The sequence below is a fragment of the Cibotium barometz genome, chromosome 25, assembly GCF_041138505.1.
Source record: "Cibotium barometz isolate CiBa-2024 chromosome 25, ASM4113850v1, whole genome shotgun sequence".
NCBI classification, from domain to species: domain Eukaryota; kingdom Viridiplantae; phylum Streptophyta; class Polypodiopsida; order Cyatheales; family Cibotiaceae; genus Cibotium; species Cibotium barometz.
This window is the reverse complement of record NC_141070.1, coordinates 56,503,528-56,575,616: the sequence shown is the minus strand read 5'-3', so window position 1 is coordinate 56,575,616 and position 72,089 is coordinate 56,503,528. Positions and strand designations below refer to the sequence as shown.

At 43.8% G+C, this 72,089-nt stretch overlaps 1 protein-coding gene across 2 annotated transcripts; it reads left to right on the top strand.

The window, feature by feature from the left end:
• Positions 1-14,112: 14,112 nt before the first annotated feature.
• LOC147624767 (DNA polymerase I B, chloroplastic/mitochondrial-like) lies at positions 14,113-69,576 on the top strand. 2 transcript variants are annotated; one of them, XM_086819811.1, is made up of 12 exons: positions 14,117-14,392; positions 14,791-15,808; positions 30,693-30,881; positions 32,026-32,696; positions 32,826-33,279; positions 33,370-33,465; positions 33,571-33,663; positions 67,661-67,855; positions 67,993-68,085; positions 68,697-68,909; positions 69,044-69,133; positions 69,230-69,576. In XM_086819811.1, the coding sequence occupies exons 1-12, from the start codon at positions 14,253-14,255 to the stop codon at positions 69,389-69,391; spliced, it is 3,414 nt and encodes a 1,137-aa protein (XP_086675937.1). In that variant the 5' UTR covers positions 14,117-14,252; the 3' UTR covers positions 69,392-69,576. The 2 variants fall into 2 exon arrangements, with proteins under 2 accessions (XP_086675938.1, XP_086675937.1); XM_086819812.1 differs by lacking the exons at positions 67,661-67,855; positions 67,993-68,085; positions 68,697-68,909; positions 69,044-69,133; positions 69,230-69,576 and adding an exon at positions 63,640-63,851 and having other exon boundaries at positions 14,113-14,392.
• Positions 69,577-72,089: the final 2,513 nt, after the last annotated feature.

Genomic DNA, 72,089 nt, shown 5'->3' with positions numbered 1-72,089 from the left:
AGGCAATTGTTGGCTGCTTCTTACAGCTCCAACTCACCGCAGCACTCCCAAATGAGAACATAAAACCACTGGTAGATCTCTAGTTTGCAATACTACCAGCCCAATCAGCATTTATGTACCCATGCAGCTGTATCTCTGTACTAGCCTCATAGAAAATTCCATAATCAATTGTGGACTTTATGTACCTGAGGATCCGTCTAGCCACATCCAAGTGTGGCTTCCTACGGACCTGCATAAACTGACTCACAAGTCCAACAACATAGCTCACGTTTGGCCTCGTAATGGTCATGTAGATCAAACTACCCACACTATGCGCATGTATGTAGTGGGGTCCTCCAAAAGCTCACTTGTATCTATGGAAAGCTTTGTGTTCTGCTCCAATGGCACTGAAATAGGCTTACAGCCTATCATACCATACTTGGACAACATGTCCAAGCCATACTGCCTCTATAATAGCAAAATGCCATGAGGTGATCTCACCACCTCTATGCCCAAGAAATACCACAGTTCACCCAAATCCTTCATCTCAAACTTCTGCTTCAAACGCATCACTATCATCATGTATGTCTACATCACTATCACCAGTGATAATGACTAATAGCATGATCCATCTATCTGTCTTTTTCACATATAGTGAAAAATCTGCATTGGATATCTGAAATCGAATGGTAACAAGATACTCCCCGATCTTGTTTGACCATGCTCTGGGTGCCTGCTTCAAGCCATACAAGGCTTTGCGTAACCTGCACACAAAATCTGGATGTGCATCACTCTCATAACCTAGTGGCTGCATCATGTACACTTCTTCTTGCAAATCACCATGCAAGAAAGCATTCTTTACATCCATTTGATGTAAATACCAACCCTTCACCTACAACAATAGCAATGACAGCTCTCATGGGGTTGCCATTCTTTCAACCGGGGCTGAATGTCTCCTCATAGTCTATGCCATAAGTGGGCGCATAGCCCTTGGCAAACCAATCTTGCCTTGTACCTGCTCACTGAACCATCAGCATTGTGCTTGACTTTATACACCTATTTACATCCAATTGCCTTTTTTTCCTTAGGGCAAAGGCACTAACTCCCATGTTGCCAATGCTGCCATCTCCTCATCCATGGCATCTTCCCATTTCTTATTTCCAATTGCCTGCTCAAAGCAAGTGGGCTCAACCTCCTATATTGCTTTTACCATGTAAGCATAATGATGGGCTATATATCCTTCATACCTCAACCTCTTAACAAGGTATCTAATCCTCGTAGACCTACGTACATCTGGATCACTACCAGGTATCCTCAAAACAACCCTAGTTCTCCTTACACCAGGAGTAACCATAGATAGAATATAGAGCTGCTCATCAAGGCTCTGCTCAGAGCCACTAGAGTCACCATCCACATATGAATGACGTGCTGATAGATCAGGCACAAAAGGTTGATCTACCTTTTCCTTCCCTTCCGTGATACATGTGTACTTGCATCATTCCACAACTTGCGTGACCATGGGCTAACATTGGATCCACTACTTGAGGACTCCCTAGGTCTACTTAGCACCTGTAATTGCTGCTCTATATATGGTGCAACATCAACACTTCTTACATCTTCATCTTCTATCGCCTTCACTACTGGTGCATACCAACTACTCATCTCATCAAAGACAACATCTCTGCTTACTTGCATCGTATGATGGTAGGGTTATAGCATCTATAACCTTTTTGCTCCATAGCATAACCAATGAAGATGCATTTCTCTACCTTTGGATCCCACTTTATTATCACTTCATCTCAGGAACATGTACATATGCAATACACCCAAACACTTTCAAGTGAGACACATCCGATCTTATGCCTATAAACTTCTGTTCAAGAGTCATACCATGAACAGCTGCAGTGGGTGTCCTGTTCATAATGTACACAGCAGTTGTTTGCTATTGCTTCTGCCTAAAAGTAATGTGGCATATTCTTTTTAGCCATCAAGGCACGTGCCATTTTTGCAATGTGCCTGTTTTTCCTTTTTGCAACACCATTCTGTTTGCGGAGTGTACCTACATGTAAATTGCCTCTTGATTCCCTGCTTTCTTAGGAAATCGTTGAACTAATTGGAGAAATATTCTCCCCCACCATCTGATCTTAGGCATTTTATTTGCATGCCTTTTTCCTTCTTGACCAAGGCTTTAAATCTCTGAAAGTGAGCAAACACCTCACTTTTATCCTTCATGAAATAAACCCACACTTTCCTAGTGTGGTCATTAATAAATGTAACATAGTACCTGCAACCTGCACTTGCAGTCTTGGCCGGTCCCCATACATCTGAATGTATGACATCCAATAGCCTTGCACTGCTTTTCATGTGGGAAAGCATGTTTGGCTTGCTTACCAAGCTGGCATGCTTCACATACTTTATGCATACCATCAACCTTAAACTTTGGCAAACTTGCAACAATATTTTGGGCCTGCATAGACTTCAGTCATGTCGCTGTACATTCACATGACCAATGCGCTTGTGCCATATGTCAATATCTACACTGACACTTATTCCATGTGCAAACATGGCTACCTTTATCTCAGGCATGTTCACATCCAAAGTAAACATCGTGCCATTTGTGTTACCCTTTGTAACCAAGCGATACTTATTTTTGAAGTCTTCCACAAAACTTCCTTAAGGATTAAACCTCACTTGCAAACCCTACTCAACCATCTGTCCAACAGAAACCAAGTTCTTTGTAATATTCAAAACATGAAGTACATCAGCCAAGTACTTCATTTTGCCATCCTGCATAGACAATGGCACTTTACCAACATGCGTAATGGGATGCACAGTATCATCACCTATTTCTACATAACCTAGTTTTTCCATTTTCTGTATATCTCTAAACCACTCATCTCATGACTGGTCATGTGGTTACACACGCCAGAATCCACATACCATATATCTTGAGATGCTGACACATTTCCTGTTATGAAACTAAGCATATGCTGCATCAATGTTAGCCCATGGTCAGGTAGGTTAAGGAATGATGCAGGTAGGTTAAGGAATGATGCAGGTACACATGTATCACAAAAAGGGAAGGAAAAGGTAGATCAACCTTTTGTGCATGATCTGTCAGTAGGTCACTCATATGTGGATGGTGACTCGAGTGGCTCTGATGATAAGCAGAGCCTTGATGAGGAGCTTAGCATTCCGTCTGTGGTGGTTACTCCTCGTGTAAGGAGAACCAGGGCTGTTTTGAGGACACTTGGGAGTGATCCAGGTATACACAGGTCTATGAGGGTTAGATACCTTGTTGACAGGTTGAGATATGATCGATATATAGCCCATCATTATGCTTACATATGGTAAAAGTAATACAAGAGGTTGAACCCACTTGCTTTGAGCAAGCAATTGGAAATAAGAAATGGGAAGATGCCATGGATGAGGAGATGACAACATTGGATGCAAATGCAACATGGGAGTTAGTGCCTTTACCTAACGAAAAGAAGGCAATTGGATGTAAGTGGGTGTATAAAGTCAAGCACAATACTGATGGTTCAGTGAGCAAGTACAAAAGGCAAGATTGGTTGCCAAGGACTATGCGCAGACTTATGGCATAGACTATAATGAGACATTCAATCTGGTTGCAAGAATGGCAACCCCCGTGAGAGCTATTATTGCTATGGCTGCAAGCAAAGGGTTGGTCTTTACATTAAATGGATGTAAAGAATGCTTTCTTGCATGGTGATTTGTAAGAAGAAGTGTACATGATGCAGCCACTAGGTTATGAGAGTGATGCACATCCAGATTCTATGTGCAGGTTACGCAAAGCCTTGTATGTCTTGAAGCAAGCACCCAGAGCATGGTCAAACAAGATCGGGGAGTATCTTATTACATTGGGATTCAAATATCCAATGCATATTTTTCACTATATGTTAAAAAGATAGATATAGGGATCATGCTATTAGTCATCTATGTGGATGACTTGATTATCACTGGTGATAGTGATGCAGACATACATGATGTCAGGATGCTTTTGAAGCAAAAGTTTGAGATGAAGGATTTGGGTGAGTTGCAGTATTTCTTGGGCATAGAGGTGGTGAGATCATCTCATGGCATTTTGCTATTGCAGAGGTAGTATGGCTTGGAAATGTTGTCTGGTATGACAAGCTGTAAGCCTATTTCAGTGCCATTGGAGTAGAACACAAAGCTTTCTACAAATATAGGTGAGCATTTGGAGGACCCCACTACATACAGGCGTATAGTGGAGGGTTTGATCTACATAACCATTACAAGGCCAAACTTGAGCTATGCTGTTGGACTTGTGAATTAGTTTATGCAATCCCCTAGGAAGCCACACTTGGATGCGGCTAGATGGATCCTCAAGTACATAAAGTCCATAGTTGATTATGGACTTTTCTACTATGAGGTTGGTAGAGAGATATAGTTGCATGGGTACACAGATGCTGATTAGGCTGGTAGTATTACAGACAGAAGATCTACCAGTGGTTTTATGTTCTCATTTGGGAGTGCTACTATGAGTTGGAGCAGTAAGAAGCAACCAACAGTTGCCTTATTGAGTACAAAGGCAGAGTATAGGGGTGCTGCTATGGCAGCTTGTGAGGTAAGTTGGTTTCAAGAGCAATTTGGAGACATGGGAGAGCCCGTGGATAGGGTAGTTGTTATATATTGTGACAACATGAGCAGCATACAATTGGCCAGTAACCTAGTATATCATGCTAGAATGAACCACATTGAGGTGCATTATCACTTTGTGAGGGAGAAGGTTCTAGTAGGAGATGTAGATCTGTATATGTCAACACAGAGGATGAGGTGGCTGACATCTTCATGAAGGCATTGGGATCAGAGAAGCTCCACAGGTTTAGGAACTTACTTGGAGTGCAGTGTGTGGAGTTGAGCTCAAGAGGAAGTGTCGAGATATTGAGCTCAACTAGTGCTACGGTGGACATTGATGACCTGCCTAGGTGATAGCTTCCGCATCTACACCACTAGCATGGTTGGCAAGATTATGGGTGATATGTGTGGCCAGTGGGATGATAGGCTGTGTGACAGCCATTTTGGATTACTAGAGACTGGCATAGTTATAGCACTAGATCATTTAGTCAAGTTCACGTTAGGGACCGACCCTTGTATATTGTAATAGTTGAGTACTGTTCCATATAGTGTGTACTCTTATCTTTATGTTATGTTGGTTGAGTAGAGAAGAAGAAGATAGAAGAAAATTCAGCTATCCATATCTCTCTTGTGTCTTGCTCTCTCTTGTGTGTGTGTGTGTTTGCTTACTAGGGTTTGAAGCTCTCCCTCTCCCCCACATTCTCTTTATCAGGACACCAACCTAGATCTTATGGTAAGGTTTTCTATAATGCATTTGTTGACACAAGTTCTAGTCATAATTTACTCTCTTTTACTGCATGAAATCAGTTGGGTAAACCTCAACTTGCAAAAACAAACTTGAGAGTAGAAGGTATCCGCACCAAAAATACCAAAGTGCTTGGCTTGCTTAAAACTATCATATACTATGATAATGGCACTTGGTCGATAGCTTTTTGGTCTTGCCTCCCGAAACCTTGAAAGAACATGTCATTCTTGGATAGACAAGAATGAATACAGATCAATGTAGAATTGACTGAGCCACAAGGAGTGTTTCCATGGAAAAAATCCCAAAATCCTTGACTCCAAACCCAATGTGCTACAACACCTACTAGCACTTGAGCACCACAAGAATGACACCTCACTATCAACTCAACCCAAGGCTATGTCTTTCACACCAACATCCACTACCAATTCTACATCCATATCTTCTGCAAAGAAGAACTAACGGCCACTAAGGGCCCAAGCAAGGAAGCCACAATCTACCTTTATCCACATCTTCTACTAAGAAGAACCAACGAAAAACAAGGGCCCAAGCGAGGAAGCCAAAATCTACCTTGAAATGGATTCCCCAAGCTACTCAACCTACTTTACCTCAACAACCAAAAGTCCAAAAGCCCAAGTAAAATCATCTCACTACAATTAAAACAAACTTAAAATTTCTTCAAGGTGGATTCCCACTCATCTTCTGCAGGCTCAAGGCTTCCACCATGTAACAACTAGAATTGGGTTGAGGTAGTGTAATCAAGTCATTCCAAGTGATGCCAACCTTTAAACCTTGCCAACAGCTACCAACTCCAACAATTTAAAAGCAAACAAGGGAAAATAGGTCATGATGGAATCTTTTCCATCCCTCTCTCAAAAAGTTTGGATTCATAATAATAAAAACCTCGAACATTGGACTCTACCTCAGGAAGGGTGAAAATAGAGCATGCTTCTACTTCAGCAATTCCTACTTCAATAAGAGAGGCTTCACATGTAGTTTTTGCATGAAGAACACCCTTATCTCAATAAGCCTCTCACGATGAATTTGCTACATTAGAGTTGCTTGATGTCTCTCTCAAATTTATACTTCTCACATCTCCTCGGGAGGAGGATCGCACCTACCTCATTAAGAAAAATGGAAAATTTGGCTTTAAAAGGCATACATCACCCTTCGAGAAGTCCATGGATGGTGGGAAGTAGGAAGGGGGTCATACAACCAACTTCTAAATTTGTACCCCCAATACTATTTTGTTTCTTGATAACTTAAGTTTATATAAAGCGGGAATATCTTGGGAAAAATAACTCCAACATGTACACTAAGTATAGCACTTATACTAAACACGCAACACATACCACATTATGAACTATTTTAAAATACCCATAAAAAACAAAAAGGAGTTGAGCACATATCTAAGAAAAAGAGAATGCTTAAAGTATGGCAAATGAGGTTTTCATAACTTCTTTGCATGACCTATAAATCTCAAGTAATGGATTTCACTTGGCACTACATAAGTGCACTGATTCTGGATCCGGATTGTCAAGAATGGTATTATTAGGGAGTGCCCAACATACCACCTTTCTAGGCCTACGCTCATTACTTTTATGCATCTTTACGAGAAACTTGTTTTGGAAATAATTTCATTGATTTATTTTTATTACAATTCCATCCCATTGCTCCATGCCATGCATGTAAACGACGATGTATACACTTTGTTACGTGTCCCATCTTTGTTAGTAGTGTGCCATACATATTTTCCATGCTATGGAACTGCATTACTCCAATCCATGGTAGGAGTAACGTCTCAAAGGCATGACAAGTTCAGTGTTCTTTACATGGTTGGTGGACGTAACCAAGTAAGAACACCCCAAGAGGAGGCAACCAAGCAATGGAGGCAAGAGCGTTACCTTGAACTCACCCCACCACTTTATGAGATACTATTATCCACACCATGCCCATTATGGGTAGCAGTATATTAGTTTATCATCGATACTTGACCAACTCACCTGTAGTACCTATGCCCTTCCATAGCCAAGATACACTGAGACCATTTCCTACTCATCTATCAGAAAAGGTTATGTATATATGTACATATATATACATATATATACACACACACACACACACACACACACACACATATATATATATATATATATATGTACATATGTATATATGTACATATGTATATATGTACATATGTATATATGTACATATGTATATATGTACATATGTGTACATATATACATATGTACATATATACATATGTACATATATACATATGTACATATATACATATGTACATATATACATATGTACATATATATATATATATATGTATGTATGTATGTATGTATGTATGTATGTATGTATGTATATATATATATATATGTACACACACACACACACACATATATATATATATATATGTACATATATATATATATATATATATATATATATATATATATATATGTACGTATATGTACATATATATATATATATGTACATATATATATATATATATGTACGTATATGTATACGTACATATATATATATATATATGTACGTATACATATATATACATATATACATACATATGTATGTATATATGTATATATATATATATATATATATGTACATATATATATATATATGTACATATACGTACATATATATATATATATATATATATATATATATATATATATATGTACATATATATATATATATATGTACGTATATGTATACGTACATATATATATATATATATATATATATATATATGTATGTATATATATATATATATATATATATATATATATATATATATATATATATATACATATATATGTATGTATATATATATATATATATATATATACATATATACATACATATGTATGTATATATATATATATATATATATATACATATATACATACATATGTATGTATATATATATATATGTATGTATATATATATATATATATACATACATATATACATACATATATATGTATATATATATATATATATATATATATATATATACATACATATATATGTATATATATATATATATATATATATATATATACATACATATATATATATATATATATATATATATATATATATATATATATATATATATATATATATATATATATGTACATATACGTACATATATATATATATATATATATATATATATATATATATGTACGTATATATATGTATATGTACATATATATATATATATATATATATATATATATATGTACGTATATATATGTATATGTACATATATATATATATATATGTACGTATATGTACATATACATATATATATGTACATATACATATATATATATATATATATATATATATATATATATATATATATGTATGTATGTATGTATGTATGTATGTATGTATGTATGTATGTATGTATGTATATATGTGTATATATATATATATATAAACAAACGACACCCACGCTTTTGCGCCAACTCTACCATCATTGGGCCCCGCCATGCCAGATCCTTCTCCACCCTGTTTGCTCACCGCGGGCCGGGCCCCTGCCTTTGTGCCAGCTTTGCCATCGTTGGGCCTTGCCATGCTAGCTCCTACTCCACCTTGTCTACTCACCGCCATGCCATCCGATTGTTGTTTCTGCCAACACTAGGCCGAGCCCCTGCTCAACGAAAAACCACGTTTGCTACCATGTTCGACTCCTTCTGATACGCCTAGCACTACTGAAAGATCCCTACCCCCTCCGCGCAACGAATTCTAGGGTGCTAGCAGCGGAAGTAGCACTTCTTGTGCGAGGCAGAGTCCCTCACTGAGGGCCTCGCCCACGGATATTCGAACAAGAGACTAATCCCTTGGTTCTTCCAAAACCGAACCCGGAAAAACTTGCCTCGCCCAGAAAGCATGGGCAATTCCTCCAAGATATTTTTACTCTAAAGTAGTCAAGAGCCTTAACTAATTGAACTGATCCGACCGAACCTGTAAGTCCCATGGTCATATCAAGGAAAAGACTTGTACTTGGATCATAGAGACCAACGCTTTTTTCCTCATTGAGAGACAAAGCCGTTGATTCTTTTCCATATAATAATTTCTATCCGGGATTTACTTCATCTATCGTACCATAACAGAATTGAGTCTCATTTTAGGGATCCATCAGTTCAGCCTAACCCCATCTAGTCCCGTGGGTTAGCCAACCGCCCAACCACTGTAGTCATAGGATCGAATTAGGAATTTGGTTAGGTTTTGTCCCGGGTACTAGGGAAAAGAGTTCCCAGGCCCCCTAGCCGGATATTCATGCAAACTTAAAGCTAGTCACATCACTTACACACCCAATAAGAAATTGCCTTTTTCACAGATTCAGTTGTCTTTAAAATAATCTTTTAATGAAACCATAGTGTCATTGATCATCATCCTCCAAAATATCCGATTGAATCCTAATTTCCAATCAGTCCTTCATCGGTGTACCTATAGCATCATTGGCAACCAGAACGCTCACCACTTGTCCACTCAGGGACCTTTTCGATAGTTCCTAGCTCATAGTACCCCACAATATATTCACTTATAAAAATCAAAATGGAATCTCCGTTGAAGATTAGCAAGATCAACTAACAGATCCATATAAAAGAGCCATGGACTCATCTGTTGAGGACTAGTAAGGTCAATCAACCAGATCCACGCCCGAATTCAGAAAACAACTCTTACTTCTTGTTCCAATATCTTCCATGATGCACGTGTGGGTATCTTCAATGACCCAAAGCCCGAGAGTTTCTAGAATTTTCCAAGTTCAGTTTGGCTGAATTTGGATAAGATTTGGACTAGTTTGGCTTTGGTTTGGCTTTGGTTTGATCCAGGAGAGAGGAGAGATAAAAATATCTTATTATTTTTTAGTTTAAAACTCTTCCACGCATGTGAAATAGACACCTCATTGAAGAGCCCCCTTCTCCTTACCAAGGTGTCAAAAATGTATCATTATACCCAGAATATCTCATTTTTTTAGTAATATTCATAGTTTTTTACTAATAAACCTTGTACTCAGTCAACTCTTCATCTTATGTAGGCATTTACTCATTTTTGGGTATTTTTCTTTTATAAATTGGATTTATCTCCTCTCCACACTTGGATTGATCCTATTGGCCCATAGAAACCTTAATTGGATCATAATCCAAAAATTTCTGAAAATCTAGACCCTTAGGCTAAGGTCCTTTATACCTATTTTCAATTAATTCCAATTGCACATTGGAAAGTTCTTTTTGAATTTTTGTTTCAGGGAAAACCATTTTAGACACTGGGAGGATTTTTATATCTAGAAATATCTCAATTTTAGATTACCTCTCTCTAGACATTTTCTCTCTCTAGGCCAAAACAGGATCTTCCTTTTATTTCAGAGAGGGGAATAATTATAAGATCAGAAGGGGAGGTTCTTACACCTGTATACCTCAAAAGCTGGAGGGAGGAATCTTACAACTAGCCACGTTTGCTGCCGCATTCTGATATGCCGAGCACTAGGCGACAACCCACCAACCACCTGCAGCCTCTAAGCAAGGCGATTGGGGCTCCATGCTTAGCACAATACCAAGCCAGCCAATCGACCCTACCTACTCCCAAAAGCACCAAACTCAAAGTAGTCTACAAAGAAAATAGATATTAAACTCAGCCCAAACTTGAAACCATGCAAAGGTCTCTCTACAATATAATCATATACCATATGGACAACGAGACCAACTATACCTAGTTGCCAACACTATGCTAGCGTCCATACAGAATGGAGCATGTGGATGACTATGGCCACATGTATCGTATAAGACGGCGATTGCCAGGGTCGAGAACTTCCTACAAGAAATGCATAATGTCACTCTAGCTTTTCGATGCTCCCTTCAAGCTGGTGATCGTGTTGAGTTACACGAAATGAGTCACTTTTTATTGTCAATGTAAATAGCTTTTGTAGCTTCTGCTTAACTGGTAATTATTCTAGTGGATCTCGCTCGCACTAGCTCCTGCCCCCGCTAGCTAGCTGACGACCACCCCCTAGAACCCAAAGAAAAAACAAAATAAAAATAAAAATAAATAAATAAATAAATAAGAAAACCAAAGACACCAGTTGTGTGATAGGTCATTGGTAGCCAGGTATAAGCCAATTGCTCCACAATCTTGAATGGTTTGGTAGAAACTTTGTAGAAACTGATCGGAGAGCATTGTGTTGTTACTGAGCCGACAATCCACATCACATCATGGGAGAATCTGTGACCTAAGGCAATCACCTTAACTAAAAGAGGGAAGATTAAAAAAATAATCCTCTACCTCATAAGAGCTCTACACCCACATAACAAACCACCACCACCACATCTAAACACCAATGGAGACCGACTTGGTATTCGTCCTGATCATTAATGCACTGGTATTTGGTAGTCTTTCTTCAATCTGATCAGTGTCTTGCTACGATGGGAGCTCGAGTTTGTGGATACTTGGTTTTGTGACCTTGTCACATAATTATATAAGCGATCCTAGCTGGTTTCACGACCTTGCCACTCTTGATACCACCTAGCTAAGGTCGAATCATCCACTTGATCTTGTTTCACCAAGACATTCTACAAGATAAGTGAGATAAATGCTATGAGCATTTGTGGCTTAACCCTGTCACTCTCGAGCGCCCAAAAAAGCCTAGAATTGATTGCATTAATAGATATCAAAGGCTGTGAATGGTTGAAACTTCCCCAACAACATGACTTGAAATCTCAAGTGAGCTAATGATGGATTCTACATTCGTAGGAGGGATGGTCATGACCATACAACAAAATCCTAGGCTAGCACTAAGTGACACCGCATCTTTGTGTGGTTCCTTAGATGAGGCCCAACCAAAAACTTATGCCTAATGGCTGAACCAAAGAGGAATTTGAAAGAGTAGTAGCCATGTGGCTAGCTATTAATGTAATGAAAGAAGAAATTGAGATTCACGCTCAACAAAGGTTAGTAGTTCAACTCTCCCAAGCCAACCCCATAGCTCCCATATCACCAACACAAACTTAGCGAGGGGCTAGCTATTAATGTAATGAAAGAAGAAATTGAATCCTCATGTCAGAGGCTCTTAGTAGTTATTGACATCCTTGGTGGGAGTCATTGGTGGTAGTTTATCACTCTTCATTTCACAAAAGAAGTAAAACACACACACACACACACACACACACTATTGTTATGTAAGTAATCGTCTAATCACATGCAGTTTTACTTCTAGAGCTAACATATAGCTTTAGATGGTTTATATGTGCGTCATTGTGTTTAAGACTGTGGTCATAACCATAGGCATATTTTTTGAACTCAGTTCATGAATCGTAGACTTGTACCTATTTCTAAGTTAGATCCGCATTAATCTTCATCTTTGTAGCATCTTTGGGAAGTTTAACCAGTCTTATCCGCGATTTCATAATTTCTTGTTCAACTATTTCCTTGTTGACTTTTGCATGTTGCTCAAAGAACATCTTACTTGTTATTACTGTTGCCATACATATCATCCCAAGCCTTGCATTGCTTTCCTCCTGTGATCTCAAATCCTCTTCAACCACATCTTCTGCTGAGGATGAAATTTGCATTAGGAAGGGGGACATGTTAAGTGCGTCAAAGACTTTGTCAAAGACTTCTATAACATCGTGGTCGACCACTAAATATTTTGACTGGCCTAGGGAATTCATATTTCTCTTGTAATGGATTATTTTACATGTGCGATCGCTACTAGTATATGAAAGGCGTGACATGAGATAACAAGGTTAGAGTTACTAGCTAGGACAAGGTGTTTGCACTAGTGTAGGCAATCTGGGATGCACTAGGACCTCATTTTAAACATTGGCCGACCAAGTGTGAACATTATGAGCCAAGTATAAAGGTTAAATTGTAACTCTAAATCCTCACTCTTGTATGTTCTTAAGTGAAGACAGTGCTCTATTCTTCTCTCAAACCTTCCCTTTCTCGTCTTCAGTGCTTGTGTGAGTGTGTGTGTGTGTGTGAGGGAGGGAGCGAAGGAGAACAATGGCTACACTCGAGGCACGGTGGTGGCGGCTTTGTTGAGCTACTTCGGCGTGCTTCCATTGACGTAGCTACCACGAGGAGTCCCCGATTCAAGAAAATGAGATAGAGGTAAGTGAGAGCTGCCCCGCTAATGCATTGCATGTTTCCCATGGCATATTGGGTGAAAGGATAGCTTATATAGCTTTCTTCACTTCTACACCCTCAGTGCTTGGGTGCAAGGATTAATGCTCAACATTGGGGGAGGCCATCAAGCAAGCATATTTACTCACTCCTACAACCATCACAAAAAACTCGTGTATAAAATGATTCTTGGTAGAGAGACAACTTGCACGCCTACTCCAACAAATGTAGGCTTGCTGTTAACTCCCAACAATAGCAATTATGGAAATATTAGCCACAACTTCAACGACCTTACCCTATAAGGGGGGAAAACAACTCCTTAAGTATGTTAACACCCATATCCCGAGCATTCCCACATTCGGATTCTATACATTTGACTCTGTATATAATTTGTGTTCCTCTCTTCTCTCTCGCATAGACTATACGTAACATTAAAAACACAATAAAATTTAACGCCATGTATTACTCAGGTGTCGTTTCACGTGCAAGCCAAATGTGGTCCCCAAATGCTTTTCTTAGCGCCATAGAATAAATAATGCGGGGTGCCAAAATTTTGATCATTTCAAAGGTTTAGTCAAGGTTTAGGATGACAATAAATCTCATCTTCTTCTCTACAGTAAACAAAACCCCCTCTCTCGCCAGAGCATCTCTTCTGCCGGTGGCCTTCTCCGAGCTGCCTTTCCGCGCCGCGTCGGCCTTGTCGTTACGCTTTAGAACGGCTTGCTCGTCGCTGGCTCGCCTCATGGCGATGGGGATGCATGCCCCCGCGCCTCTCCCCAGGCTGCGGTGGATGGCCTGCCCTTCCTCTCCTGCTCTCTCCGGCGGCGTCTGCTGCCTCACCTACAGATGGCACTCCGTCGACTGTGCAGTCTCCAGTGAAGCGTACGTGTTATCTTGCTCTATGCTTTTTTCAACATTTTATTGCGTGGGCGCCTCTCAGAAGTGCAAAAGCTATAGTTAGCCTAAGCTAGGGTTTTGTTTTCGTGTTACCGGGTTTGTAGAGGTTGTGAGCGTCTTGGGAGCAGCCTGGAGAGGTGCCCAAGAGCTAGCCAGGGGCTGCCATGTGCAAAGCCTCTTGAGTTGGGTGGCCAAGGTTCCCTACAGGCCATGACTAGAGCTTCTAAGAAAAGCCATGGCTAAGGTTTTATTTTGAGGGTTTTGCTTCTATGGCTAGCCATATCTACAGTTTTATTTTTACTGCAAGGGTTTTGCTTCTGTGGCTGGCCATAGCTAGTGTTTCATTGCCTCCAATGGCTGATAACCTGATGCCTTTTCTGCAGTCATAGTTATGGCAGGATCCCAGTTTTTAAGACATCAGAACCGCACTCTACTGAAGAGCATTGGAAGATGGAAACCGAGTTTCAAAAGAACAGGACTAGGCGTTACCAGGCACGTCCCAACATTGCGGAAACAGTTCCTGAACAAGCAGGAGTCTACAGCAGGTTACATCCGAGCATAAACAATAATCAAGAGAGCAGTGAAAGCATTTGTGATGTCAGGTCATCTCCGGAAGCGAATGAGTTTCAAAGGAACAGGACTAGGCGTTACCAGGCATGTCCCAACATTGCGGAAACTGTGATTACAGTTCCTGAACAAGCAGGAGTCTACAGCAGGTTATATCCAAGCATAAACAATAATCAAGAGAGCAGTGAAAGCATTTGTGATGTCAGGTCACCTCCTGAAGTGAACGAGTTTCAAAGGAACAGGACTAGGTGTTACCAGGCACGTCCCAACATTACAGAAACTGCGATTACAGTTCCTGAACAAGCAGGAGTCTACAGCAGGTTACATTCGAGCATAAACAATAATCAAGAGAGCAGTGAAAGCATTTGTGATGTCAGGTCACCTCCTGAAGTGAACGAGTTTCGAAGGAACAGGACTAGGTGTTACCAGGCACGTCCCGACATTGCGGAAACTGCGATTACAGTTCCTGAACAAGCAGGAGTCTACAGCAGGTTGCATCCGAGCATAAACAATAATCAAGGGAGCAGTGAAAGCATTTGTGATGTCAGGTCACCTCCTGAAGTGAACGAGCGGGATGAAAGGGTTGGATATGGGATTCAGGACAGTAGATCTACGATAGCAGAGGATTACACATCCGGAGGTGGCTCTACTACTGAGCTTCTAGAGATTCTGACAAACCCGCAGTCAGAGACACTGTTAGTGGATAATAAGGAAGCACGGATGGCGTGTGCAATGGAAGATGTTCTTGTTGTCGACAATCTAGTCACTGCAAGATGCGTCATAGATAGGCTTAGAGGAGAGTACAAGGATTTTATTCATGCTTGTGACACAGAGGCAAGTCTAATAATTTTATGACTTAAATTGCTGTCAAATGCTGAAGGGTTTTAAAATGTGAGAGTTTTGATTGTAGTATCTGTTTGCAGCTGCTTCACTTGCAATTTTCAACATCATAGTGTGTGGCTTGAAAGTAAAGTATGCCACTTTTTTTTTTCAAATCTGATGTTATACATGGAATAATGTTGGTGTAAATCAGAGTACATTCTTTTAGCTTCGTTTTTGATGAGCTTGTAGGGTTGTGTTGTTAAAGAGATCTCACCTTTAAGAGAGAGAACCAGTGGAAGGAATGCAGATACTTGAGAAGCTTCTGCTTGCATGTCACAGTGGTAACAGAATCAGGTCGGCCTTTCTGTAAGTTTTGTGTAAAGGTCATCCAGGATGTGCCCCCGTCCCCTTCCCCTTCTCTCTTATGTGTGTTTTAAGGGTTACTGCTAGTTAGCACCACCAACTGGAGTGAGGCACCAAACTTTGGATAACCTTTGCGATATCGGAAGCTCATAGTTGGGTATGTGCTCAAGCACCTAGATTTATTGTTGAAATCCTTATGGTTTGTGCATCTTTGGTATTGGGTGGTGCTTGGGGCTTGGTTGGCATGGTTGGAGTGAGCCTTTAGAGGCATCTGTGGGCTTGGTATTGGGTGGTGCTTGGGGCTTGGTTGGCATGGTTGGAGTGAGCCTTTAGAGGCATCTGTGGGCTTGCACTTGGCTGCATGATTCTGCTGACAATTGCATTTTTTTTTTGAAAAGCTGTTGTAACATGCCGAAGCTCTGGGGGTCTTCTTTCAGCCCTAAACACCACTGGAAACAATCTGATGCAAAACATAGACATGAAGAGAGAGTAGAGAGAGAGAGAGATGCTGGAAATTCAGTATATTCTAATGGTACAAAAAGGTACCTAAATCTGCAGCCCTAGGCTGCCTTCATACAAAAGGTGATAGACACCCAAAAGTCTAGTCCTAATATGGACCCTAAGGATCCACTCCATAAAGGAATGAATCATCCAACCAATGAGCAAACATTGCTTTATATAGTCTTCTTGAGCATTGTAGGAGCTGGCCGACTGCTGTCGGACCAGCCGACTTGGCCTGAAATTCCTACAACGCTGGTCGGGCTGCGCTTCTCCATGGACTGAGGCGCCTGCTGCAGCCGACCTCATCTGGTACAGCCGACGTTGCCCTCCTTGCAGCCGACAGCACCTTCTGGTTCTTCTCCAAGTCTTGCTTCAAGTCCAACCTACTGCTCCTTGTGCTCCAACTCTGGTTCTTATGCTCTTTTTCTGGTTGCCTTCCTCTGGACTAGCCCTGAGAATATACACGAGCATGTCATGCACATGACAGCTGTTAAGAAAGCTTCATCAAATGGCAGAGGCAAAGGGTGCCAAGTATGCCTTCCGGAGCTCTCTCTGGAGTCTCCCCTCCCCCCCCCCCCCCGGGCGGCGCCCCACCCGTGGCTGTGCACCTGTTGCCTAAGCCACCACCCCTTCTTCCTGTCATTCCCTTGCCATCGCCGGTGCTTCTCCACTCTTCTCCCACGTCCCTTCTCCTTCGCCCACCTATGCTTGTCTCAGGTCCTCCTTCAGCTTCACCTCCCTCCTTAGCCTTCTGCTCCAGCTCCGCCTCCCATTCGCTGCCTTTTTCCCTTTTACCGGCCTGCGCTGCCCCCCCCCCCCCCCCAGCCTGTGCGCCATAGTCACAAGGGAACGTCGTTCCAAGCTCTTGGAACGGGGGAACGCGTTCCATAGAGATAGCCGTTCCCGTTCCCGTTCCAAAATGGCACCGCAGACCATGTAAGAAATATAAGTGAACTATGTATCATGTAGAACACATCTATGCATTATCATGGCCACTACTGAGATGGTTTGAGGTTCTTTCTTTACTATGCCTCTTTCCAAAGCAATTACAGATATATAAAGTAAATTTATAAACACATTTATGCAATGATGTGGCGTTCCCGATTCCGTTCCCTTTTATTCAAGCTTTTCGTTCCCGTTCCAAACAGTCATCCGTTCCCCAAAACGTTCCCGTTCCCTTGTGACTATGCTGTGCGCCTCCATTTGTCACCTCCTTTGCGCCTCCTCAGCATCCTTTTCCTGTTTGGGATTATTGCCTTCCCCTTCCCTCCCCTTGCCTTGTCCTTCAGAGCCTCCTGTGTGCTGTCTTCTCCCCCACCCTCTCTCCTTCTCATCAGCTTTGGTGTTTCGCTTCTAGGCAGTTCTTCATCGGCAAGAGTGGGCGCCCCCTCAGAGATTCTACAAAGGATTTTTTTCGTCATTTCCTTCAAGCTCGAGGCAAGCGGAAGTAGAAATTATTTTTTCGATTGGGAAGTGCAAGGTATGCACAATTTCTGAAACCAAGCAAAATCAACACATTAAGCATCAAATCGGATCCTAAAATTTTTTGATGAACTCATGTGCATGGAAGTCATCTACCGTATTGCAATGGAGTTAGACATTGCCCTTGTGTTGATAAACAAGTAGTAAGACCTCTCCTAAAAATCAATGTTCACATTGGTGTATGTATTTTTGCATCATGATGAAGTGGAAGGTGAAAGCAAGAAGCACATTTAGAAGCAGCTTAGCCTTGACAGTTTTCTCCCTCGCGGCCTTTCCTTTGGCTTGCAAGATCGTAGGGAGCCACCCTACGTGCGGGCATGTTCGGGATTTGCTCCAAGAAGCCCTCATCGGCGAGCCCGAAAAAATCACCAGTATTCATTTTCTTGGGTTTGGCTTTTCCCTCTGCTTTGGAGTTCATGCCTCATTGCACTACATCTCCCGTATGAGTCATCCGCATCTGACCTACTACCTTAGATCATGTTGAATAGCTCCAATCCTCCAAAGAAGACAATGATTGGTCCTTTGGGAGCGACTCATGACCAATCCAGGTGTTGCCACCCTAGATCACCAGCGTGCACTCCGATGTTGCCGATGAATACCCCATCCAGATAACATGGAAGAACCAATCTCCCTCTTCCTTCCACATTTCCCTTTGGAACCAAAGAGATGTAAAAGGCCAGCTCAAGACTAGAAGGACCAGTCACATTGACAAATGCCATTGCATCTGCTGAAGTCAACGTAGTAGTTGCTAGTGCACTAGTAGTCACCTCTGAAGCCTTGGTGTGATCATCTGATGAAGAACTAGATGCTGTCTTCTTTGCTTTACGCTGGGCCTTGTCCTTTTTCTTCACTTCATAGAGACGACCTCAAAATCAAGAGGCTTATCCGGGTGGGAGGAGGCTTGGATACTATCATAGGGAGGGAGTACACGGCCCTGAGGGGCCAAAATCCATGGCACGTACCAGAGTTTGGCAAACGGGTGGAGCCTCCGCTTCTCCATATCAGACCAGAGGATACAAGGTCCGAACCTGTCACGCATTGATAGATTTTGTGTGGATGAGTGCTTGTGCAGTAGAGGTGGTTTGATCGGTATTCTAGCAGACACCATTCAGAGATCTTCTTTCAATAGATGTCCTCACCTTGCAAGTGGAGGTGACGAGGGGGAGAGTTTGGCACTATATGCGAGAGGTGGTATCCCCACCCTCTAGGCTCTCTTGCACTTCTCTCTCATCGAGCTGTGAGACTCACTTCGTGCCCTTCCTTGGGGAAAGTGTCTGGGCGAGGATGGCTTACCGGTCTCTCTTCCCGCACCACTAGGATATCATGGAAGGCGGTTTCAGGGCCACCCTCAATGAGATCATGTCCTCAGGACACATGCTGGAGAGACTCTTTCAGGGGTTGATTCACTTGATTCCGAAGGAGCATGGAGACTGTTTGGAGATTCATTAGTGGGGCCCCATCACCCTCTTAGGCAATGCTTACAAAATCCTTGCCAAAGCCATCGGACGGCACCTATGGCCTCTTCTCCCCGATCATGATTCATGGCACCCAAACTGGCTTCATCTAGGATAGGAGCATCTTGGATAATATCTTCACCTTTTGGGAGGCGATAGCTTTAGTGTTGCATGCGCGGAAGCCTTTGCTATACTGATCCACACCCGTAAGTGTTGGAGGTGGCAATTCTCGTAGCTACTCTCGGGTTATCACATGGCTGGATGTGGTGGATTATCCCATATGCAAGAGCATGGGAAAGTCGAAGACCCATATATAGGGTGTGGTGGCACCTTGTGGGGAAGCAACGGCTAGGAGATGGGAGCCCAGCCACTGATGATGCTTAGTGCCCTGGGGTGGTGCGCGTGCTGCTGCTGTTGCATGACTCTGACATCGTATCAGAGCTCTGTGTGTGTGGTCCTGGGCGGTCCTAACCTCTGCTTGATCGAGGTGCTCGAATTGAAGGAGGGTGTTGGAGGTGGCAATTCTTGTAGTTACTCTCGGGTTATTACGTGATTGGATGTGGTGGATTATCCCATATGCGAGAGCATGGGAAGTAAAAGAGCCATATATAGGGTGGTGTCACCTTGTCATGGATATCTCCTCTGGCTGGGTTTTTGGAGGGAGCAACGATAGGGCGATGGGAGCCGAGCCACGGATGTTGCTCAATGCCTTGGGGTGGTGTTTCCCGCAAGGCCCGAGGGTTTTGCAAAACACTTGACCATTAATGCAATTAAACATTGAAATTGGCCACACCCTTAAACATATGCCACTTAATCCACAACATTGTAAAAGAGAGATGCGCACAATTGACACCACATAGAGGCCAGAATGGGCTAACCTCCCCCCCCCCCCCCCCCCCCGCGCGGCAGCGTATTTTATTACCCAAGGAGAAATATAACATTTACAAGCTTTGAGAACCTTACTCTCCCCATGGGAGATGCCGGATTATCCATATACAACCATCATTGGACCATGCACATGGGCTATCATGAAAAGAAGCCTCTAAATACCATGAATGATGTAAACCACCTCTTCTCATGAGGGTACTGATCTTTCCCATCACCACGGGTCTTCAAGATGCCATATGTGAAAAAAACTCTGCTGAGGCAAATAATATACCATATACATCACCATGAACAAGTCAGGCAGCACCATGGGCAACCAAAACACGCCAAGGCAGCACCAATAGAGCTGGTACAGCTGGTACAGAATCTGAAACAGTAGGTACATCCCTTCACTGAGTTGGTACAGCATGTACAATGGCTGGTACAGTAGGTACAGAATCTGAAAACAGCAGGTACAGTGGTTGATTCAGCTCGTACAACCATGAGCAGGCTAAAGAAATAGGGAAACCCTTTGTAGAGGGGAGTGAAGTAGTGTAGAGACTCTCCATAAGGCAATGTAGACTAGAATGCGAGCATTCAACATGGTAGAAGAGAGTTGCAGCAAGTGAGCCTACTCCAAATGAAGAGAGAGGGCTCCAATTTATAGATTAGGGCCTCCCATGAGCTAAAATGGCAAGAGAAGGCTATAATGACAAGTGGAGAGCCACACAATAGCTAAAGTGACAAGTGTGAGGCCACTTGTCTCAGTTTGATCCACTTTTTGACAAGTGTGAGGCCGTTTGTCTCACTTTGATCCACTTTCTTGCCACATGTCCCAATCTAAGAGATGGGTTCTCCCATAAACTTTATCTCTAAAAATATCCCAACTGGTAGCCCATTTGTTATAGGTGCTTTGGCAGCTCTTGGTATTAGAATGACTTGAACCGAATTTCCATCGGAGTCCGGCCAAAACAAGCAACTCTCCTAAATTTTAGGAGTGTGATCCTTTGTATTCGAGGATAATTCCCCATTCCCAAAGCTTGTACTTTCCAAATATTTAGACGTCTTGGAGTCCGGCAGACCCCTTTCATAGTGGGAAATGTCCAGGATGGTGACATCTTCCCGAGGTTCTTAAAAGTTGTCCGCAACTTTAAGCTTCAAGCCATATATCGAAGATAGAATCATGTCCCATCAAGAGGGCGAGACGAGAGTCTCAAAAATCGAATATAACTAAAAGAATCCATGTCCCAAATAAATGGGTGAGACTAAATAAGTCTCCATAATACCAATATCAAAATCATGTCCCAAAATAAATAGGCAAGAATTTCATGGAAGATATGCTAGACACAGGCACAAGAGCCAACTGTGTCTCAAATGAGTCAAATGAGTATATCCCAGATATGGCGATAAGAGCCAACCATGTCTCCATGAAGAATATTATATTTCTCCAAACAATATAACTAAAAGAATCCATGTCCCAAATAAATGGGCGAGACTGTCATTTATTTTGGGACATGATTTTGATATTGGTATTATGGAGACTGTCATGTGCATGATAAATGCCATGGACATTTTTAGGGCTAAATCCAGAAGAGGCAGCTAGATAAATAGTATGAACCGGATAGAGACGGGGGTTTGGAGCACAAGATACAGAAGTGGACATGTATGGACTCAGAGCAAGGCCTAGAGGGCATGAAGGAGGTGTCCTGACAGTGCGTTAGAAGCAAACACAGGCTGTCAGCTGCTCACAGAACAGGTCGGCTGAACCAGAGGACAGGGGCAGCAGCAGGCGCATCATGATCAAGGAGGAGATTCAGTCGGGGCTGCGTTAAAGAGCATTAATGAATTTATGACTGGCCGACTAGCAGTCGGCCAGTAAAACAAGTGTCCAAGAACCATATAAATAGCAAAGTGTGCTCATGGTTTTAGGCATTCATTCCTTTATGGATCATTAGGGTCCTAGTTTAGGACAGGATTTTGGGTGTTCACCACCTTTTGTACAAGGCAGCCTATGGCTGTAGTAGAAGTACCTTTTTGTACCATATGAATATACTGAATTTCCAGCACATCTCTCTCTCTCTCTACTCTCTCTCTATATCTGCATTTTGCATCAAATGGTTTCCAGGAGTGTTTAGGGCTGAAAGAAGACTCCTAGAGCTTTCGCGTGCTACATTGGTATCAGAGCATGAGGCTCAGCAAAGCTAAACACTGATTCAGTCCCAGATTATGGTGTATAGGTCCAAGGTACAAGAAAGTGCACGGATTCAAAGCCCAAGGCAAGGAACAGAGATCGGGAAGAGCTTCCAAGAGGTTTGTTGGTGGTGTTCCACAACGCCAAAGGGGATGGCAGTCCTCTGAGGGAGATAGGTTCACGGGCAACGGTCCCAAGGGAGGTTTATCCTCCCAGGGCGATGTGAGAGTGCCAGACTCATTTCTCAGGAATGAAGACCAAGACGGTGTTCAGAGTCAAGGCAGGAATAGATTGTGGACTAGATGGAACAGATGAATAGATATTCATCAGAGACAGAGTGGTTTGGAGAACAGGCCGGGCTTTCAGAGAAAAGGGATGCCAGGGATGGATGGATGACAGAGGGACTTCGGGAAAAAGTATGGGATGATGACAGTCATCCAAGAACAGGTTGGAAGCCCGTCATCAAGTTTAGCAGAGGGGGATGTCATGTGCATGATAAATGCCATGGGCATTTTTAGGGCTAAATCCAGAAGAGGTAGCCAGATAAATAGTATGAACCAGATAGAGACAAGGGTTTGGAGCACAAGATACAGAAGTGGACATGTATGGACTCAGAGCAAGGCCTAGAGGGCATGAAGGAGGTGTCCTGACAATGCGTTAGAAGCAAACACAGGCTGTCGGCTGCTCACAGAACAGGTCGGCTGAACCAGAGGACAGGGGCAGCAGCAGGCGCATCATGATCAAGGAGGAGATCCAGTCGGGGCTGCGTTAAAGAGCACTAATGAATTTATGACTGGCCGACCAGCAGTCGGCCTGTAAAACAAGTGTCCAAGAACCATATAAATAGCAAAGTGTGCTCATGGTTTTAGGCATTCATTCCTTTATGGAGTGGATCATTAGGGTCCTAGTTTAGGACAGGATTTTGGGTGTTCACCACCTTTTGTACCATATGAATATACTGAATTTCCAGCACACCCTCTCTCTCTCTCTCTCTCTCTCTCTCTCTCTCTCTCTCTCTCTCTCTCTCTACTCTCTCTCTACGTCTGCGTTTTGCATCAGATGGTTTCCAGGAGTGTTTAGGGCTGAAAGAAGACTCCCAGAGCTTCCGCGTGTTACACAAACGCATCAGCCCATATTTAGCCAAGGAAGGAAGCGCTTTAGAACCTGCGTTTTCAGCCTTCACGCAGAATTTAGCATCCATACATATCATCGTTTTGCTACAGCCTTGTTGGTGAAGGTAAAACGCATTCATTCATTCATTTTCAGCGTATACACATAGCCTAGAACAGTCCCAATCAGCCCCTTCTCTCAGCCTCAGATTTGCAGCCGCCTTGCATTCCATTGGAAGATTGCATAGGCTTGAGATTGGTCATCATTGGTGCTTCTATAGTCGTGTACAGTTCAGCCCGGCTCTTGGTCTTTCAAAGGTCTTGCGTTTGGCTCATCTATAGTCCAAAGTGAGTCCTTCATTCATTCTCTTCAAAGATAATAAAGCAAATGCTCCTAGCAATAGGAGGGGGCCCTTCAATGGGTAATTTGGGATCCAATAAGGTATATAGATCTCTCTCTCTCTCTCTCTCTCTCTCTCTCTCTCTCTCTCCTACTATTTTGTACCCAGGATGATGTACCTCATGGATATGATGTAACCTTTTGGTCTCATAGGTCATTTTGGCCTTTTGAAGACGTTAATACAACTCTCTCTCTCTCTCTCTCTCTCTCTCTCTCTCTCTCTCTCTTAAAGTTTGAAGTGATAAAAGTGGATTGCTAGACTTTTACGAAACTCAGGATAAAGAAGACGGTGTGAGACTTTGTGTAACAGGATCCTTCATTACGCATAATTCCATTGCATGTTGCATTGGTATCAGATTTAGCTTGTCCACACACATTGCATCCTAGTGTGCGAGCATCCTTGGATGGTCATACTTTGCTCTGACACGACCATCCACTTCAATAATATGTCTACAGAGGAAAGAGCACATCAACAAGAAGACATCTCCCTTGAAGGAGACCTTGCTCTTCTGTGCCTACTACAGATACCGCAGCTCTACTTCGAGCACAGAACCAACTTCACTCCTGAAAGCAGCTTGAGAAGCGCCTGTTGTGAAGTTAGCATCTTGGGATGAACCTTTCGAGGTCATTGCTGATGCCAGCAATGTAGCCATAGGTGTAGTTCTTCAGCAGGACAATAGACCCGTGGTCTACTATAGTAGAAAGTTGGATGTCACTGAAAAGAATTATTAGGTTTATGACAAAGAGCTTTTGGGTGTGATCACAATGCTCACACATTGGAAGCGTTTTCTGTATGGTTAGGTTTTCAGAGTCAAAATAGACATGGTACTCAATACAGTTTGGTCCTCACCTCTGAGCCTGGCCATTACTCAGTGTAGAACGGTTGGTTGTTCTACAAGAACCATCTCTGTGTCATTCGGGAAAAGCGAGAAGCTCTTCTTCATGATGCCCATGACTCTTTAGTTGGAGGACATAGAGGTATCAACAGTATCCTCGAGAAATTGGAATTGTCCTTTTATTGGCCAAAAATGAGGCGTGATGTTTATTCATAATTGTGAATCTTCCAGTGACTAGGTAAAGGAAGCCTGTATGACACTTCATTGATCTTGTGAATCACCTTGAAGGGTCCATAATAGCAAGGAGAAAGCTTAGGATATGTTCAAGCCTGTAAGGTTTGTTAAAAAGTTAAGGTTCCACATATGAATAAGGCTGGTTCCACATATAAATAAGCCTATTCTCTCGACGGACCTTTCATCGATATTTCTATGGACTTTGTGGTGCCTCTATTAGCATCCACCAGATCTCGTAACACTCAGTGTTTTACCATTGTGGAACGCTTCAGTAAGTTCTGCATGCTCTAAGTATACGGCCATAGCTGAGGACGTAGCCCGCCTTTTTCTCAAGCATTGGTATCCCATTTGTGGTTTGCCTAGCACCATTACATCATATAGGGATATTCCAAGTTCACCTCATATTTTTGGAGGGCAATATTCGAGAACTTTGGGACCAATTTACAGTTGTCTAGTGCATTCTATCCACAGATAGACGGCGAGACATAAATCTATAACCAGTTGGCCTTTGATGTTCTCAAGTCATACTATCGTGACTACTTTGGTCGCCGTTTCTCTTCTCTTTTGATGAGAATGGTGTCTGCATCTCTTGAGGCCAACAAAACGACGGAAGCATTTTCTGAAATCATTGAGTCAGTTAAAGACCGCTTGACCAAAGCCCAGGAAGCTTATAGCAGACATGCAAATACGTCTAGATGAGATGTCCACTTCAAGGAAGGGGATTGGGTCTATTGGACAGCTTGATGATGCTGGTTATGTTACCACATTTGGTAGTGGAAAGTGGAAGATTAGTAAGGGCTCACTGGTTGTTGCTAGAGGCTCTAAGGTGGACACTCTTTACTTCATGCATGCTGGTGTTTGTCACCATGCTAATGTAAAATGGACAAGGAAGCCTTCGTCCTACAAGCACTTGAGAGTGTTTGGTTGCGTTGCGTATGTGCACATACGTAGGGAAATACGCACCAAACTTGATCCTAAGTCTCACAAATGCATATTCCTAGGATATGGTGACAGAGGTGAAATGGGGTATAGACTTTGGGATCCAGTGAATAGAAAGATTATACGTAGCAATGATGTCATTTTTGATGAAACATGCATGTATAAGGAGCCTGCAAGGCAACAGGAGCCTGGCAGAGTCATCTTTGATGATGATGGACATCATGGACAACAACCAAGGGCTGTAAATCAGCCATTACAGCAACAAAACCAGCCCTTAAATGGTGCTGAAGATGGTCCAAATGGACAGCCAGAGATGGCAGAAGATATCCCTATGGATATCCCACAGTTAGAGGAGATACCGGGCATGATCTTTCAACCTTATGGCATGGAACAGGAGTCACCAATAGGTGATATGCAGGCTGGACAGCAACCTGCAAATGATGGTCATTGGGTACGGAGGTCCACAAGACCCTCTAGACCCCCTGATAGGTTTGTTCCAGGGGTTGACTACTTGATGCTCACTGACTGTGGGGAGCCCTCTTGTTATAAGGAGGCTTTACAGAGGGCAGACAAGGCTCTTTGGGAGCGTGCTATGAAGTCAGAGATGGATTCTCTGCACAAAAATGGAACATGGAAGTTGGTGCATTTGCCTACAGGCAAGAAGGTTTTGCCATGCAAGTGGGTTTACAGGCTCAAAGTTGCACCTGATGCAAAGCCAAGATACAAAGCCAGGTTAGTGGCTAAGGGCTTCAAGCAGGAATATGGTGTGGACTTTGATGAGATCTTCTCTCCAGTGGTCAAAATGACCACACTTAAGAGCTGTATTAGCTTTGGTTGCTCATGATGATCTGGATTTGATTCAGATGGATGTGAAGACTGCTTTTCTTCACGGTGATCTCCATGAGGAGATATATATGCAATAGCCAGAGGGTTATGCAGTGAATGGAAAGGAGAAGTTTGTATGCTAGCTAAAAAAGAGTCTTTATGGGCTCAAACAGGCACCACGGGAATGGTATCATAAATTTGATACATTCATGAAATCCCAGGATTTTAGGAGGAGTGACATAGATCACTGCTTATACACCAAGAAAGCTTTGGATGGCAGTCTATTAGACCTTTGATATGAAGGATTTGGGTGATGCAAATCACATTTTGGGTATGCGGATACTTCGGGACAGAAATCAGCATGTGTTGTATTTATCTCAGAAGGAATACATTGGCAAAGTTTTGCAGAGGTTCAATATGGAGGGGGGGGAAGAAGACTAGTACTCCTTTGCCTCCATATGTGAAACTCAGTGCTATGGACAGCCCACAGTCGGATAGTGACAGGGCTGATATGGCCAAGATTCCGTATGCTTCAGCTTGTGGCAGTCTCATGTATGCCATGGTTGCTACCAGGCCGGACATTGCCTTTGCAGTGGGAGTGGTTACTAGATACATGGCCAACCCTGGCAAGAAGCATTGGGAAGCAGTGAAAGGTGTCATGAGATACCTGAAGGGCACACAGGATATGTGCATCTGCTTTGGCAAACAGGATGCATTAGTGCATGGTTACACGGATTCGGATTATGCCGGTCATCCAGATAACCGGAAGTCTACTACCGGTTATGTGTTTACATTCACAGGAGGTGTTGTGTCATGGATATCCAGGATGCAGAAGTGCACTACCTTATCTACTACAGAGGCCGAGTATATTGCAGCCACAGAGGCTTGCAAGGAGGCATTATGGCTATCTCGGTTAGTGGTTGATTTGGGTTATACAGGGGATATTCCATTGTTGCATTGTGATAGTCAGAGTGCCATCCAGTTGGCAAAAGAACCCTGTCTTTCATGTGGATGTGAAGTATCACTTCATCAGAGAGGTGATAGAGAACAAGTTGATTCAGCTTGTCAAGATTCATACGGATGACAACCCGACTGATCTGTTGACAAAGAGTTTGCCTCTAGAGCGGTTTGCTCATTGCTGACACTTGATGGGCATTGGATGAGGCCAGTTTCAGCCTTGATATGGCCTTGTATATAATCATGTACATGCTGATTTTTTCTTTTCCTTCATTTAAGGGCACATTGCCTTTAAGTGGGAGGTTGTTGGGGTAAAGGCATTATGCCCACCCTTATAGTGTGTACAAGCCCATAAGTTTTATAGTACATAGTACACTTAGTACTTTTAATGTACTAAGTGCACCAGGGCAAATATACATGTGTGATAGGGGAGTCACACACACATACTTTGTGAGTTGACTTATCCCCACATCTCTCTCTCTCTCTCTCTCTCTCTCTCTCTCTCTCTCCAGACGCCCACGACCACGACCACGACCACGGAGGAGGGCATCCCAGCATAGACGGAGGTTGCAGCGGCAGATTCGGATTATTCTTGCGAGGCATGCGAGACACCCAGTCAGGGTGCTGACCACAGAGGATATTGAGGAGATCCGCCAGTGTCCGATGCGGCACATATTATGAGATGGAGGTACCTCCATAGTGTACCTTCCAGTTCCAGTTTCATTTTCTAGGTGCCAGTAGTATCATCTTTATTTTTCATTTTCTGGGTTTTTTTATCCAGACATTGTATCAGATCCACCATGATGTAACTTTTGGTCTCATAGGTCATTATGGCCTTTTGAAGACGTTAATATAACATTTCATTTCATTTCATTTCTCCCTTCTTCTCTGTGTGTGTCTCCCACATGAAACCCTAACTGTTTCAGCTGAGCTTCTAAAGCTCCTTCAGAGAGTAGACCCTTACACAGACTCAGTGGGACCCCGGTGCGTGGGAGATAGACCCTTGTAGCCCTGAGAACCCCCCCCCCCCCCCCCCCCCCCCCCCCCCCCTTTTCACTACTCGGTGAGGTTAGGCCGACGGATACAGTTGCATGAGATTGACCGTACTCCGCTTTAGTAGATCATTGGTCCTCACATGACATCTCGCCTAGCTTTCTCAGAGATGATTGGAATTGATTATGGGACAGATTCTGTCCTTGAAAGGTCACTGTATTCCTGTAGCAGGTGGCTCACAGGAGTGTAGCAGTTGGCACGTGGCTGGCCATTGGTGGTTGTTTAGCACAGTGCATGAGATGCAACCACCCGCAGGAGTCACAGCTACATTGCCTTTGGGACTGCCCCGAAGCGCAACAGGTATGGGAGAGGATTCTTCGACTATTCACCACCTCTTGGGCTGCCTCCCGTATCATCATCTGGGGCAGTCGCATGGGTGAGAGAATTAGGACCCGTCCACTGAGGAGACAGCTGATGGCCAGGCCCTCAGGTTCACACATTGTAGGATAGAGTCTATCCCCACTCCCGACTCTCTAGTAGAGCCCTGGTCCCATGGCACTTGTCAGAGATGGGAGATCAGCATCAGCATAGCGGCATGACACATTTGGTAGGCACAATGCAACGAGACCCTTGAAGGCATCCTCACCCCCCTAGCGGAGTTCATCCATGCCGTATGGACAGATATCATATATACCCTCCACGGCTAGTGGGGGAAGTTACAGGGAGGTTCTGACTGCATGCGGAAATGTCGAGGAGGCCTCACTGCGCAGATGGCAGCAGGGTCCCTTCCTCTCGGTCAGTGCCGGAGACCCCACTTGGCACTACAGGCCACCAGTTTACCCTCCTCCTCCCCCCCCCCTCCCCTCCCCCCCTCTTCATCTTGTATGGCCAGCCATGGAGGGGACTATCCTTTCCTGAGCTTTGTTCTCTTTTAGCTTATCTATTCTTGTTTTTCAGCCTACTGGCTGGTTTTTCATATAACTAATAGAAGGATCTTTTTTTCTGGAAAAAGAGCTTCGTCAAACACAGGTTTTTCATATAACTAATAGAAGGATCTTTTTTTCTGGAAAAAGAGCTTCGTCAAACACTGCCTGCCATAATACAGATTAAAACTATGTCAAAGCATTAGGATCAGATTTTTCTCAATCTAGTGCATGCATAGTGTCACATCATCCTTTTCTCAATCAAGTGTTTTCTCATTTTTTTTCAAAGTTCTATTTGATAATGTGGAAGCAACACAGGATGTGTTTGTGCAAGGGTACCTGATTTTTTTCAGTTTCTGTATTCCAACTATGAATTGTCCTGTGCCATAAATTAAGGGTGAGGTATTAAGTATGCTGTTGTGCTCAGGTCCCCTAGGCGTAAATTGCCATGTGTGTGTTCCTTTTCTTTAGTAAGGCTGTGAATTGGTGTTTGTCCGAATTAGTTTCTTAAAGGGATGAAAACTTGGGTGATGGGTCTCAGTCAAGTCAAAGCAAGGGCTATGGAACCTAGTAGTGGAACTCATGCCTGATCATCAATCTCTCAGTCACTTCTATGCAAATTCTGATGCTTAACTTTTTTGAGTGGATTTTCTATTTTTCAACCTTTCATTGGCCTACAAGAATGACAAGTCCTGTGGTTTTTTTACTTCCATACTTTTTTTTTGGGAGAAAAGCTGTGAATATGAGTGGCCATTTGTTGCTCATCCCACAAATATGGGTGCATCAGTTGAAGTTGATACTTTTTCTCTGCAATGTTGGTTGCAGGTTTCAGACATTGATGTGAAGAAAGAAAGCCCTGTGGGCCATGGCAAAGTGATTTGCTTCAGTATATATTGCGGACCTAAGGCTGATTTTGGCCACGGCAAGAGCTGTGTTTGGGTTGATGTGCTGAATACTAGTAAAGAAATACTTGTTGCTTTTAAAGACTACTTTGAAGATTCGTCCATCAAGAAGGTTTGGGCTTGAGTCTTTCTTGCCACTCCATCCTGTGTGCTGCTATTAGATTTCCATTCAAGGTGAACTGCTTTAGATTTATAGTAATCAAAGTGCTCAGAGGCTGAGTGAAGGGTAAAGCAGGTCACGTGCAGTGACTTTCACATGAATAGGACTTCTCCAAGATATGTGCAGCTTTAGATTTTCTTCCTATTTCCCCTTTCCAGACCGATTTACCAGATTGATATTGTAGCTTTCAAGTTGATGCTTTTTGTATGATTACTCTCATGGAGAACATGAGCCTCAACTGAAAGAAATGTGAATTTCTGTAGGATGTAAGAGGACAAAAAGGCAATGCAAGCATCTTAGATACAGATGTTCATGGTGCCAGTGGAGATGAGGGAGCACCGTCAACTGATAGCCACAAGAGATGCCAAGGAAAGGAACCTATTGTTAATCCTTGAGGAGGCACTCTCTCTAAGCTCAATCAAATCACACTATTTTATAAAGCTTCTCTAGGAGTTTTGCTAGCTAACAGCTCTAGCCTTGCAATCCTATGTAGGCAGCACACTATCTTGTTACCCTTGCCACATTGATCATATTCACTTCTACCCTTGGCTCTGAGAAGGTTTTGTTTGCTTGATTGGGCCCTTAAGAGTTATTGATATGCTGGAGATTTGGCAAGTATAGGTAAGATGGTCTTTTTTTTTCTCCATGAGTAGATCTTTCTGTAGTTGCAATTTGGCACCTGCCCGGAGGCGGCTTTGTCTTCCTGCCCGAAGGCGTTACAACTTGTGCCTGCAAAGCAGCCACAATACCAACGGGGGGCTCGCGTGGATTTGAACTCGGGACCTCCCCTCTTCAAGTCACAAGCCCACACCGCTATGCCACATGCCCATTAGGTAAGATGGTCTCTGATGGGCTTTGGCGGAAGAGATGGCATTTATTTCAGTTCCCATATTGATTGTGGGCTTACGATGAGCAAGTGTGTGCTCCTATGTAGTTTCTTTGTTACTCTTTGTGCTTCAGTATGGATGGATCAATGTTCTACATCTCAAAGTCTCGAAGCATCTTTTCAGTACACGGAAACTGTATTGTTCTAGTTCTAGTGCAAACGCTTGGGATTTTGTGGGTATATAAATCTGATTTGTGATCTTCATGGCAGGTTTGGCATAACTTCAGTTTTGACAGGCATGTCTTGGCAAACCATGGAATTAAAGCAGCTGGTTTTTATGCTGATACAATGCATCTTGCGCGTCTCTGGAACTCTGGGAGAAAAGGTGCAGAAGGAGGCTATTCTCTTGAATCGTTAACTAGTGACATTAATGTGATGAATGGCGTGCATGAATGGGACGTCCAAACATTAACCAAGAAGACCTCAATGAAGGAGCTTTTCGGTGCCAGTAAGTTGAAGAAAGACGGCACGGAAGGAAGCATCAAGGTTATCCCACCAGTCGAAGAAATACAAAGGAGTCAGAGCCTACGTGAGAGATGGATATGCTATTCTTCTGGTGATGCCCTTTGTACTTGGAGGCTGTGGGAGAGTCTTCATGAGAAACTTCAAGAGAGAAAGTGGTATTTCCAGAATGAAGAGCGTGGCACTATGTACAAGTTCTACTGCAAATTTTGGAGGCCATTTGGAGAGCTTTTAGCAGAAATGGAAGCAGACGGTATGCTTGTGGATCAACACTATCTTGCAGAGATTGAGAAAGTTGCTTGCAAAGAACGAGCTATTTCTATAAGCAGGTTTCGGAAATGGGCAGCTAAGTATTGTTGTAATGCACGACATATAAATGTAACTAGTGACGCTCAGATACGACAACTACTGTTTGGTGGGTAAGTTAACTTTTCTACCATTCATTCTTTCACAGTCAAAGAATGCTTGTATATTCATGCAGTAGCTGAAGTAGCTGCATGGGACATCTTTGTCCCTGTTTGATTGGGGGTAACATTATACTGCAACAGGTTTCAAAAGGTGAGCAAGTGCCGCAGTTTCAAAGTTCCAAATGTGGATGGCTATATTCAGGAAGGGAAGAAGGTTCCACTGAAATTCAGATCCATTGAGATAAGTGGAATAGGTGTTGAGTTACCTTTTGATATACTCACCTCCAGTGGCTTGCCAGCAGTAAACATGCAAGCATTGAAGAATCTTGCTGGCAAAGTTTCCATTGACTGCACTGAAATAGAAGAAGAAGAGGAGTTCATTCCTGAAGATGCTGACGTGGTGTTGACGTCAGCAGGGATTGAGGGCTCTGGAGAATCTGAGGACCAAAAAGAAGAGGATTTATCTGCTTATGGGAAAGCCTATCATGCTTTTAAAGGAGGGCAAGAAGGTAAAGAAGCTTGCAAAGCCATTGCAGCTCTCTGTGAAGTCTCTGCAATTGATACATTGATTTCGAGCTTTATACAGCCTTTGCAAGTAAGTGGGATATCGGTATTGATGATTTGTGATGTTGATATTATGCTTACTGGTATGTTGAATGTAATTGTTTTCTGTTATGTTAGGCAGGGCGGTGATATTTTGGGTCTTGATGGCCGTGTGCATTGCTCACTGAATCTGAACACAGAAACAGGGCGCTTGTCAGCAAGGCGCCCCAATCTCCAGGTGTTCCTTGCAACCTTGGATACTTACTACTCTTTGGATTATTGTTTTTTTTTTTTCCAGATGAATGAACAGCTCTTTATGTTTTTTTTTTCTGGACATCAACAGAATCAGCCTGCTTTAGAGAAAGACCGCTACAAAATCCGGCAAGCTTTCATAGCAAGTCCTGGCAATTCATTGATTGTTGCAGATTATGGACAGGTATTATATTGTGTTTGGTGTCTCTGACTGTTGGGAGTCTCGACCATGTATTCTTTGAAGCTGTATGGTTTGATTTATATTATCTGCAGTCTTCGAAAGTGGCATATACTCTTTTATTGAACTGAATAATTATCTGTTGCTCAATAAATAAATGGTCCAGAATTGGGCCTATCCTTCCATGCACATTTTGAGGCCTGGGTGTATGATCTGGGTGATGCGCTTGAGATCTTTGTGGAGTATGCTACGTTGGACTCCCCTGCCTTGGGATTTGGCAGTGGTGTCCCAACACCCTTCTTGGTACCACTTATAAGATCCTTGTCAAAACCATCAGATGCCGTCTTCAGTTGCATCTCCCTGATCTTTTTCATAGTACGCATACAGGTTTTATTTGGGATGGGTGCATCCTAGATAACATTTTTACTTTATGGGAGGTGATGACTGCGCCCGCTCAGCTCTGCCAGTAGGATTTCGCAGTTTGTGTCTTCAATTTGAGAAGGCGTATGACAAGGTGGATTGGACCTTCCTAGAGGGCACCATGCTTCGGATGGGCTGCTTGGCGGGTTCTCGGTGCTCTACTTGTCGCCAGCATATAGCTAGGTTCTCATTAAGAGTGTGAGGGGTGAGCACTTTCCCATCTCTTGCCCCCCTGGCCTCCTTCCTTTTCTTGTTCGTTGTAGAGGTCATGAGCTGCTTCTGGAGATCCTAGGACACAAATGCCTCCCCGTCTGCACACTCTGGAGAAGCTCTTCTTGTTATCATTTGGGCATTCTCCACACTTCTGACCTTTGGAAGAGCTTTGGACCCATGGACAAGTTCCATAGTATGGACATGACACCTCGAAATGACAGGGGACTTATGTCTACGCCAAGAGTCATGTGGACTGGTACCTCGTGGGCAGGGGACTTATGTCTATGCCAAGGGCTAGTAGGCTAGATATGGTAGGCCTCGAGACTTTGGTCCACGCTAATATTCAGGGTTTGGTATTCTGGTTGGCCTGGGTACATCATGTCTACGCTGGGAATGACTGTGTGTGACAAGCTAAATGAAAGGGATATTGTCCAATACATTCTATTGTATAGCACACCTGCATGTGTGGAACTGTTTTTGCGTGAAATGTATATTGCTTGCAAGATCTGTATGTCTAGTTTATGAGAGGGAACGACACCCTGCCTCCCTGTGAACTGTGCATGTGAATCTATATTCTGACCTTGCTTATGGGGTGAACACTGTAAACAGGTGGTAAGTGTGACTATTAATGTTTATTTGTACAAGAGTTATGGATTTTTTAAATGTTTTGAAGGTTCACACTTCGTCAAAGTGTCGGTAGATAGGTTATAAGTGAGTTTGGACCATTTATCACATGGTCGCTTGACCACTAATAAAACAGGTGCCCATTTAAGAAATTGGGTGTGGACACCCTCTCCACTTATGGCAGAGGTGTGGCCACAAGTAAATTGGCCAATGGCGAAGACTTAGCATGGGCACTTACAATTGCTTGGCCACCAAAGTGTACGCGTATTGTTTGAGAAGCAAACAGTAAATTAACGTGTTTACCTAGCCAGCTCGTATATCTTCAGGGAAGCACCAAATGTCACCATTTGGCCACCCAAGTTGTTACGTCCCGACCAGCCTAGGGTTGGGGTTAGGGACACGGTTCGGATTAACCCAAGATTAGGGTTAAGGCTTAGCCAAGGGCATGGGGACTTGGAGGGTTCACTGGTAGACTAAGAGCACTAGCAAGAGGAGGTCTAGATTGGCTGTTGGATTGGAAATAATAGCCACGGGCTATTAACAATAACAAGGGACTAATAATGGCTAAAAGCTTATAAATACAGTAGAAAAGCTTTATAAATAAAAGCAAGCGGCTTATATTGAGGTTATTACTATATAAGTGACTTGGTCACACTTTTTAGACACAAGGGATCAAGTTGCCATGCGGTATCTTGGGGTTATCGAGAAGCGTGTAGGATCTCATGGCCATGGAACTGTCAGCGGGTGGCTATGGTCTGGTAGTATGGGACGCTAGGTTGGAGTCATCGGTGATTGGTAGGCTGACGGCAATCTGACTTCAGGCTTGGGGGTGGTTTGAGGTACCAAATCTACAGTTAGGCGGTGAGTGCTATCCACAATCTATTGTGGTCACATGATGAGTTCGACGTTGGGTCTATGGAAACCTTGCTAGGGTTTCTTAGGTATGTTCTCTATCCTAATTCACAGTGTTTCTATGTCAGATAATCCTTGGGCATGGTCTAGTGGAGATGATGGGGCTCTGTGTGCCAAGAGAGAAATGAAATGAAATGAAATGTTATATTAACGTCTTCAAAAGGCCATAATGACCTATGAGACCAAAAGTTACATCATGGTGGATCTGATACAATGTCTGGATAAAAAAACCCAGAAAATGAAAAATAAAGATGATACTACAGGCACCTAGAAAATGAAACTGGAAATGGAAGGTAAACAGAAACCCTTATAGGGTGTGAATATAGTGAGGGGGGGGTTACGCTATGGAGGTGAGTGGAATATAGTGAGGGGATACAATATCATGTGGGACGGAGGGGTACACTATGGAGGTGCCTCCATCTCATAATATGTGCCGCATCGGACGTTGGCGGATCTCCTCAATATCCTCCATGGTGAGTACTCTGACTGGACGTCTCCCATGCCGTGCTAGTATGGTCCTGATCCTCTGTTGTAGTCTCCGCCGGTGTCGAGATGGGCCTCTCATCTTGGGGCGCCTGGACCGCCCCAGCTCTATAGCCCGATCAATCAGTGTACCTCTGGTGCGGCTGTGCTCTGGGGCTAGCTGCAATGCCTGCTGACCTGACTGCTCAATCTCTGGTCGAAAGAAGTCTGTAATCTGCCTCTGTAGGTGTCTCTCCCTCTCTGATCCCCTCCCTCTCAGGAGACCCTCTCTATGTCTACGCAGCTCCAGCAAGTACAATCCAAGGCATCTCTGATCCTGGTATCTCATGACTCTAGAAAGTGGTCCAAAGCCCTCTCTGAACAGGCAGTGGAAACGGCCTCGTATCTCATAATATACTGGACAGTGACATATGTAATGTAACTCTGTCTCTGGCTCCATCTGGCACAGCTGACAAATCCTGGCCTCAGCTGGTACTCCTCTGAATCTGCCAGTCTCAATCTCTAGCTGGTGTGAGGATGTGCGCATCTGACCAATAGCACACCGTACCCCATGAGAAAGATGAGTATCCATGTAGCTGGGTCTAATCACAAACCCATCCTCCGTGAGCTGGAGAAGATGATCTCTATAGAAAGCCATCTTCGTACCAAGCTCGTGTGTCGGCTGTATCCATGTCCTCCTAGTGTCCAGCTGAGTCAAGTCCTGCCTGATAAGCCTGGTAATCTCTGCCCGTGTGAGAGAGAGGGAGGGTGCATCCAGGGAGTACTGAAATGGAGGTAGCCTGTCCATACTAAAGCCATGCAGTTGGAACCAATCTGTCATCTGTGCATACCAACATGATCCGTCTCCCAATGATGCCAACTGTCGTGAAGACTCCAGGGCTAAGCGAGCATATCTGTCTCTAGGGAGAGCCCAAGTGCTATGTATAAAGGAGACTGATCGAGTGAGTGCCTCTACTACCAATGGGGGGGCAGCCATCTCTGCACGGATAATATCATGTGGTACGGAGGCCTTGGCCCTAATCATCCGGGAAATCATAGAAACCAAGGGCCTCTCCATACGTCTCCATCCATCAGTGCTACCAGCTCGGCTGTGGTGATCCACTGAGGGTCCCCATATCTCCACTCCATACAGCATGGCTGAAGTGACCAAAGTGTCAAAGAGCCAGAGCTTTGTTCGAGGTTCCTGAAACTGAACCTGCGAACACATCCTCTCTAGTCTCCCCAATGCTGCATAAGCTCTGGTCAATCTGGTCTCCGCTGCTCTGCTCAAGGAAAATAGTGGGCCACTAAAAACCACACCAAGGTAAGTATATGCATCTGTATACTCCACTGTCTCCTGACCATATGTAAAGGTGGGCATTGACCTCCTAACCCACTGTGCTGTGGTGTTAAACACCATCACCTTGGTTTTACCAAGGTTAACAGACAATCCACTGTCCTCTGCAAACATGTGCAATGCATCCAAATGACGCTGCATCCCCTCTGGAGAATCTGAGATCAGCACAATATCATCAGCATACAATAACAGCGGAATCCGAGAGAGTGTGTGTGTGTTGTGCAGACACGTGGGGGGGAGAGAAGCTAAAAGCAGCCTGTCATTTTCTTCTTTGGTGTTGGACTAAAGCTTTAAAAAGCTAAGGTTGGCTAAAGTTGAAAAAAACTTAAGCTTTTGAGTTTTTTTAAGAACAAGCAAAAAAAAAAAGAGAACGACACCTGTTGGCCCCAAAGCTTGGCGCCCCTTTCGGTATTTCTTTATTCAATTTCAAAAAGAAGTAAAGTTGAGTACAACAAGACAAACCAGGAGAATACACCTGTATGTCCAATCTGGCAGCCCACAAGACCTCTTAGCACAGAGGATTCTCACACAGATCTGTGTCCCACAAAAGCAACACTCTGTGCTTCCCTCTGATCAGCCAAGACCATTCAGCAGGACAGCCTTGAGCACACATCTGGCATATCTCATGTACATGGTTCCACAACTCAGCACAAACATACATCCACTGCCCAATCTCTGTTTCCACCCTTTCAATCTGCCATACCTGAAGGCCTTAGACTGTTAGGGTTAGGGTTTGGAGGTGCTGCAAACACAGGCATGGAGAGCAGAGAGAGAACACGACTCTTTTTATGTATTTAGATAATGATGTGAAGTACAATAGCCACATAATGATGTGAAGTACAATAGCCACATAATAAAGTGACCTAAAAGAATGTGTTCACATGTCCGGCCATAAAATGTGCCGGGTGGACCAAAACACTTATAAATTGCTTATAAGTGATACTAAGCTAAACTGGGGGAAAAAACCTCCACTAACTGAAGTAAAAAGTGTCCCAGTAATCTACTGATGATCACTAGCACTCCTCTGGGTGCATGCTTCGAATTTCGGACGTGGCAATGCCTTGGTGAAGATGTCTGCCACATTCTGATCTGTAGGACAGTAGATTAGACTGATATCACCTGCCTGGAGTCTCTCCCGAACAAAATGATAGTGAATCTCAATGTGTTTCGTGCGAGCATGTAACACAGGATGCGTGTCCATAGCAATGGCACTCTGACTATCAGTATAGATAGGTGTAGGCTCCTCCACTGAAATATCCATATCAGTCATGAGATAACGCAGCCAAACACACTCAACAGTAGTAGTGTAGGTTGCTCTGTACTCTGCCTCACAAGACGAAGTGGCCACTGTGGTCTGTTTCTTGCTTAGCCAAGAAATGCATGAAGAGCCAAGAAAGAAACAATTTCCACTAGTGGAATGTCTGGTATCAAAATCACCAGCCCAATTTGAATCACTGTAAGTGTATAACTGCATGTCACCCCCCTCAGGATAAAGCAATCCAAGAGACAAGGTACCTTGCAAATATCGGAATACACGCTTCACAGCTTGCCAATGTGACAATTGCGGGCTGTGCATGAATCTGCTCAACTGAGAGATTGCATACTGAATATCTGGTTGTGTAGTACACAAGTAAATAAGGCACCCAACAGCCTGAGCATATGTAGTGGCATCAAAGGAAATACTGTCATCTTGTAGTGACAGTTTCATCCCAGGCTCCATAGGAGTACTAATAGGCTTGCAATCCTGAAATTTAAACTTCTCCAGAAGTTTAGCAACATACCGAGATTGCAACTGTTGGGGTAAAGGCGTTATGCCCACCCTTATAGTGTGTACAAGCCCATAAGTTATAGTACATAGTACACTTAGTACTTTTAATGTACTAAGTGCACTATGTGTACTAGTGCAATATACATGTGTGATAGGGGAGTCACACACTCATACCTTATGAGTTGACTTATCCCCACAACTCTCTCTCTCTCTCTCTCCCTTGTGTTTCTCTGTGTATGTCTCCCACATAACTCTTAACCCTAATTCTCTCCCATCAACTGGCATCAGAGCTTTGGTCACCAGGTTCCCCTCCCTCTCATCAAGAATTGTTTGCCCTTTTGCTGGTCGTTTGCTCATTCTGTGAGTCGCCTTTTTTGCTGGTCGCCTTTGTGCAGCGCTGGTCGCCTTTGTGCAGCGCTGGTTACTGGTCGACTGTGTGACCAGTCGCAGGCAGGTGGGTGGAGAGAAGCAGCAGCGTGGGCAGGCGCATCCACGCTGCCCAGCACCCGCTTTCACTCTTTAGACAAACTCGTGATTCTATCTTGTAAGGCGAAGACTAGCGCTGCTGGCGGAGACAGCGAAGGCGCATAGCTAGGCGAAGCCGTAAGGGAAGCAGCGCACGGCATGGTAGAAGCGAGTGGCGCTAAACGAAGTCGTCGATTGACTGCTGGAAGTGAGCGAAGGCTACTAGACGTTAGTCGTCGGCTGGTCCACAAGGCAAGCGAAAAGGGTTGGGCGAAGGCGTTTGCGAATTCACGCTGGCTAGAGCTGTCTTGAAATCCAACTCGTCACCGGCGCCACACAACTGGAGCCGAAACGAAGGCAGCGTAGCATACATCCTCCTCCGCATAGGCTCACGTGCCGTTGCTGAATCGTAGTGCTGCACAACCGGCAGATGATGAAACTAGAACAGTTACCAAATCCGAGGCGCCTCTGCAAATGCAACAGAACAAGCCTCTGACTCGGTTGTCAAAGAAGCCACAGCCTTCTGCACAAGGCTTGGCAAGACTCCCTTGTGTCCACCTGCACAGAAGCTTGACGAGCAGCAGCATCAATAGCAAAATCGACGCCCTCCTTTCCTGCAACAAAAATAAGAAATTACAAGGTTTTTGCCTCAATTTTTTTTTGGGATTTGCAATTGAGCAAGTACAATCAACAATTGAGCAGGTACAGGTGCCCAATTGCTCAATTTTGAGCAAAATTGGCAAAATTGGGTGACATTGGTCACAATCAGGATCAATTTGCAGGAAATTGGTCAAATCAGGATCAATTTGCAGGAAATTGAATGTCGAAATTTGGGGCTTTTGATGTAATTGTGCAATTAAGCACTCATACATGCTGTATGATGTGAAAAATCGCACATTTGGGCAAAATTGCAGCAAATTGCAGTAGATTGCAGTGCAAATCAAGGGGCTTTTGTGCCGATTTGGTTGATTTGCATGCATGCAATCAATTTGATGCTGTGGATAATGTGCTGATGCCTTACAAGCACTCAATGTGCCTGTAAATCAAGGGGCTTTCATGTATTTGATGTATATGTGGCCAGGGGGAAGCATCGTGAACACTTTGGATGCCTTCATGTGCGTCAATGTACCATGCATGATCAGAAATTGATCTCAAATCAAGGGGATTTTCAAGTTTGTATGCTTGTTGAGCTTGGCAAAGCAGCAGGCAAGACATTTATGCCTTGAATCCTCAGAAATCAGCTTGCAGTCAAGGGGCTTTTGCCCAATTTCTGTTCGGGATTGTTGTATGCAGTGTACGGTACTGTAAAAGTCTGATTTTCACTCATTTAGACAGCCAAGAGAGCATTTATTGCTATTGTACCTGTTGGTACAGATTTGGCACAGCTTTGTGCATGTTTTGGCATGGCTGTACACTGTTTTGAGTGACGAAAAGGTTCAATTTCAGCTGCTGAACTTGCCGGTACAGGTTTGGTACATCATTGGTGAGCACTTAGTACTGCTGTACAGTACTTTGGAAGGGCAAAAGAGCACATTTAAGGTGCTGTCCAAAATCTGCAGCAACCAGATTTTGGTGTTTTCATCACATAAAGTGGGAGAAAAGTTGCATTCTTGCTTCCGCAGTGGGAGATAAAGCTTGGGAGAAAAACTGTGAGCACTTTGTGTGCTTTGGGTGCAGTGTTTGCACATTTTGCAGGGAGTCAGGCATTGACAGGTTGCATATTGCTATGGCAACCACAGGTGAGAGCTCTTCATTGCTTCACATCAAGAAGCTTGAAGGCTCACATGATTATGATATTTGGCAAACCCAGTGCTACAATGTGTCGCTCCAGAAAAAGCAGCACAAGCCTATCAAAGAAAGGGGTGTGATGCCCGCTTCTCTTACTGCTGAAGAGTGGGAAGATATGGATGAGCTGGCAAGATCTACTATCATGTTGTCTGTGTCAGACTCATTACTTTTCAGCATTCGTGAAGAGAATGACAGCTTGGGGAATGTGGCAGAGATTGCAGGACTTGTATGCCCAACAAAGTGCCTCAAGCAAAGTGTATTGGTTGAAGAAACTCATAGGTCTTCAGATGAAGGAAGGGGCGTCTATGACAGCCCATCTAAATGAGTTTAATGGTATTGTCAGCCAGGTCATTAATCAAAAGTTGGCAATGGACGATGAGTTCAAAGCCACTTTTTTGTTATGCACTTTGCCAGAGAGTTGGGACACATTCAGGATAGCCACTAGCAATTCGCATGCTATGCTGTCATATGCAGATGTTGAGGGTGCTCTTCTTCAAGAAGAGATGAACAGGAAAAACAACTCTGTTGGAAAGTCCAATGCAATGAATGCACGTGGGAGATCCCAACAAAGGGGAAAAAGCCAAGAACGGGGAAGGAGCAAGTCTCGCTCCAAAAAGGATTTGGAATGCCATTATTGTGGCAAGAAGGGACACATTAAAAAGCAATGCTACAAATGGAAAAATGATCAAAAGGAAAAGGGAAAAGGCAAAGACAAAGAGAAAGATGAAGCCAAAGATGTAAAGCCAAAGGGCAAAAGTGGAGTCAAGATTGAAGAAATCAATGTGTCACATGCAGGTGGCAGTGAGGATGAGGTCCTCTTTACGTCTTCACTTGATGCCCATTCACTTCTTACAGGTGGTCATGGTATGCACTCATGGATCATTGATTCAGGTGCCTCCTTTCATGTCACAGGTTGCAGAGACTTGTTTGTCAGGTATACTGCTGGCAATGAAGGAGTGGTTTATTTGGGTGATAACCATGCATGCAAGATTCTTGGCAGAGGTGATGTGAGGCTTGTATTTTCAGATGGCTCACAGCTTATGCTCCATGATGTCAGGCATGTGCCTGAGATCAAGAAGAATCTGCTTTCTATTGGACAGCTTGATGATGCTGATTATGTTACCACATTTGGTAGTGGAAAGTGGAAAATTAGTAAGGGCTCACTGGTTGTTGCCAGAGGCTCTAAGGTGGACACTCTTTACTTCATGCATGCAGGTGTTTGTCACCATGCTAATGTAAATGCAACCGAGCTGCCGGAAATCTCTGTGGGGCATAGCCGGTTGGGACACATGAGTGTCAAAGGAATGGAGCAATTGTCTCGTTTGGGTTACTTGCCTTCTCTAAAGTTTTCAGTTTTGTGAGCATTGTATATATGGTAGGCAACTACAGTGCCCCCACAAGAAAGCTCTTGGACAGAAAGATGCTCAGTTAGAGCTTGTGCATACAGATGTATGTGAGATGCCTCAGCTTTCTTTGGGAGGGGCAAAATATTTTGTGTCTTTTATTGATGATGCCACACGCAAGGTGTGGGTTTATCCTCTTCGTTTGAAGAGTGATACATTCTCAGTGTTTGAGAAGTTTGTTGCTCTTGTTGAGAATCAAACTGGCAAAACACTGAAGGCTTTGCGTTCCGACAATGGGGGAGAGTATATGTCCAAACAGTTTCAGGACTTTTGTGATGCTAAAGGCATCAAAAGGGAGCTCTCTACTCCTTATGATCCTCCACAAAACGGGACAGCAGAGAGGATGAACAGGACCATTCAGGAGAAGGTCCGTTCTATGTTGTCACATGCTACATTACCTCATGGTTTTTGGGCTGAAGATGTTATGACAGCCGTTCACCTTATAAATAGGTCACCTAACACGAGGCTTGGTGGGAAAGTGCCAGAGGAAGTATGGACAGGGAAGCCTCCGTCATACAAGCACTTGAGAGTGTTTGGTTGCGTTGCGTACGTGCACATATGCAGGGAAATGCGCACCAAACTTGATCCTAAGTCTCACAAATGCATATTCCTAGGATATGGTGACAGAGGTGAAATGGGGTATAGACTTTGGGATCCCATGAATAGAAAGATCATACGCAGCAATGATGTCATTTTTGATGAAACATGCATGTATAAGGAGCCTGCAAGGCAACAGGAGCCTGGCAGAGTCATCTTTGATGATGATGGACATCATGGACAACAACAAAGGGCTGTAAATCAGCCATTACAGCAGGAAAACCAGCCCTTAAATGGTGTTGAAAATGGTCCAAATGGACAGCCAGAGATGGCAGAAGATATCCCTATGGATATACCACAGTTAGAGGAGATACCGGGCATGATTTTTCAGCCTTATGGCATGGAACAGGAGCCACCAATGGGTGATATGCAGGCTGGACAGCAACCTGCAAATGATGGTCATTGGGTACGGAGGTCCACAAGACCCTCCAGAGCCCCTGACAGGTTTGTTCCAGGGGTTGACTACTTGATGCTTACTGACTGTGGGGAGCCCTCATGTTACAAGGAGGCTTTACAGAGGGCAGACAAAGCTCTATGGGAGCGTGCCATGAAGTCAGAGATGGATTCTCTGCATAAAAATGAAACATGGAAGTTGGTGCATTTGCCTGCAGGCAAGAAGGTTTTGCCATGCAAGTGGGTTTACAGGCTCAAAGTTGCACCAGATGCAAAGCCAAGATACAAAGCCAGGTTAGTGGCTAAGGGCTTCAAGCAGGAATATGGTGTGGACTTTGATGAGATCTTCTCTCCAGTGGTCAAAATGACCACACTTAGAGCTGTGTTGGCTTTGGTTGCGCATGATGATCTGGACTTGATTCAGATGGATGTGAAGACTGCTTTTCTTCACGGTGATCTCCATGAGGAGATATATATGCAGCAGCCAGAGGGTTATGCAGTAAGTGGAAAGGAGAAGCTTGTATGCAAGCTGAAAAAGAGTCTTTATGGGCTCAAACAGGCACCAAGAGAATGGTATCATAAATTTGATACATTCATGAAATCACAGAAATTCAGGAGAAGTGACATAGATCACTGCTTGTACACCAAGAAAGCTTTGGATGGCAGTCTATTGATTCTCATTTTGTATGTTGATGATATGTTGATTGCCGGGAAATCTCGTAAAGAGATGGATGTCTTGAAGCTGAGGCTGCATCAAACCTTTGATATGAAGGATTTGGGTGATGCAAATCACATCTTGGGTATGCGGATACTTCGGGACAGAAATCAGCATGTGTTGTATTTGTCTCAGAAGGAATACATTGGCAAAGTCTTGCAGAGGTTCAATATGGACGAGGGGAAGAAGACTAGTACTCCTTTGCCTCCATATGTGAAACTCAGTGCTATGGACAGCCCACAGTCAGATAGAGACAGGGCTGATATGGCCAAGATTCCGTATGCTTCAGCTTGTGGCAGTCTCATGTATGCCATGGTTGCTACTAGGCCGGACATTGCATTTGCAGTGGGAGTGGTTTCTAGATACATGGCCAACCCTGGCAAGAAGCATTGGGAAGCAGTGAAAGGTGTCATGAGATACCTGAAGGGCACACAGGATATGTGCATTTGCTTTGGCAAACAGGATGCATTAGTGCATGGTTACACGGATTCGGATTATGCCGGTCATCCAGATAACCGGAAGTCTACTACCGGTTATGTATTTACATTCTCAGGAGGTGCTGTGTCATGGATATCCAGGATGCAGAAGTGCACTGCCTTATCTACTACAGAGGCCGAGTATATTGCAGCCACAGAGGCTTGCAAGGAGGCATTATGGCTATATCGGTTAGTGGTTGATTTGGGTTATACAGGGGATATTCCGTTGTTGCATTGTGACAGTCAGAGTGCCATTCAGTTGGCAAAGAACCCTGTCTTTCATGCAAAGACGAAGCATGTGGATGTGAAGTATCACTTCATCAGAGAGGTGATAGAGAACAAGCAAATTCAGCTTGTTAAGATTCATACGGATGACAACCCGGCTGATCTGTTGACGAAGAGTTTGCCTTCGGAGCGGTTTGCTCATTGCAGACACTTGATGGGCATTGGATGAGGCCAGTTTCAGCCTTGATATGGCCTTGTATATTATCATGTACATGCTGATTTTTCTTTTCCTTTACTTAAGGGCACTTTGCCTTTAAGTGGGAGGTTGTTGGGGTAAAGGCGTTATGCCCACCCTTATAGTGTGTACAAGCCCATAAGTTATAGTACATAGTACACTTAGTACTTTTAATGTACTAAGTGCACTATGTGTACTAGTGCAATATACATGTGTGATAGGGGAGTCACACACTCATACCTTATGAGTTGACTTATCCCCACAACTCTCTCTCTCTCTCCCCCTTGTGTTTCTCTGTGTATGTCTCCCACATAACTCTTAACCCTAATTCTCTCCCATCAGCAACAACCCAATGCCTCTGTTATCCTGCACAAACTGTATGCCCAAATAGTAGTGTACAAGCCCCAAATCAGACATGTCAAATGTCTATTGGAATATCTCTTTAAAAGCTGCAATTTTGTCATCATTAGATCCCATGAGCAAGAGATCATCTACATAAAGACTGATGACCAGCAGATCTGTCTCTTCTTTCTTTACATGCAAGGTTGTTCACAAATCCTTGAGTGAGTAGGAAAGCATCTATCTTTGCATACCAAGCTCGTGGAGCTTGTTTCAAACCATACAAGGCCTTTTTCAGCCTGCATACTTTCCTTTCATGACCATGTTCTGCAAAACCCACGGGCTGATATACATAAACTTTCTCCTCGAGGTTCCCATGTAGGAATGCAGTCTTTATGTCCAACTGGTGAACAACCCAACCACGATGTGCAGCCAATGCAATGACACTGCTAAGTGTCGACATACGGGATGTAGGAGCAAATGCCCCTTCTTCTGTGCATAGCCCTTTGCAACTAGACAGGCTTTGTACCTGTCAATGGATCCATCTGCATGTCTTTTCAACTTATAGACCCACTTAGTACCAATTGCTTTCTTGCCTTTGGGTAGATCAACCAAATCCCATGTTTGATTCCTTTTAATAGAATCAAGCTCATTGTGCATGGCTTTGTTCCAATGCACATTATCTCGTGCATCCACAAATGAATCAGGCTCATCATCATCCTGTAAACTGGCTACCATAACCATATTCAAATCCATGATGTGTGCATGCTCATTGGTCCATGTCTCCCTACGAGTACGACCAGCAAGAGGACCCTCTAAATGGCTGTCCTGTAATGTCCTCAAATACCATCTAGGTATGTGTCTGACCTGTGGTGCCTGCTGCCCCATATTTGGTTCAGCTTCTGGCTCAATTTGCTGCTGAATTTCTGCACCACCTTCATCATTTGCTGGCTGTCCTGTACCCTCATGAGTTGGATCACCAACTGTGGAATGAAACTCCATAGGTAGTAGACCTTCAAACACATCATTTTCAGCCTGATTTGCATCATAACCAGCCTTGGATATTTCTGATTTTTCATCAAAAATCACATCCCGACTAGTGAATATCTTCCTGGATAGTGGGTCATATAACCGGTAGCCCTTGCTCTCACGGCTATACCCAACAAAAATGCATTTTGTGGCTTTATCATCCAACTTCCTCCTCAACTCTTTGGGTATGTGTGCATATGCAAGACACCCAAAGATACGAAAATGTGATACAGAAGGCTTGCGGCCATGCCAAGCCTCAAAAGGAGTAATGGAAACCAATGCCTTTGTGGGACATCGATTCAAAATATGACAAGCACACATGACAGCTTCCACCCAAAAGATATGTGGTAGCCTCTTTGCCTTTAGCATACATCTGGTGTCACGTGCACACCAGTCAGGTGTACAGTGACATGGCATCATTAGCATCATCATCAGGCATTTAATCAGCATTTATCAGGCATTATTCAGGTATTTTAGGCATTTTATGAGGCAGCCGACTGGTTATATTGGTATTTTATGGAGACATGAACTGGCCGACTGCAGCCATCTGGCCGACCAGCAGTCCCCCACACATATATATAGGCGCCTCTTCATTCAGCATTGGGCACCCTCATCCATTCAGTCAACAGGCTCAGCAGTGAAGCGCATCATCATCTTCATGCGTTTTCAGCCTGTCATCATCAGCATACAGTAGCAGCATCATCATAGTACCATTCAGCCCATGGTGCTCAAACGCATCATCATCAGCCATCCTCATCAGCAAACGCAGCCAGTTCAGCCCAACAGGTCAGCGTTTCATCATCCATTCAGCATACAGCTTCTGTTCCAAAGCCTCCCTTCAGTGTTTCCTTCCCAGGAGATGAGGGAAACAGTGGACAGCAGTTCAGCCCGCATTCCCAGCACATAGTCAGCATATTCAGCAGTACAGATCCATTTGGATCTCATTGTAACCGCATTCATTCATTTAATATAGCTGCACTGCATTGACACATACTTGTCTATCTCTTTGTCTATCTCTTAAACATCATTAAGTGCAGTTTATCTAGACTAAGGTTGTGATTACTACGATCTCATCCCTCACATGTCACATTGGTATCAGAGCGTTACAGGGTAACCAGTAGAGCATGTTCAGTTCATCAGTCATTCAGTCAGACATCATTTTTTTCGCTTCCGCACAGTTAAACCCAGTTCTGAAAATTTTGCAAGCCACCCTTAGGGATTTTCCCTTAGGTCTGCATTAGTAATCCACCCATCTGCATTCTTGCACAGCATATAGCGTTGCACATGGTTTGCATAGCAGTCATCTTAGCAGTCAATCCTGCATACATGTTACCCATGAACTCTCAGGGAAGAATGACATCCATCATCAAAGGAGCACATAAGTTTTGGATTTCAACTGGCAGCAGGGGGTTTCTCTTCCACAGAAGACGGGAGTTTGCTCCAACATTCGCCTCAGGAGGTTCAGTATCCGCAAGGGAGCAGAAGGAGCACTGCTTTATGTTCGTGCTCAAACAGCCTCTCCCTCATTAGTAGCATCCCTTACATCGTCAGTCCCTCAGTTAGCAGACCTCCTATCCAGACACCAGGACATTATGCTTAGGGACGATCTCCCACCCAGTCTCCCACCCTCTCGCCTTGAGGACCATCACATTGATTTGGTCCCTGGATCAGACCCTCCTAGCAGGTTTCCCTATCGTCTTTCCAAGACTTTAGAGGGCGAGTTGGAAAAGCAGTCATCTGAGCTTCTCCGAGCCGGATTCATTCGGCCTTCTTCCTCCCCATTTGCTGCACCTATCCTATTTGTCCAAAAAAAGGACAAGTCTGCACGCCTTTGTGTAGACTACAGGGCATTAAACAAACTCACTATCAAGAACAAGTTTCCTATGCCCAGGATAGAGTACATTTTGGAGCGTTTAGACGGTGCTAAGTTTTTCACTAAGATCGACCTCAAGAGTGGTTACCATCAGGTCCGCATTTTTGAAGCTGACATTCCAAAAACAGCTTTCAGGACAGAGCGTGGTCACTACGAGTTCGTAGTCATGCCTTTTGGGCTTACAAATGCACCCGCAACGTTCAATAAGATGATGTCTAGGATTTTCGCAGTCCACATTGGGAAGTGTGTTTTCATCTTCCTTGATGACATACTAGTCTTGTCAGCCACTGCGGAGCAGCATGAGAAAGATGTGGAGAAAGTCTTGCAACTTTTGCGAGATAATCAGCTCTACATAAATGCCAAAAAGTCTATCTTTGGTGTTAAGGAAGTTCAGTATTTGGGCTACATCATCGGTTCCGATGGGATTAGACTGGACCCCTCCAAGGTTCAAGAGATCTTAGATTGGGATATTCCTAAGACCGCCCAAGAAATCCGGTCATTCGTAGGTCTTTGTCAGGCCTATAGTACCCATGTCCATCAGTTTTCCAACCTTGCAGCACCTCTTACCGACTTGCTCAAGGGGGTGAAGACTCGCAAGCAGAAAGTCTCAGTTACAGGTAAGGCACTTGATGCATTCCGTGCACTCCAGAAAGCTGCCTCAGAAGCACCTGTATTAAAGTTAGCATCATGGGACGAACCTTTCGAGGTCATCACCGATGCTAGCAATGTAGCCATAGGTGCGGTCCTCCAGCAGGACAATAGACCCGTGGCATATTACAGCAGAAAGTTGGATGTCGCCGAAAAGAATTATTCGGTATATGACAAAGAGCTTTTGGGTGTGATCACAACGCTCAAACATTGGAAGCCTTTTCTTTATGGACAGGCTTTCACAGTGAAAACTGACCACCAAGCACTTAAGTGGCTTCAGACTATGCCAAGTGCCCAGTGGAGTGATCGACAAGCCAGGTGGAGTCAAATCTTCCAACAGTTTGGAGGTATGATTGAATACATCCCTGGTAAGCATAACCCAGTAGCAGATGCTCTCGGTCGAAAGTCCAGCATCCAGGCAGTCTAAGAAGCTACCATTCTCGAAATCACGGGAAAGGACTTGGATAGTATGAAAGACCAATATGTCGACTCCCCTGAGTTTGGTACTCAGTATAGTTTGGCCCTCACTTCTGAGCCTGGCCACTATTCAGAACAGAACGGTTGGTTGTTCTACAAGAACCGTCTCTGTGTTACTCGAGAAAAGCGTTCCGCTCTTCTCCACGATGCCCATGACTCCTTAGTTGGAGGACATAGGGGTATCAACAGTACCCTCGAGAAATTAGAACGGTCCTTTTATTGGCCGAAGATGAGGCGTGATGTCTATGCACATGTACAAGCCTGTAAGATTTGTCAAAAAGTCAAGGTTCCCCATACAAAGAAGGCAGGTTTACTTCAACCTTTGCCTATCCCCGACGGACCTTTCATCGACATATCTATGGACTTTGTAGGGCCTCTACCAGCATCCACTGGATCCCGTAACACTCAGTGTTCTACCATTGTGGATCGCTTAAGTAAGTTCTGCATGCTCATCCCATGCAAGCATACGGCCACAGCCGAGGACGTAGCACGTCTGTTTCTCAAGCATTGGTATCCAATTTGTGGTTTGCCTAGCACCATAACATCAGACAGAGATTCCAAGTTTACCTCGCATTTCTGGAGGGCATTATTTGAAAACTTTGGAACTAAGTTGCAGTTGTCTAGTGCATTCCATCCCCAGACAGATGGCCAGACATAAATTTATAATCAGTTGGCCTTTGATGTCCTCAAGTCATATTGTCATGACCAGCAGTCCAAATGGGAGCACTATCTTCCGTTGGTCCAAGCTATCTTGAACGACACACATTCATCCAGTGTCGGATGGACTCCATATGAAGCAGCCTTTGGTCGCCGTTTTTCTTCTCTTTTGACGAGAATGGTGTCTCCATCTTTAGAGGCTAATAAAACCACGGAAGCATTTTCCGAGATCATTGAGTCAGTTAAAGACCGCTTGACCAAAGCTCAGGAAGCATATAGCAGACTGGCAAATAAATCTAGACGAGATGTCCACTTCAAGGAAGGGGATTGGGTCTATTTGCGTATCATGAAGCAGAGATTGAAACAAGTGGGCAAACGTTGTCCCAAGCTTTCATTCCGTAGTTTTGGCCCTTTTCCAATAGTTAAGAAGATAAGTGATGTCTCTACGAAGTTAAAGTTGCCTGCCAGTTGGACAATGCATGATGTTTTCCATGTTTCTTGGCTAAAACCATATGTTGGTCTAGAAGTGTTTGATGTTTCAAATGAACAGCAGCCAGACGTGGTAGACGAGGCAGAAGTTATCGAGCCTGAGCAGATCCTTCTTCATCGATGGAAGCATGGTTCCGGTCGACGGATTCGTCAGTTCTATACGAAGTTCCGAGATCGAGGCACCCACGAAGCCGTATGGCTCGACGAGGAGTTCTTCCAGGAGTACCCTCAGTTATTGGCGGACTACTTGGAAGCCATGAACCTGCCGCCAAGCTAATCAGGAGGGAATGTCACATGCACTCTGCACTAAGTGCATGGTGACAAGATGGCTCATCATCAGAAGTGCAGCATTTGTACAGTTTTAGAACCCAATAGGATGATAATTGTCGTACGTCGTGACCCCATTGTACATCCTTAGTCCAGGATAAGTCAGGCACGAGCTACGTAGGTCATTCCTCAGCCTTAGTGGGTCAGTCAGTCAGTCAAGTCCCTTAACCCACTTGGAGAGAATCATTCATGCATGTAGAGTCAGTAGAAGCCTTAGGGTTTGCATCAGAAAGCACTCTGCATCTTGCATAATATGCATACATATGCCTGTGCATCATTTAGAACATCCCCAAAGCCTTAGGGAATTTACTGGGATTTATCTGGTATTTTTCCCATATTTATTAGTATTTATTTATCATTATTTGCATTATTGGGCATTTATAAATATTAACTTTATTAAATGACCAACCTCCAGTTAGTATAAATAGGCTTGCCTAGAGCCTCTTTTCCTCATTCAGTCTTCATTGTGCTAAGAGCTCTCCTCTTTCTTGCTTTCAGCCCAAGACTAATCCAGCCCTAGTGCCCATAAGCTTTCTTCTCTAGCCCTTGAGATCCATAGCTTCAGCCCAGCCCTAGGTGCTTGCCTTTAGCCTCATTCAGCCCTGAATTCAGCACTCAGTTCAGGCCCTGATTCAGTCCACAGTTCATCTTCAGTTCAACGCCAGTTTGCAGCCTCCAAACACCTGCGTTTTTCTGTCCAGCAGCAAAAGACCTCTGCGTTTTCTGTCCAGCAGCCTCAGTACCCTGCAGCTTCTGTCCAGCAGCCCCAAAACTGCTGCGTTTCAGTCCATCAACACTCCTATAGGCCTGCGTTTCTGTCCATAGCAGTATCCAGCCCGGAATCAGCAGTCTACAGCAGTTTCCAGCCCTGAAACTGTTGTTTGCATCAGTGTCCAGCCTTCTATGCATCATCAACACATTCAGCAGTCATCTGGTGAAGGTAACACAGCATTCATGTGTGTTTTCAGCATTCTAACAGTGTGTAGAACAGCCCACCTTCTTCTTCTTTGAGCCTCAGGTGTGCAGCCCTTCCTCATGCCCTTGGGAGGAGTGCATAGGCTCGAGATCAAGTCATCGAGGTGTTTCTACAGCAGTGTACAGATCAGCCGCTCTCCGATCCTCCGAGATCTTGCGTTTGGCTTATCTACAGTCCAAAGTCATTCTCTCTAAAGTAATAAAGCAAATACTATCTCGTTATCGGGATAGGGGGCCCTTCAGTGGGTAATTCGGGACCCAATCTGGTGTACAGTGTTCATATCTCTCTCTCATCTCTTTAAAGTTTGAAGTAAATGAAATGGATTGCTAAACTCACGAAACTCAGGATACAGAAGACGGTGTGAGCATATTGTGTGACAGGATCAACCAATACAAAGACTTCCGTTGCATATCACATTCCGCTGCTAAACTGTTGCTGGGTGGATACCTGGCAACCTTCGACTCGTCTGCGATCCTTCTCCTCCGAACCACTGCCTCCTTCTGTCTTCTGCTGGGACTGAGGCCGTCTGCAGGAGTTAAATCCTTGAGCCAAGACGCTATGTACTGCGGGAACTGAATGGCAACTACCTGAGTCACCCCTGACCTGTTCCTGGAAACCTTTCACCTACCATCTCCGTCGTACCTGAAGCTCTAAACCTCCTGAGGCGAATGTTGGAGCAAACTCCCGTCTTCTGTGGAAGAGAAACCCCCTGCTGCCAGTTGAAATCCAAAACTTATGTGCTCCTTTGATGATGGATGTCATTCTTCCCTGAGAGTTCATGGGTAACATGTATGCAGGACTGACTGCTAAGATGACTGCTATGCAAACCATGTGCAACGCTATATGCTGTGCAAGAATGCAGATGGGTGGATTACTAATGCAGACCTAAGGGAAAATCCCTAAGGGTGGCTTGCAAAATTTTCAGAACTGGGTTTAACTGTGCGGAAGCGAAAAAAATGATGTCTGACTGAATGACTGATGAACTGAACATGCTCTAAGGCTGGTTACCCTGTAACGCTCTGATACCAATGTGACATGTGAGGGATGAGATCGTAGTAATCACAACCTTAGTCTAGATAAACTGCACTTAATGATGTTTAAGAGATAGACAAAGAGATAGACAAGTATGTGTCAATGCAGTGCAGCTATATTAAATGAATGAATGCGGTTACAATGAGATCCAAATGGATCTGTACTGCTGAATATGCTGACTATGTGCTGGGAATGCGGGCTGAACTGCTGTCCACTGTTTCCCTCATCTCCTGGGAAGGAAACACTGAAGGGAGGCTTTGGAACAGAAGCTGTATGCTGAATGGATGATGAAACGCTGACCTGTTGGGCTGAACTGGCTGCGTTTGCTGATGAGGATGGCTGATGATGATGCGTTTGAGCACCATGGGCTGAATGGTACTATGATGATGCTGCTACTGTATGCTGATGATGACAGGTTGAAAACGCATGAAGATGATGATGCGCTTCACTGCTGAGCCTGTTGACTGAATGGATGAGGGTGCCCAATGCTGAATGAAGAGGCGCCTATATATATGTGTGGGGGACTGCTGGTCGGCCAGATGGTTGCAGTCGGCCAGTTCATGTCTCCATAAAATACCAATATAACCAGTCGGCTGCCTCATAAAATGCCTAAAATACCTGAATAATGCCTGATAAATGCTGATTAAATGCCTGATGAATCTGATGATGCTAATGATGCCATGTCACTGTACACCTGACTGGTGTGCACGTGACATCTGGCTGGCTCCATGAGTGACCGATTCTTCCTTTCTGCAACCCCATTCTGCTGTGGAGTATAAGGAGTAGTATACTGATGTTTTATACCTCTACTCTCAAGAAAGGAATTCAACATGTGTGACATATATTCCCCCCCTCGGTCAGAACGGAGAGTCTTAACGTTGCATCTTGACTCTGTTTCAGCAAGTGCTACAAAGGCCAAAAATGCATCATATACCTGTGATTTCTATGTCAAAGATAGACCCAGCATATACGAGAGAAGTCATCAATAAATGTTGCAAAATAGAAGCAACCTCCCAATGACTTCGTCTGCATGGGACCACAAAGATCACTGTGTATAAGCTGCAACTTTGCAGTTGCTCGTAGAGCCTGATCACGTGGGAAGGAAAACCTATGCATTTTTTCCAAAATACATCCTTCACAAATGTGATCTGGAGGCTTCTCCATGAGAGGTAGGTCTGTAAACATGTTATGTCGCTGGATAAGCATAAGACTACCAAAATTTACATGCCCCATGCGAGCATGCCATAACTCCGCATCAACCATAGCTGGAGTAAGAGTGAATGCATTATAAGCAGACTGATCCACTGGCTGAAATGCATCCAACTGATAAAGTCCATGACATAATGTACCAGTAAGCATCAAGGTCAAAGCATTAGCTTTGTCTCTGACCATGCATTTATCATCATCAAAGTGGACTTGCATACCACAATGTGCTAAAGAAGAAATGGACAACAAATTCTTCTTTATCCCTGGTACATATAAGGCATCTGTAAGGCGGAGAATGGAGCCATCAATGGCTGTGAGCTGAATCTCCCCAATGCCACGAACTGGATATGAAGCATTGTTGGCACACTGAACAGTTTTGCCAACAGGGGCAGGGCCTACATGACAAAACAAATCCCTGCGAGATGTGATATGCTTTGAGGCACCACTATCAAAATACCAAGTACATGCATGCTCTGTCATACTGAGTGCCTGTGAAGACCAAGAGGCATCATAGCTGCATGTATAGAAACAGTAATCCCTGTCCTCAACAAAAGAAGCAGTCTCTGGAGGAGCTTTAGAGGCATCATTTACAGACATCCCAGATTCTTTTGCCTTCTCTTTGGCAATCCTCTTTCTACACTCTGTGATGTAGTGACCTGGCTTCTTACAGTAATGACATTTGCCCTTCTTCTTGGGCTGTCCATCACCTTTCTTGGTATCCTGAGATGAACCACCATCACCTGAATTTTGATTTGAACTCTTTGGCTGAGTTTTTCTTTTCCCCTTTTGATTTGTAGTAAATGCTTGTTTAGCACTTGTGTTCATATTCATATTCTTCCTCATTTGCTCTTCTTGTAGCAAGAGAGCAACAAGTTCCTGATACTTAAGGGGTTCAGCAGCATTCCTCATGCTGAGGTTCAAAGAGGTATGAAAAGCCAAGTAAGATCTTGGCAAAGAGTGCAAGATGGTGGACACAAGCTGTTCTGAGGAATGATCTCATCCACATTGATGAGTTGCTCTCTCAAATCCTGCAGCTGGTTTAAGTGGCTAGATATATCATCTCCTTCATGCATTTTTTGATTTTCCAGCTCTCTTTTCAAAAATGAGATCCGAGCCTCATTACGAGCAGCATACATCTACTCCAAAGTCACCCATGCATTCTGTGAAGAGCCAGCTGAACGAATATGAGGTATAATAGACCTCTGTACTGACAATGCAATGAGTGACAAGGCTTGTGCATCCCTGGCATCCCATGTCTTCTGAGCATTTGTTCTTTGAACAGGCAATGGCTGCCCTAGAGCTTGTACCTGTTGTCCTCGTCCACGAGCACCCCCTTGAGGAGGAGTCTCTGGAGCCAATGGACCTGGACGTGGTTCATCACCACTAACAAAATCCCAAAGACCTTTTGCCACAAGCACATTTTTCAGCATAAAACTCCACAAGGAGTAGTTTGTGCCGTCCAATTTGTCTTCCTTAGACAAATATGTGAATACATCACTCTGCTGTTGATTTGCCATTATGCCTACGCACAATGTTGTACCTGTGTATCAAAAAACCCAATAGCAAGAACCCTGAAAGCAACTGTACTCAAATATGCAATATGGCAAGATCAGCGTCCCAATCTCTCTAAGCCATGCACATGTAACATCATTCACTGCAAACCAATGGTGTAGTAGTAGTCCAAGCTGTATACCACTATGAACCATACACAACCACAACATCCAATGTGACTAGTACACGTATATCATAGAAGTCCCATAAACAGATGTACTGTCAGCCATCAGCACCTTCGGGTGAGACAAAAACTGCACCAAGCGACCTCTAGATGTCATTTGAGCTTGTCTGTATCAAGGGAGTGGAGGTGCTACCCCCCTCTTGAGCATCAGGCAATGCTCCAGACCCATGCACTGCTGAACCTGAATGAGCCACAACAAGAGTCGGCTCTAACTCAAAGGCATCGAGATAAAGCTGCAAAACCTGAGGTGAATCTGTTAAGTCACCTTCCTCCATCCACTTCGCATCCATCGGTGAATAGTTCTTGAACTTCACAAGATAGCGACGGGAAACTTTACCTCGTACCTTTCTTTCCTTATGTGCCAATATCTGCTCCGGAATCAGAACCTCATCAAGTTCCTCAACTTTCGGCTGAGCCTCATCTGATACATCCTCAGGCACATCCCCACGGAAAGGTCTAAGGAGACTCACGTGAAAAGCATTGTGAATCCTCCAGTGATCTGGTAGCTTCAAGCGATAGGCCACCTCACCAATCTTTTCCAATACTTGAAAAGGCCCATAATAACGCATGCTCAACTTAGGGAATAAGCGCTCTTTACCCTTCATCTTCTTGAGTCTAGCCTTTTCAAATCGCAAAAGAACCCAATCACCCAATGCAAACTCTAATGCACGTCTGTGACGGTGTGCCGCTTTCTTTTGCTTTTGCTGAGTTTTCTGGAGTGCCAACTTAACCCTCCGATAAGCTTCATCCATGTTTTCCACATACTGATCAGCCTCGAAGATCTTATCCTTTGTATGCAAAATGGGCGGTACCTTCTTCCCTCCTTCCACAATCTCAAAAGGCGCCTTGTCCGTCGAGGTATGGACAGTGTTGTTATATGCAAACTCCACCAAAGGAAGATACTTTTCCCATTGTTGCTTGTGCTCTGACACCTAACACTTAAGAAGATCCAACACTGTAGAGTTAGCCTCTTCTGATTGACCATCTGTTTGTGGATGAAATGACGATGAAAACTGGAGAGTTGTACCCATGTTGTCAAACAACCCTCTCCAGAACAAACTCGTCATCCGTGGATCACGGTCACTAATGATAGACGTAGGCAAGTCACGATACTTGAAGATGTTCGCCATGAACAACTTCACCATATGATCCACTTTGATCGTCTTACGCACGGGAATGAAATGAGCTTGCTTATACTGAACCTGCATATGATAGTCCAAATGCCATCATTGCCCGTTTGTGTCCGTGGAAGATGAAATATAAAATCCATGGCAATGCTCTCCCAAGGTCTATCTGGAATAGGTAAAGGCTGTAATAACCTTGGTGTCTTTTGACGGTCAAACTTTACCTTCTGACATACGATGCATTGCCTAACAAAGGCATCAACATCTCTTCTCAAGGTTGGCCAATAAAAGAAAGTCTCCACTGCTTTTACTGTGGCGTCAATACCTCTATGACTTGCATACGGTGGAGCATGACTTTCAATCATAACCTTGAGTCGCAATGGCCTAGTAACACACAGTCTGCCATGTATCAATAAAAACCCATCTCTGAGAGTATAGTGCTCATGCCGCTGACCCTCAGACATCTGATCATACAACCTTTCAAAGTCCTCATCATGGGCATACTACTCTTTCATTTCATCAAGCTCATGATGATAAGCAAGTGAAACTGCTGAGACCTGCGGCTTGCGTGACAAAGCATCTGCCACAACATTCTTTTTGCCTTCCACATGCACAATCTGGAAGTGAAACATAGACAAAAAGTTTGCCCATCGCATATGCTTCTCTGAAAGCTTAGTCTGCGCGAGGAAATAACGCAAGGTCTGATGATCTATCTGCACAGTGAAATCAGCCCCAAGCAAACAGTGTTTCCATGTAGAAAGAGCATGAATTACAGCCAACATCTCATTCGCATAAACCTGTAAATGCTTCTCGGCACCTTGCAATATTCTACTCTCATAGGCTATCACATGTCCTTCTTGCATGAGAACTGCTCCAATGCTACTTCCACATGCATCACACTCGACAGCAAAAGCCTTTTGGAGGTCCGGTAATACCAATACTGGATCCGAAGTAAGCTTTTCTTTAAGCTTTTTGAAGGCTGTAATTTCCCGATCAGCCCATCTAAACAGAGTTGCCTTCTTTGTTAAGGCATGAAGGGGCGAAGCAATTTCAGCAAGTACTGTATGTACCGCTTGTAATAGGAACACAATCCCAAAAAGCTGCGTACGTCATGCACGGTCCTCAAATCTGGCCAATTAAGAATTGCTTCCACCTTCGATGGATCCATACGGACTCCATGCTTAGACACAATATGTCCCAAGAAATGTATCTCTTGCAAGAAAAACTCACTCTTCTTGCCATTAATAACCAGCCTATGGTTTCTGAGTTCTGCAAACACAATGGCCAAATGCCTTCTATGCTCTTCCTCAGTTTGTGAATGCACAATCATATCATCAAAGAATGTGCCCACAAACGCTCTAAATCCTGTCCATCATTCTGTTAAATGTGGCAGGTGCATTTGTCAAACCAAAGGGCATAACCAAGAACTCATACAACCCAAACGTGGTTCGGAATGCTGTCTTATGCACATTCTCGGGTCTAATACGTATCTGATGGTACCCGCTTTTCAAGTCAATACGACTAAAGACTGTGGAGCCCTGTAAGCGGTCCAAAATGTCATCGATCCTCGTAATGGGGAATCGATTCTTGATGGTATTCTTGTTCAGCGCCCTGTAATCAATACACATGCGCCAAGAACCATCCTTCTTTTGCACTAAGAGTACAGGTGAGCAAAAGGGTGATGAACTAGGTTGTATCGATCCTTTATTCAAAAGCTCGTGCACTTGACTCATAATTTCTTACTGTTGGGTTGCACTAACACGGTACGGCGGTCTATTTGGTGGAGTACTACTAGGAATTAGATCAATGGCATGATCTTCTGGCCTCTCCGGAGGAAGTTCCCCTGGCAATGATTCGGAAAAACAATCTTGGAACCCACATAAGAAATCAGTCCTGTCCTTATCTAACATAGACAAATTAGACTTAGACTCATCATCTTGTGCATCCTTTACATAAATCAAGTAGGCGGAAAGATGTTGTTTCATTACTGAGGAAATTGTCGAAGCTGATACAATAGGAACAGATTCCCCTTTAAGTTTTACATCCAAAACATGTTCTTTCTCTCTATGAGTCAAAGCAATCTTCCTATTATATGTATCCACCACCGCATGTACTCTGTGGCACCATGGCATTCCCAACAAAACATCACAGCCATCAAGAGGCAGGATGAAAAACTCTTCGCTGTCCACATAACCCTGCAAATGAAGCCGGAACTTCCCAATAATAGGAGTGGCAGGTTCTGCATACCCTGGACAAGCCATGTTAGCCTCATATAACGGCCCCATCTCCTCTGCACGAATTCCCAATCGGCCAGCCAAATCCGGTGAAATAAAGTTGGCTCTCTAGCACATGTGTCAAAGAATATCAAGGCATTTTGATCTCTCACTTTGCCCCATGCCTTGCACAACTCTGTCTCTTCACCACCTGGCTGTTCCCCAACGAGATCAGGAACTAACCCTGTAGAAGGTTTTGGTTTCTTTGACTTGGGCTCTCCTTTATTGTCAGAGTCCTTTTGGGACTTTCTCTTGGGACAATTAAAAGACATATGTCCCTCTTCTGTACAGTAAAAACATTTCCGAGCATCTCTCAAAGCTTGTCTTTCCTCAGAAGTTCTCTTGGGCATTGGCAACTTCTTATACCGCGTCTCTGTAGACCCTTTTGCATCACGCGAAGCTTGCCCAGATTTTTCAGCTTTCTTGCTCGAGTTCTTACTGCCTTTAAACCCAGATGAGACTCCAGTGAGTAACGCATTAGCTGTCATAGCATTCTCAATCATCTGTGACATGTTTGTTACTCGAGTCTTAATACAATAGTTACGCACCTCCTTGGGCAACCCACAACAATACTTCTCTACCTGCTGAGACAAAGGCACTGCACGGTAAGAAGTAACTGGGAGTAAAGCTTCCCAAAACTTCTTATTATAATCTTCCAAATTTTCACATTTTGAAGCATCCAACTTGTGCCATGCAGTCATTACATCCACCTCAAACGTAGATGTGAGCCATACGGAAGAGAACACCTGTTTAAATTGCACCCAAGTAGATGGTGCTATGCCTTGCAAAAGAAGAGTAGACCACCACTGCAAAGCATTGCCTTTGAGAAAAGTGGCAGCTTTTCTCACTTTAGAGGACTCTGTGTAATTTCCACCCAAAAAAGCAGCATCAAACTGCTGTAAAAAGGTAAGTGCTTTTAACTTATCTTTGGTCCCACTGAATGTGTCAAATTTCACAGCAGCTTCCCCTTCCTTATAGTCCTTCGCCTTTCCCATAGGCGTTAGATTATCGTATGGAAGTGGCTTCGCAAGATTGCTGTCCCCAACATTCATGCCCATAATAGGGTCAACATTACCAATTCCCACACCTGGCATGCCATACATTCTAGCCATGTTTCCAAACATACCATTATGCATACCTGGCTGCATACCACCATACATAGTTGCTTGCATTCTAGGTTGCATGCCCCCAAACATGTTTCCTTGCATTCCGGACTGCATACCACCATACATATTCCCATGCATTCCAGGCTGAAAATTTGCTCCAAAAGTCATTGGCATACCCATGCCTCCCTGAGGATAACCCCCAGTCATAGATTGGAACACCGAGCCACTACCAAAATAACCTGGATGCATAGTCTGCTGAGGAATAGATGGCTGTCCAAAGAAGGAACTCTGAGAGTTAGCACCAAAAGCATGCTGCATGTTCGGAAACTGTCCAAAAGATGGATCCTCTGGGATGGCATCACTATAACCCTGAGGAAGGTTCTTAGAACGCACCTTCTTCTTCTTCTTTTCAGGCTCTGTACGGGATCTCATAAATTCAACAAACTTCTCACTTTGTGTGAGCTGCATGAACCCATCCATAACACCAGCCAAACGATTTTTAAACTGAGCATCATCATCCTGTTTACTAGGCACATCTTCTGGCTCTGTTACATCCTCATAATGCTCATCATCTGCAGCCTGTTCTCCTGCAAGAATATCCTCAGATTCATTTCTCTCAGGAGAGGTCTCTTGCTCTTCCTCTTCATGATAAAAATACTCATCTTCTGTATCAGACATGTTGCTGAATTTTTCAACGATGACTTTCCTCGAGTCAACCACGAGCTCACCCCCTTAAGAAAGTTGATGATAGGTCCCGGCAACGGAACCTTGAAACCGGCCTCTGGTAGAAACAAAAGTGCGGTAGACTAGCAGTCACCCTTCCACTTGTAGTCCAGATATAAAAACAAATGTGATTGGAGCTAGAGTGCCCCAAATATGAAAAGAGAACGACACCTGTTGGCCCCAAAGCTTGGCACCCCTTTCGGTATTTAATTATTCAATTTCAAAAAGAAGTAAAGCTGAGTACAACAAGACAAACCAGAAGAATACACCTGTATGTCCAATCTGGCAGCCCACAAGACCTCTTAGCACAGAGGATTCTCACACAGATCTGTGTCCCACAAAAGCAACACTCTGTGCTTCCCTCTGATCAGCCAAGACCATTTAGCAGGACAGTCTTGAGCACACATCTGGCATATCTCATGTACATGGTTCCACAACTCAGCACAAACATACATCCACTGCCCAATCTCTGTTTCCACCCTTTCAATCTGCCATACCCCTCCTCTCACAAGGGCCAGATAGCACAACTCTACAGCAAACACAAGCCAATGGAAAGAAAGATAGATGGACTAGTTCAGAGCTTACCAAGTCAGTGTGTGATTCTGCAACCGTGGAACAGTTCGTACTAGTCTGCACTTGACAACGACTGTCTGTACTCTTTCCCCTGCAACCACTTGACTATTGCACCAACAAACTTTGGAAAAGCTCTGCTTGCAACTGGAGATGCCGTACCTGTCCATACAGGTCAGTAATTCACCACTGTACCTGTCCGTACAGCCTCTGCACACCTGACTGAATCTGTTCGTACAGAACTGTACGGACTGTGCTGCTGTCGCTTGAGCCTACCTATGCGCCTGCTGTACCCGATTGTACCAGCGCTTGCAGTCAGCCGCCTGTGTCAGCAGTCGTACAGCCACCTGTACCTGCTGTATAGTTCTCTGATGGCTCACTTGCACCAGCCAGCAACAGAGCAGCAACTGCCTGACCTGTGCTGCTTGTACCTGCAGAAGCCGGCTGTACCTGTAGCAGCAGTTCTGTAAGGGCAAACTCCACCTGGGCTGTACGGCCTGCAACAAGTGGACTGTACGGCCAGTTTAGCACAGAAAACAGCAGTCAAAAATAGCAGCCAGCAGTCGACGTTGCTTCTCCTCTTCTCCACGCTTGAGAACTTGCACGTAGGTTACATGCCTCCCAAAAAGCTAGAGAGAGAGAGAGATGAGAGAGGCATGCATCTCCAAAAGTGGAGTGGCCTCTCTCCAAAAATGTCCTAGGGCCCCAACTTTAATAAACATTAAAGTTCCCTAGGGGCCACTAAGGCCTAGGGGCAACCATAAATAAAACATTAAAATATTAATGTTCTAGTTTCCCCCTTCACACCTGGAGACGTCCATACATCATTCTCTCTGTCCGGGCACCCCAAATGTGAATCATTTAATATTTTTGCTCAGCAACCACCATGCCCACACTTGTGCTGTTCCAGTTTCACAGGGTCATGACACCTTTGGGAGGATTAAAGTGAGACAAGTGTTTTCACACTTGTCAATCAGGTCTACACATGGCATTGTAGCATTTTCTTGCTTATTTGAGTCATCTCTTGGGCGAGTTTGAGCTTCAAGTAGGTTTTTGGAGGTTGAAAACTCTGATTTTCACCATTTCTATTCATTTCTAAGCTCACCATAGGCATTTCCAACTTGGGAAAGATGATTTTCACTACTCTACACCATCTTGCACACCGCGGATGGCTGTTTTCCAGCAAAACAGTCCTAAGGCTTGCTGAAATTTCTGGTTTTATGCGATATACAGACTGTTTTACAGGTTTTGGCGCCCATGAATGAGCCATACAGGCTTTTTTTCAAGTGTATGGACTTATGTATGTGCCATACAAGTTCTCATACATGTTTTTTGCTTTATGAAGGAAGCACAAAGGCTGATGGACAGGTTTTCTATGCCTATGGATGCGCCGTACAAGCTACCATACAGGTTTATGCACTCATGGAAGTGGCATATGTGTTGCCCTACAAGTTTATGCGTTTAAGGAAGAGGTATATGTGCTGCCATACAGGTTTATGCACTCATGGAAGATGCATATGTGTTACTCTACAAGCTTATTGACATATGGATGAAGCATATGGGCTGATGGATAGGTTCTATACGGCTATGGATGAACCGTATGGCTATTTAGCAGGTTCACATGTGTATGGATCATCCATATTGGATGAAGGACATGTTTATGGTTTTATATGGATAATTTGGCATCTCCCATGGGGAGAGTAAAGCCCTCAAAGCTTGTACATGATATTTTCTCCTTGGGTAATAAAATACCTAAAGAGGGGGGGGAAGGGCCCATTCCAGCCTCAATGTGGTGCTATATATGCAACCTTTATTTTCAGCTTTATGGATTGTTTAATGGTTGTGATTAAATGCCAAAATGTTTAATTGTGCTCATGGTCAAGTGATGCACACCCACTCTCGCGCTTCTCAGGCGAGTTACACCAGTGGTGTCAGTTTGGTGGTGGCTCAATAATTGACTTCCGAGACCTTAAGTCGTGATACTTGTATTTTTGGTACTTTTGTCAAACCTCTCATTAATAAGGTTTAATTTTTTGAGGTCTTTGCCACATTGTGATGGAATTTATTGTCTTGCATGCTTTCTACGTTAGTAGAAAGAGTTTTTTTTAGGGGTGTGGAAAGGATACCCAGATATACCATGAATCCTTGCCACTTGGTGTTATCCGGATAGTCACTAGGTGATTAGTGGTAGGCAATTTTGTTAGGAGTCGACATAATCGAGGATGTTGTGCCGCTTAGGCTATCCTATGGAGGTGGCCATACTCAGAGATGCCCAAGCCATGGTTTTCAGAGGGCGTATAGACAATAGGCAGTGGAGCTGACTATAGGAGACAAGGACACGGATTTGGGGTCTGAACATGGAGGTATCTTTGACCCTTGATTTTGCATTTGACTCTCTAAGTTGACTCAAGGTTTGACCTTGGTGTTCAGAGGAGAATTCGGTTGTTTCAAGGCTCCAATATAGGAGGAAAAGTAGGCCATTTCACCTGCTTAACGGGGGTTTTATGTAGGGTGTGCTTTGGTGGTATGTAATGCTAGAGTGTATTTTCATGTAGGATCTCCTGAGGCTTCACGGGTTTTTGATCTAGAACGCTCTGTGCTTGGGCATAGTTAATCTATGGTAACTATGACGGGTAGTGCTAGTTTGTGAGTGACAACAAGATAATGAACTTTCTTGGTTGTCCGAGCATGACATGTTACCCGTGGGGTGATTCCTCACACTCTCTCTCATGGCGGCCAAGTAATATTGATGCATCGGAATTGTACATGAGAGAGATAAGAAGTGTGAGCATGACATTTTACCCGTTTGGAACTTCTCCATCTAGGACTAAGTGCCTAAGACCAGGTTGTGGATCCAAGATTCAGGATCGCTTAGTAGCGGATGTAACTCCACACATGATGTTATACTTCCTTGTTTTCTTTTGGAAGTAGGGCCTCTACATGAGGACATGTTAATTCCTATTTTTTTGGGGGGGTGGGGGGTGGGGAGGGGAGAGAGAAAGAGTGACATGATAAGTTACTGAAGTTACTCATGGAGTAGTGGACTTTGCACCCGTTCGATGAGGCGTAACCCCATAGTAGATGGTTTGTTTGTAGTTAGGAAGAACCTTGACCACTCCCACTATCTCGACCTCTGATGATGAGAGAGAACAACAGATCCAAGAAGAGTATGCCATCAGGGAGCACTGCTCTTAGTGGGGACCAGATGAGTTTCATGCAACTCATGAAGCAACAGGGAATTATTTGATAGTTGTCTCATACTAATTCCTTAGAACCGGGCGCAACCATAGACACATGCTAAATCAACATCATAAGAGAATCATTGAGGCTTGTGACGATGGAGCACAAAGTATCTGCATCCCTCTTCCATGGCAAAACAAGAGCAAGATTGGGTGGAATTGTTTGTGTTACATCTGCAGGATCCGATATAGCAATTGTCGTTATCCAAGTAACCATCTCTCACAACTCATATGAATATACGATTGCTTTTATCTTAAACTTCTAGAGAGTTGGTACAATCACACTTTCCTTCATTGCCAGATGGTGGTTGGAGCTTGAGGGGCGTTTCCTGCAGGTCTCCAATTTTGCTTCATAGAGCAACTTGACAACATATCCTTGTCTAGAGCCCAATCTCTAATATCATGAAAGAAAATACAACTTGTGTGTTAGCATTAAAATGTTGGAAGGTTGGCGATTTCGAGCTTGTGATCTATGGCTAGAAGGTGCCTTGGATTATCCCATAAGTGGAAGCATGGGAAGTTGAAGAGCCATATATAGGCTAGAGTGGCACCTTGTCATAATCATCTCCTCCGGCCGGTGTTTTGGGAGGCAGCTCACCGGGAGATGGGAGCCCGGTGGAGGGATGCTGCAGTGCTCGTTGGGGATGTTCGGGGTGCTCGATAGTGATGCGTCTCCTACGTGCGTTAGTCTTCCGTTGCGCATTTTGACATGGTATCAGAGCCCGGGCGTGTGTGGTCCTGGGCGGCTTAGGCGTGTGTGGTCTTGGGCGACCCCCTCCCGCCTCAGTAGCTTGTGGAGCTCGAATTGAGGGAGGGTGTTGGAAGGTTGGCGATTTCGAGCTTGTGATCTATGGCGAGAAGGTGCCTTGGATTATTCCATAAGTGGAAGCATGGGAAGTTGAAGAGCCATATATAGGCTAGAGTGGCGCCTTGTCATAATGATCTCCTCCGGCCAGTGTTTTGGGGGAGATGGGAGCCCGGTGGAGGGATGCTGCAGTGCCCGTTGGGGATGTTCGTGGTGCTCGATGGTGATGCGTCTCCTACGTGCGTTAGTCTTCCGCTGCGCATTCTAACATAAAAAACATGGTCTTCATAGAGAACAAGAACTAGCAAGATAGAGATGAAATTCAATTTCAAATTATTGATGTAACTGATACTACAACTGATGGCAATTGTCTACCACTCGTGCCCTCCAATGAGGGAGCCTAGATGGGGATTTAGAAAGAAGATGAGATGAAGGTTATAGGCAGTATGAAAGAAGGGTGTCTTAAAATCGATAATCTTAATATGATGAAAGCTACCAAACCCATCTATATATAGTTGTCATATGATGGGTCATTCCATATCGGCCACCCTATGTTGCTAAAATTGAACCCAAGTGACCACATCACTTGATTGGGGCAACAATAGACTAAACAAGAGATCTACAGTATTGGCGCAGGTTCCAGACCCACTCAAGGTCATCTAAGTGCCTGTTTGGGCCCCGCAACCCGAGCACTTGCTTGTAGCCTATAAGGCATGATACCAATTGTAGCCATATATGGCCCCACCCCGTGTCTTGTCATAAAGGAGGCCTTACAATGTAGAGCTAGCTGGTACTGGCACACTAATATAGGTACAAGTCAAAGGTTATAAGTAGCAACAAAGTTATGTTTGAAAGGAAACAGTAATTTTTCTCTGGCATGTTAAACACGCTTTATTCTTGCTGAGGGAACGTAGACATGTCATGATCGATGCTGCTGTTAGCAAGTTCTCTCTCTAAGATTTAGGAGTACTTCGTGTAAGTCATGTTGATTTGTTTGGAATTCCAAGTATGCTATTTGAGAATGCTATTTGAGAATCACCAAGGTGGGTGTAGACTTATGTAGTATGTTTGCAATATTTCTTCTATGTTTGTGAAAGTAATGGGATGATGGTGCTATTCTTGTTATTTTGAGTTGTTTTCATTCAATCTGGAGGCTGGATATTATGTTTTTATTTAAGGAATGCTTCTCACCACTCTAGAGTCCTTCGAGACATTTCCCTAAGGATTTCACCTTTCCTTTTCATCTTGTTTCCAAGAAGATAAAGCTACTACGAGTTGGCCTTGTTTTTTGAGGGCTGGCATTTGTTGTGTGGATTTTACAGTTGGAGCTTAGACTCTTAGCACACCTTGCAAATTGCAGAAGTATGCTAGAAGCTTTCAAAGTTGGAGGTGATTTCCATTCAAGAACAGCTATGAACATGTATGACCATGTAAAAAAAGCTGTGGAAAAAGGGGAAGTGCTTCTAGAGTGGGAGCCTAAACCTGGGGAGAATTCTCCACCTTCACCAATACTCAAGGTAATTGCACAAAGGGAGCGTTATCATTCTTTATGAAGCTTGACATATTATCATTTTTAAAGATCATGAACCTCTTTCTAAGCCAGGCTGTTGCTTCTTCTATGAAGGTTGATATTTCACCCTTTTTTCCCATGCAGGATGTTTATGGTGCAGAAAGGAGGAAGGCAAAGATGCTTAATTTTTCTATTGCTTATGGTAAAACAGCAAAGGGTCTTGCAAAAGACTGGAAGGTACCCCCCCCCCCCCCCCCCCCCCCCCCCCCCCCCCCCCCACAGTGTGTGTGTGTGTGTAATAAAAGAGGACCCTCGCACTACCTTTCTGCCACCCACAAGTGGGGCAAATCGGCTAGTGCGAGGGCCCTTATAAAGGCCATGATCCACCCGAGTTCAAGTCCCACCGTTGGTCGTATATGCCCTCGTGTTGCATTCTACCGACATCAATACCTCTCTCTCTATAAGGGTTTACCTCCATACCGTACCCCCCCCCCCCCCCCCCCCCCCCCCCCCTTCCTCACTATATTCACACCCTATAAGGGTTTCTGTTTACCTTCCAGTTCCAGTTTCATTTTCTAGGTGCCAGTAGTATCATCTTTATTTTTCATTTTCTGGTTTTTTATCTAGACATTGTATCAGATCCACCATGATGTAACTTTTTGGTCTCATAGGTCATTATGGCCTTTTGAAGACGTTAATATAACATTTCATTTCATCTCTCTCTCTCTCTCTCTCAATCTTATATAATGTACAAGGTTTTACAGTGACATTGTGTGCTCTTCCAACCCATCAAGAAGTATGGCATACTTTTTCTTCTAAGAAGTGAGTAGATTGCTTCTCATGTGTAGGTGACTTTGCAAGAAGCCCAAGGAACTGTGAATCTTTGGTATAGAGACAGGCGTGAAGTGCGCCTATGGCAGGAAGAACAGAAAAGGGATGCCAGGGAGAGGCATTGTGTACACACTCTATTGGGCCGTGCCCGGCATTTTCCCAACGTTAAATCATCGAGTGATTTTGTCAGGGGTCGCATAGACCGTGCTGCCATAAACACTCCTGTGCAGGTCTTTTTCCGCTGCTCACAAATTAAGTCTACATGTCTTGAGCTTTTGATCTGGGACTTCCAAAGAATCATTCAGAAGGAATATGGGTGTTTTCAAGTGTGCACTTATATGGGTGTCTTACACTGCTGCTGCAGGGAAGTGCAGCTGATGTGGCCATGCTTGCAATGCTAGAAATAGCACGCAGTACCGAATTGAAACAGCTTGGGTGGAGGCTTCTTCTGCAGGTAATATGTCAATCAGTGTCAGTTAGTGGTTTGCTTGTGACATCCTTATGGATTAGCAGGTATGCTCAAGCTTAGATTGTCTTTCTCTTTTTGTAGGTACATGATGAAATGATTCTTGAGGGGCCAACAGAGAGTGCAGCTCGTGCCAAAGATCTGGTGGTCAAAGCGATGTCTCATCCATTCGAAGGAAAGAACATCTTAAAAGTTGACCTGGCAGTGGATGCCAAGTATGCCAACAGCTGGTATGCTGCAAAGTAGACACTTCTCTGTATGAATACAATTTGCAAATGTGAAGTCAATTTTGTCAGAAACCTAAGGGATCCCTGTACATATTTGACATTCTTCTCCCATGTCTTCACCGAAGCTTCAATTCCTGTAATATTGGTATCTCCAAGTTACCAAGCCATTATGATTTCTTTGTATAAAGAGCACATTTTCGTTTCTTTTTATGCCCCATTTTATATGAATGTCATCTCATCTTGTGATGACCTTTTAGAGAGCAGCAAAGAGAAAACCCCAACCTGAGCTCAAGCCACGGACTTCATCATGCACACTAGTAAAGGACTGTTGTAGTGCTCAAAATAATCATCCTCTGCATTCAATCTTCTGCGTCAAGTGCTATCTTTGTGTGAGGTTCAATGTTGCATGGACACAAGTGTGAGCGGTTTTATGGCTTTTCATAATGTAGGTGAGTAGCAAATGGAGATTTAAAAAAAAAGCAAAATTATGCATGGACAAAACATTGAATCCTAACAGTAGCTTATGGCATGCGGCAACAAGTCTTGTAAGGTTGTAGCACTTAAGAGAAAAAGTTGAAAAAATGGGCATCGATTATGAAGTTCGTAAGGCCGTGCTTTATATAAATTATGACGGACTTTGATTATGATGAAGAAAGCCCCGGCATTTCACCTCCTCCTAAAACTGATCGTTACGTTGTCTGGACTACAAAGCCAGTATTGCTTTATGCTTTAACAGATGCAAAACATGCCATCTTACCTAGCTGCAAGAGCTTCAAACTCAACTCAAGCAAGGTTTTATGCTTCTCCAAGTTATCATGAAGCCTGATAAACCTTACTCGTGTGCTACTGTTCCTTATTCTCAAAGCTAATGTAGACACGAGTTCTCATTTCTAAAGTGAGCGTATTCCAAAATATGTAAAAGTACCTTGGAGGCTATTGCTAGTATCACGACATGGCATATTTGGAAGACCAGATGCTCAGAGGCGTTGCATAGTGTGTGTGCATTGTATGGAATGATCAGACTCTTTTGGCCACCTGAGCTGTGTACATGGATCATCTAGAGCTGTGCAAACAGATCACAACAGATTTATGTGAGTCGAACCATGGTATTTTCTTCTCCTCCACTCCTACGAGGCTTTTATGCTAGCACAGTGCCCCCGGTTGGGTGAGATCTCCATACCTTTTGGTTTGGCTTCTCCCTTTTTGTATGATTTTATAATATGTAATAGAAATCTCTTTTCTGAAAAAAAACACACGTAAAAGTCCATTAGAATATGTAAAAAATTTACTTACATACAAATCAAAAGGTTTATATCGCATGCCCTTCAACTTACTTACACAAAGCTTCACGTTACATGTGTCAGCTAATGCTTAATGGTAATAGGCTAGGCACTTCACATGCCCTTCAACTTACTTACACAAAGCTTTACGTTACATGTGTCGGCTAATGCTTAATGGTAATAGGCTAGGCACATTTGGAGGCATACCCTTGCACCATCTAGAGCTACTATGCTATGACTGCCCAAAAATGATGCCGGTTTCATTGAAGCCCATTCCCTTGAAGAAGATGTGCATCTTTGTAGCATGCCCGTCCATTGCATGGACACGTACTAGATGTCAAAATGGGTCATAGTGTTGATGACTGAGTAACATTACCCTCTTGTTGGGGGGAATCCTCAAATCCTCAGGATGTGTCGACTAGGGGAGCCCAATGTAGCAAAGTCTCTATTGCTGCTTGGCTTATTCTGCTTGCTTTGGACTTGAATGAAGTATCCCTTGTTTGTCTTTTCTTCCACATGCCCAAAATACATGCGTGTTTTCGTGCCAGAATCCACTTTCCGGTGTCCATACTTGAAGATTGATGTTACATTTAGATTCCAGACTCTATAGTATAGGCATTTTGTAATTGGCATAGTTGGATTCACAAAACAAGCCTATATACTCCCACATGAAAAGTACTTAAACTCTCTACGAGAATAAAGAGGGTGAAAGGTAGCTGATAATAGAAGACCAATCCTCACACTTCTTGATTTGGGACATCATAATAAAATTCAATTAAGTGCAACCCTAATTCCTTAACCTCCTCAACTCTATTGGAATACGGCTGTGAGGATGCTCTAACAATGGAAAATTCCAAGTTCGTGTTTCCAAACCATTCTCAAGTTCCCAAGTTTTTCATATGTGGAACTTACTCTCTCCAAGATGGATGCGAGCCCATGCCTCCATCTGTGATTAACCTGTGTGTGCAATCCTCTGCTTTCAGTTAAATAAGCTATATTCACGTGGTCATGGATCTATTTTATGGCATGAAAGTGTGAAAGAGGTCCTTTTGCCAAGGTATGGAGAAATGTGCTCCAGAACTCGCTTCTCCAAGTCCATTGTAGAAGTAGTTGTAGCTAAGCTATATAGTGCAGAAGGGGCGGGGGGAAGAACTGCAATTACCTCCACCTTTGGGTGATCTTCTTGCGTTGGTGCTACTTCATGTGGTGACAAGGAGGGTGGATGAGTGAGTGCAACGACCACTCTAGATATGTCTAGGCAGTTAGGGTTCTTTTCTTTACAAAAGAAAGCCAAGGGTTACTTGGTGGAACGAGCAGAGTCATCCATGAGATCCAGTCCCGCCTTAAAGAATGGATCATGTTTCTTTGCCATTCCATCACTCTTGCATTTATTTCAAGTTACTCCGTGCTATGGCGGCTTGCTTCGGCTCTCTTGAG

What these genes read in the sequence shown, in the direction of transcription:
- LOC147624767 (XM_086819811.1), top strand. Translation starts at nt 14,253, where the DNA reads ATGGCGATGGGGATGCATGCCCCCGCGCCTCTCCCCAGGCTGCGGTGG. An exon ending in GCTTTATACAGCCTTTGCAA is followed by an intron (nt 33,280 to 33,369) that starts GTAAGTGGGATA and finishes TATGTTAGGCAG; the next exon opens with GGCGGTGATATTTTGGGTCT. An exon ending in CAAGGCGCCCCAATCTCCAG is followed by an intron (nt 33,466 to 33,570) that starts GTGTTCCTTGCA and finishes GGACATCAACAG; the next exon opens with AATCAGCCTGCTTTAGAGAA.